At 43.2% G+C, this 60,948-nt stretch overlaps 3 protein-coding genes across 3 annotated transcripts; 2 read left to right on the top strand and 1 right to left on the bottom strand.

Moving 5' to 3' along the window:
- Positions 1 to 900: 900 nt before the first annotated feature.
- On the top strand, positions 901 to 4,932 carry LOC311209410 (toll-like receptor 2 type-1). The gene is made up of 3 exons (XM_084286738.1): positions 901 to 1,319; positions 1,914 to 1,988; positions 2,245 to 4,932. The coding sequence occupies exon 3, from the start codon at positions 2,249 to 2,251 to the stop codon at positions 4,628 to 4,630; it is 2,382 nt and encodes a 793-aa protein (XP_084142864.1). The 5' UTR covers positions 901 to 1,319; positions 1,914 to 1,988; positions 2,245 to 2,248; the 3' UTR covers positions 4,631 to 4,932.
- A 6,441-nt stretch (positions 4,933 to 11,373) lies between these two features.
- LOC311209180 (toll-like receptor 2 type-2) lies at positions 11,374 to 13,725 on the top strand (the record flags this gene model as incomplete). The annotated part of the gene is made up of 1 exon (XM_084286380.1): positions 11,374 to 13,725. One exon carries the CDS (start codon positions 11,374 to 11,376, stop codon positions 13,723 to 13,725), a length of 2,352 nt encoding a protein of 783 aa, XP_084142506.1.
- Positions 13,726 to 49,572: 35,847 nt separating this feature from the next.
- On the bottom strand, positions 49,573 to 52,407 carry SFRP2 (secreted frizzled related protein 2; the record flags this gene model as incomplete). Its single annotated transcript, XM_084285757.1, has 3 exons — positions 49,573 to 49,877; positions 51,312 to 51,392; positions 51,915 to 52,407. The coding sequence occupies 3 exons, from the start codon at positions 52,405 to 52,407 to the stop codon at positions 49,573 to 49,575; spliced, it is 879 nt and encodes a 292-aa protein (XP_084141883.1).
- Positions 52,408 to 60,948: the final 8,541 nt, after the last annotated feature.

The raw sequence follows: 60,948 nt of genomic DNA, 5'->3' as shown, positions 1-60,948 counted from the left end.
AGAGAAACATCACCAGGGCAGCTGACCTAAACCAACCAAAGGGATATTCCATACCATGTGGTGTCACACTCAGCAATAAAAGGTGGAAACAGGAAGAAGAGGGGAGGGGTGGGCTCTCGTTGAGAAGACGTCGGTCCTCCTCTCGAACACCGGCTGCGTGCGTTGAGGCCTTGCTTCAAGGACGTGGTCAATCATCGCTCATTTGTGGGAAGTAGAGAGTAATTTCTTTCCTCTGCACTTCCATATAGCTTTCATTTATTTTGTTTGTTTGTTTTCCTCCCTTTTTCCCCTTTTCCCTTTTACTTCCCCTTAGTTAAATTGTTTAGTTCATGGTAGTCTTTATTTAATTATTATAATTATTTCCCTTTAATTAAATTATCCTTATCTCAACCCGTGAGTTGTTCTTTGCTTTACTTCTCCCCCTCCTCATCTAAAGGAGGGGGAGTGAGAGAGCGGTTGTGGGGTTTAGCTGCCCAGCACGGTAAAACCACCACAGTTGTCTTGGATGTTTACAGCAGGATACTATCTTTCAAGCTATGTCTTCTTTCTGAGACCAAGTATTGTTCCAATTTTATGCATTTTGTAGTTGTTGATAACTTATGACCGCAGCATCCTAGGAAATGAAATGATGCTGAGTGTTTCTCCATTATTCTTTTTGACTAAACAGCTTGACTCCAAATTATTTATAAATATATATTTAAACAATTTATGGAACCCACACAACAAAACATCTTGGCTGTGCTGAGATCTTCCATTGCTCAGTCCAGTTAACAGCCCCCAGCACATACCAAGCAATAAATACCAAAAGTAGAGAGGTAGGGAGCAGAATGTTGTTCTGCCTTGAAACTATTTCTGCACTTTTTTCCTCAGGAAGTGATTGGGAAAGAGTGACTTGCGCTAAATGGTTGCATCACCTTCTGAGCAATGGGAGCTGCCTGTCAGAAGGAGAGGGATCTGATGCTGAATTTCAGCTTGCGGAGCGGAGGGTACAAAAATGTATTATGCTGCTAGACTGTGAGTCTGAAGGTCAGTGTCACACGTGGTGGACCATCCTGAACTCTTCAGAAGCCGTGATTTCCTTCGGAGAAGAGCCACTAAAGAATAGCCATGCACAGCAGTATGCTTCATTGGCTGAGTAGTTAGTGGAGATTGGGAAGATGTCAATAAGATTTTGTCTGAGGAGCACAGGCTGAAATATGTTTTAGCTCCAGACCTGCCACAGGGTTTCAAGCTTTTGTTGCAATTACAGGTATGAGGTGACTACTTGGACTGTACAATATTGGCACACGAAGAGAGAAGTGCGATGCGCAGTACCCGAGGTAAGTATTGACTCTCTGTGTATTCAGCATTGGGCGATGCTGTTTGTCAGTACTGAAACCATTTAGAGCAGCTTGTGAGCTTTAATAAGTGACTTATTTGCTGGTGTAGCTAATGGTGAAATGTTCTTTGGCACCGATGGCAGGAAACACAGCCCTTCTGTAAATTAAAATCAGTATTGTTCTAATTACGTTCACTGTTTATAGGGTGACGGTAATGTCTAATTCTCATCTATTCCCAGCACTGATTTACAGAAAAGGGTGATAGTTTTGTTGGGTTGGATATCAGCTTGTTCAGCCTTTCTGATAAAGAATGTAAATTGCTTGCAGAGTGTTTAAAAGGGCGTGCCAAAAGTGTACTCGGCTTTGCTTTTTAGAAGCCCTGAGGCTCTGCTGTGGGAGACCTCAGGGTCTCTTCTGCAGAGGTTTGCAGTGTAGGAAGCCACAGCCTGCTCTTTGGGCCAAGAGGGCCAGTGTGTACCGCTCAGATGGTCATAAGCCTTTTCTGTTTTTTGGCTTCTGACTTCCTGGTAGCTGTACTCGATGGACGGTTTAATGCTGCGAAGGGTGTGTTTCTAACAGCCTTCCCCTTCTTAGGTTGAAACATCCAGTCGTAGCTTCATCCCAAAGAGGAGGAATAATGCTGAAGACGTAGGAGACGAGCTGAAGCAGGTGGGTGTATGAGAAGGCAGGACTTTAAGAGTCATCCTTTATGGCTGTTGAGACACTATATGGCTGTACCTCAGAGATAAGTATGCCGTGTTTCAAGGTTTCAGCAGCTCAAATAGGACTGATGTTGCATGGTATCTCATACAAGATAAAATTTGAATATGGACTTGCTAATAAAACTGCACAGGATTCTAATTGTTGCCAGTTGCTGTCCAAACCCCAAATCAATACTGTCTTATCTCCTTTCTGTTTCCTATAGCAAAATGTTCAACCAACCAAAACAGAAATCAACAGCTACACATACCTGGCAAGTGTGGGCCATGTACGTGGTCTTGGCTGTCAGTCTCTCTGAGGAACAAGCCCTGAAGCAGGCCTGTCCTTCATGCGATGCCACTCAGTCTTGCAACTGCTCTTCCATGGGCTTGGACTTCATTCCCTCGGGGCTCACGGACAAAATCACGCTGTTAGACTTGGCCCGCAACAGGATAAAGCACATCCGAGCGCATGATCTGCAGCAGGCTGTGAACCTGAGGACCCTGCTGCTGCAGTCCAACAAAATCAGCTCCATAGACGAGGACTCGTTTGTCTCCCTGGGGAAGCTGGAGCTCTTGGACTTGTCAAATAACCGCCTGGCTCACTTGTCCCCAGGGTGGTTTGATCACCTTGTTTCGCTCCAGCACCTCCACATTCACGGCAATTGCTATAGCGACCTGGGGGAAAGTTCTCCCTTTTCTAGCCTGAGAAACTTGAGCTCTCTCCACCTGGGCAACCCGCAGTTCTCCACAATAAGGCAAGGAAACTTTGAGGGCATTACGCTTCTCGACCAGTTGTGGATCGAGGGCAGCAATCTCAGTGTGTATGAGCCTGGAAGTCTGAAGTCAATTAAGAAGATAAATCACATGATCATAAGCATAAGAAGGGTAGATCTGTTCTCAGCAATTGTTCGTGATCTTCTGCACTCTGCCATTTGGTTAGAAATTAGAGAAATTAAATTGGACATTGAAAATGAAAAACTGGTGCAGAACTCTACACTTCCTTTAACAATACAAAAAATGACTTTTACCAGAGCTTCATTCTCAGATAAATATGCTAGCCAAATAATGGTGTTATTGAAAGAAATCACATCTTTGCGAGAGTTAGAGTCAATAGATAGTGTGCTTGAGGGGAATGGAAATTGGAATACTAAATTAATTGAAATAAGTGGACAAAGTTCTGTTGAAACAGTATCAGTAACTAATATGACTATTCTGCATTTTTATATGTTTTTAGACCTGGAAGGTTTGGAGTCACAAATAAATAAACTGAAAAGACTCAGCATTGCAAGCTCTAAAGTTTTCATGGTACCATGCAGACTTGCAAGAAATTTTTTATCACTTATGTATCTTGACTTTCATGATAATTTGCTTGTAAATAATCGCTTAAGTGAGACAATCTGTAAAGGTGCTTGGCCTTCATTGCAAACTTTAAATCTGAGTAAAAACTCTTTAAAATCTCTAAACCAGACTGCAAAATATGTAACTAATCTACCCAAACTGAATAATCTTGACATTAGCCAAAACAATTTTGGTGAGATTCCAGATGTGTGTGAGTGGCCAGCAAATTTGAAATATTTGAATCTCTCCAGGACTCGTATTTCCAAATTAACGGCTTGCATTCCCTCAACTCTCGAAGTGTTGGACATCAGTGCAAACAACCTGAAGGAGTTTAATCTGCATCTGCCATTTCTCAAAGAGCTGTACCTTGCAAAAAACCAGCTGAAGGCCTTGCCTGACGCGACAAGCATTCCTAACTTGGTGGCCCTGTCAATCGGAAGAAACAAGCTCAGCAGCTTCTCCAAGGAAGATTTGGAGTCCTTCAAGAAAATGGAGCTGCTGGATGCCAGCGCCAATAACTTTATCTGCTCCTGTGAATTCCTCTCCTTCATTCAGCACCAGGCAGGGATAGGCCAGGTGCTCGTGGGGTGGCCAGAAGGCTACATCTGCGACTCTCCCCTGGCAGTGAGAGGGGCTCAGGTTGGAGCCATTCATCTCTCACTGATGGAGTGTCACCGGTCCCTGGTGGTGTCCTTGATCTGCGCTGTGGTTTTCCTGGTCATCCTCATCCTGGTGGCCATTGGGTACAAGTACCACGCAGTCTGGTACATGAGAATGACGTGGGCATGGCTCCGAGCCAAGCGGAAGCCCAAGAGAGCCCCCCCCAAGGACATCTGCTACGATGCTTTTGTCTCCTACAGTGAGAACGACTCCAACTGGGTGGAAAACGTCATGGTGCAGGAGCTGGAGCAGGCATGTCCCCCCTTTCGGCTGTGCCTCCATAAGCGGGACTTTGTGCCCGGGAAGTGGATTGTGGATAACATCATCGACTCCATCGAGAAGAGCCACAAAACGCTCTTCGTGCTGTCGGAGCACTTTGTGCAGAGCGAGTGGTGCAAGTACGAGCTGGACTTCTCGCACTTCCGTCTGTTTGACGAGAACAACGATGCGGCCATTCTCATCCTCCTGGAGCCCATCCAGAGCCAAGCTATTCCCAAGAGGTTCTGCAAACTGCGGAAGATAATGAACACAAAGACCTACCTGGAGTGGCCTCGTGAAGAAGAGCAGCAGGAGATGTTTTGGGAAAACTTGAAAGCAGCTTTGAAATCATAGGAGAAGATAGTAGCTCTTGTTTCAGTGTATTTACCCAAAGGATATAGGTCAGTGTTTCTTCCTGCTAAGACATTTATCTGTCTTATTTTTCTGCCTAACAAAAACTGGCTTTCCTGTGGATGGTCATGTTAATAAGTGAAAAAGAGCCACAGAAGGCTTTCCAGTGATTTGATAGTCTGATCTTCCCTGCTAGTAATGGCGATATTTGGAAGTCTTGCGTGATTTTAAATATTTTCTAAATACATTTATCTGAATTTAGTGTTTTTCTGTACTCTTTCCTCCTATCACCATATCACTGATTAGTTCCTGACAATCCTTTTGTGGTTTACAATTGGAAATAAATCGAAGTGCTTCAATACTCCTGTGTCAGTTGTTCTTTCATTTATTTTTTTTTTTCAGCATCACCATTCATAGAACGCTCTTAAAATTTAATTCTGAGAAAAGAAAAAAAGCGAATTTACATCAAAATATGCTTTCTGGAGCCCTACCATTGCCATAGAATGTGAAACAGACAGTACTGAATATGTACGTCTCTGTTTGTAAGACTGGTTTTCTGGCTACTCATGCCAGAATCCATACCACCATGCACAGGTTGGGTTTTGCTCAATAGTAGTCAAGGACATATTCTGGCACCATGTACAATAACTTGAAAATCAGAGGCATTAAATCAACGTATGTTTGTTTTTTATTTTTCTTAGTCTTCTTTCTCCCTGTGGATTCTTGTTTCCTCCTTTGTGGTTACCACATGTCCTTACCTACCCATAGAAATAGTTGCTTTCTTTTTGTGGTGTGCAAGCTTGTGCTTCTAATGAGTGGGGTGGATGGTACTGTAGACTGGTTTCTGTTCTTCTATTTTGCACAGCACATTTAATTAAGCATTGGGCCAAGCACCCCTACACGCTTACCTCTGTAACCAGTGCAGAAAGCCTGCACTGGTAGGAGGGAATTCATCTTTTGTACTTCATTGTGAAATATGTCCTGGTTATACTGCATTGCTCTTCAACAGCTGTAAAGGGAATAGTGACAAGCAGGTAGATATAGATGTTTATGTTTTGATAGCTAGTCTCACCCTGAGTACCTGCAGTTGGATTTATTGTGGGTTTCTTGTGTTTAGAGCTGCTTGTGGAAAGCTGAATTGTCTCTGGAGGGATAAATTTATATGTGGTTTGGATAACTCAGCATTTCCATGCTCCACTTTTCTTGTGTTGCTGGAGTGTAAGCACAGAAGAGCATAGATGAATCTTGATTAAACTTCATACATGCAATTATTTTGTGGTGAAATGCAAGTCTTGATGTATGTACTGAGAGTCCAAGTAAGTGGCTGAAAAATGAGGAAATTTGCTTATACGTGTGTCTCTGCAGGCATATGCATACACACACATATATATATATATTTGTGTATGTGTATGTTAATATGTACATATTAACACTTCTGTGTGCGTGTGTATGCATAGATACACAAGATTGCAGCTTCTGGGGGTTAGCATGCAAACTCCACTTTCGGTTCTACTTTCCTGTTATAATGACATCTCTAGAGTTAGTCCGAAGTCTACAATGGAACTTTTCTGGTCACCCTCTTGGATCAGAATAGCTCAAGGGCTAATCAAATCTGAGTTCCAGGTAAGTGATGGGTGGATCATCTGACAGCAAACACTGAGCACAGATAAGATTGATTAGGAGGCTGCATGCCTAGAGGTAAGGAGGGAAATGTTTCAGAGAAGGTCAGGCAGAGGTAAGAAAAGCCTTGACTTTTATGTGGTATGCTCTCACCATTGACACAGAATTTTATGGGCTCAGACATTTAAAGAAGACCGACGGCGTTACTGATCTTATGCCAATCAGATCTTCTAGGTGGGAATTCCCCTGCTTGCATAGCCCAAGTTGAGAAGTGAAGTGGGAAGGAGACAGCAGCACGAGAGGTAGCTGAGTGAAGAGTGATCACCAAGAGAGAGATGAAACATGAAATAAGTTAACCGGCACGCAGGCACCAGAGCTGGAGCACCAGGGAATGTTTTCTACATGGAGGTAAGTCTGCAGGCGGGTGGAGGCTGGAGACGCAGGGAGGGAGTGAGGCTGCAATGCCATAGTGAGAAGTGGGGATGGAGCACTCGGGCTATCTAATCTCTGCCACCATGTCATCCTTCTCTGCATGGGAGATTTGGGATGCTTGGGGCTGCTGGGCGTGGGCTGGTTCCTGTGGGAGAGCAGGACGGGGGGAGGATTTCTGACTCCTGTCAGGAGCAATCACAGGCAGCTGGTGGGGCTGCATGGCAGGCAGTGAGAGGGAAGGCTCCCTGGGAGAGCTGGGACATGCTGATGGGAGCAACGTCCTTCAGGAAAGGGCGACAGAAGAAAGCAGCACATGAAAAAAAAGACAAGTTGGGTCAGGCTGTGTCATTTCGTCTCAGTTTCCTCTTGGGAGGGTGCCCTGTGTGTGTTTTGTCCTATTCATTGTTTTGCACCATTTGTACGTCACTACCACCTGCTCAGGGAAGGCTAGGTGTGAATATGGGCTGCTTTTGTTTTAGGAATACAACCAGGAAGGAGCTCAGTAAGCACTGGTCTTGGGGCTGTGTGATCAGCTAGCTACTTATGTCACTCCACCCTGTTGCACAGCCATGTGTGAGTACATGCATGTATGTATATACGCATATATACTTTTAAGGAAATGCTGGTGGGCAATACCCAGGACGTAAGCAATCCACACACAACCAAGTGGGAAGTAACAACTTCCCCAGTCCACTTGTGGATTGATCCTTTCACAAACCAGTGACCCCTCAGACTGCAGCTCTGCTAGATGTTAGTAGCTCTCTTTTAGCTTGGTACTCTTTCCCAAATCAGAAACAATTTGCATGCTGTTGGCATGCAGTTAAATTCACCTTTATCAGTGTTTAACACAGTTGCTCTGTTGATACTTGTTTTCTTTAAGAATATGTGCATATACTTCTACTGGCCTGGACCAGGAAAGATAACCCTGAGCACATCTGATGGCTTGGATCCTTTGTCCATAAACCAGAAACACTTGGAAAATTTAGTTCATCACTGTGCCTTACAGTACAACCATATCTGTGCAAGTTTCCGCATATTAGCTGTGTTTCAGTTTCTATGTGGCAATTTTTTTTTTTTTTCTGTCCAGTGCAATGGGGAACAAGTGATTATTTGATAGGGTGATGATATGGAGTGGGGCTGTATTCATGAGCAGATGTGGAGAGGCCTGAAAGGACCCTGGAAGTCAGGAAACTGCATTATTAGACAGGAATGGGAAGGGGAAAAGAATGTCTGAAAATGAATGAGAGTAGGAATGGAATTTCCCCAGGGATCTGCCCCATGTGACAGACGAGCAAAACAACCTTAAACAGATGCTCAGGGAAGTGACAACAAAGAAAAATCTCTTCCTGTACCACCAAACTGGGGTCATTACTTCAGTTCCTGTTGGTAAGGAGGAGAGTTGTTGGGCTCAGCTGGTGTTTCCAATGTAGTTAGTACCTGCCCAGTTACTTTCTGCTCTGCCAGTTTTCCATCTGTAAATAACCTACCTATAGATAGATTTTGATGGACTGTGTTGCCTGGTGGTTTCTGTTTGTTTGCTTGTTTTCTAACAGTGGGAGGTTTGATGGCAACTTGTGCTTGCTATTCATTTTAGAAATTCCACTTCATTGTGTTGCTTGTGAAACCAATCTTAACCACAGCTTTTCTCCTATGGCTTACAGCACTGTGTTATCCAGGCAGCCTCGTGTGACCAAAGAAGCCCTGTAAAAGAACCTCAGCTGGATAGCAGGTGACTGTGACTACAGATCGTAACTCTTTGGGTGGGATTCACCTGCTTAAATATCTAGATACCTAAACCATTTTAAGCTGGTGGTGTAATTTCTCTTGGAGGCATCAGATCTTAATGTGGGTGTCTAAGAGACATGACGTGAATTGCCCCTAAAAGTTGTTATTTATCTGGATTGACTTTGGAGGACAGAGTGAAAGACCACCTCAGCTGAGGGCATCTGAAGTCCGGGGAGATGAATGTGTCCTTCAGGACCCAAAGCTCCACATCAGAGAAAGAGAGAGATTAAAGGAAATAGCAGAAGAGGTCAAAATGCTTGTAGTCTTTTAGGTGGGAAAAGATGGAAGGACTGAAAAAAAATATCCAGATCCTTTTCTCCTCTTCCCATATGCTTAAATTCTGCCCCTTTTGAAAGATTTGAAGCAACTCTGGCTAAAAATAATGCAACTAGAAATGGTAGGACTTGTCTGCCTAAATCTTCCTATTGTGGGTCAGCTATTCTAAAACAAACTAGAGTATGAATTCAAACTGAAGTAGATCTTCTGCACAGAGTCTCAGTGGGATGACTGAAGGAGAAAATTCTCCTCAGTGAGTACATCTAACCCAGTTAACCTGATGTAGACCTCATGATGACCTTTGGGAACATGTTCTCTGGTCATTTTTGGAGTTAGTTCATTTTTTTCACCCTTGGTAAAATACCTACATCCCAGGGGTTTGGGACACACTGAGGAATGTTGTCTCATGCTTTAAAAGTGCTCTTTGATCCTTGCCAAGAAAGCATAAACAAAAAAGATTTATAACTCAATATGTAATAAGTGTTTTGAAAGGAAAACAGCCCTCCCAGGCTTTAAGAATCGTTTTTCCAACTCCTCAAAGGGAGAGAAGATCTAACGTCTCTGTTGGAAGGGAGGCCAGGCTAGATTTTATGGCAAGCTCTGTAACACAAAAAGTCATTTCAAATCAGTATTATAAAAGGCGTGAATGTGAGGGAAAAGAGAAGTGAGACAGAATTTACAACTGTGTGGATTTTTTTGAATCATTTTGGTTTAGAAGATGAGGAACAGGCTATGAGGATGGAGAAAAAATTGATCTAGCCCAGCCAAGTGATCTCGCTGCAAGAAGCTCCAAGAGCCGCTGGATCTTCCTTCCATCTAGGCCTGACCAGCCAGATCTGCCACACAGACCTAAAGCAGAAAAAGCCCCTAGCAGAGGAGGAAGATGTAGCAGTAAAAAGGAAGAACTAAGAGTCAGTTGTTTACAGTGGTCAGTTTTCCCAGTTTAAGTTTCAGTGTCAAGGTCAGACTGATCACAGCATGGTAATGATGGCCTACAAAGACATCTAGGCAAATATGTAGCTCCCAACTCCTAGCACAGGTACACCCAGAATAGCCTAAGGTAGAAGAAAGAGACAGAAACATATTAAATCAGCTTCTCCTTATTGCCAGAAGTCAGATTAGACACATGCTGGTATGAATATTAAATGTGAAAGTTACTATTTCTGACAAGACGCTAACTCTTGATGTGACCAGGATTTGAATCACATACTGGAAGCAGGACTTGAAATGAAGTTTGCAGATGATAGTAAATTTGTAGGAGCCATGGACTCTCTCAAGGGTAGAGAGGCCTTGCAGAGAGATCTTGACAGACTAGAGGGCTGGGCAATCACAAACCACATGAAGTGTAACAAGAGCAAGTGCTGGATTCTGCACTTGGGACAGGGCAACCCTGGCTGTATGTGCAGACTTGGGGAGGAGAGGCAGCCCTGTGGAAAGGGATCTGGGAGTTCTGGTTGATGGAAAGTTGAATATGAGTCAGCAGCATGCCCTGGCAGCCAAAAGGGCAGACCACCATACCCTGGGTGCATCAGGCACCATATGGCTAGCTGGGCAAGGGAAATGATTTGTCTCGCTCTGCTCTGTGCTGGTGTGGCTTTACCTTGAGCACTGTGTGCAGTTTTGGATGCCACAATGTAAGAGCCACAATATAAGAAGGACATAAAACTATCAAAGAGCCTCCAAAGGAGGGCTACAAATCTGGCAAAGGAACTAGAGCAGAAGATATCTGAAGAGCAGCTGAGGTCCCTTGGTTTGCTCAGCCCCAAGCAGAGCAGGCTGAGGGGAGGCGGCCTGCAGCTCCCTCAGGAGGGGAGCAGAGGGGCAGGCGCTGAGCTCTGCTCTCTGGGGACAACGACAGGACCTGAGGGAACGGCATGGAGCTGGGACAGGGGAGGGTCAGGCTGGGGGTTAGGGAAAGGTTCTGCACCCAGAGGTGGTCGGGCACTGAGACAGGCTCCCCAGGGCAGTGGTCATGGCCTGCTGGAGTTCAAAGCATTTGGACAACGCACTCAGACACAGGGTCTGATTTTTGGATGGTCCTGTGTGGAGCCAGGAGCTGGACTTGGTGATCCCTCTGGGTCCCTTCCAACTCAGGATACTCTGATTCTGTTTCCCACAAGACACTGGCTCTTCTTAATGTGACCAGGATGTGAATCACATATGCAAGACTTCGTAGTAAAAAATGAATATACAAAGTAATATTCACAGCTCCAGGGGAAAACTACTTAAGACAGGATTTGGGGTGCTGGTGGGGTGGGATATATGGGGACTATTTTCTAAACAGGCAAAGGATCATATTAGTAAGAATGTTGTGATTATTCAGATATTTAACTAAATCTTTCAAAAACATGTACAACTATTAATTAACTTGATAGTCCTAATTCCAAAACTAGAACCCTTAGGAGAAGAAAAAAAGAATTCAATATACTTAGCCTTTAGCAAATGATTGTGGGATATGTATATAGAGTCCCATTTTTGACTAAGCTATGTAATCTCTGAAATGCATTAAAAACTGATATAGTGTCTTTAAAAGGAACAGTAAGGGTTATATTATAGCTATTATCCAAAACGTAGCTACTTCAGAACTAAGTAATCATCTTGTACTTTCTCTATTTCATATTTTAGGCAAAAAAATGTCGACACATACCTGGCAAGTGTGGGCCACGTATGTGGTCTTGGCTGTCAGTCTCTCTGAGGAACAAGCCCTGAAGCAGGCCTGTCCTTCATGCGATGCCACTCAGTCTTGCAACTGCTCTTCCATGGGCTTGGACTTCATTCCCTCGGGGCTCACGGACAAAATCACGCTGTTAGACTTGGCCCGCAACAGGATAAAGCACATCCGAGCGCATGATCTGCAGCAGGCTGTGAACCTGAGGACCCTGCTGCTGCAGTCCAACAAAATCAGCTCCATAGACGAGGACTCGTTTGTCTCCCTGGGGAAGCTGGAGCTCTTGGACTTGTCAAATAACCGCCTGGCTCACTTGTCCCCAGGGTGGTTTGATCACCTTGTTTCGCTCCAGCACCTCCACATTCACGGCAATTGCTATAGCGACCTGGGGGAAAGTTCTCCCTTTTCTAGCCTGAGAAACTTGAGCTCTCTCCACCTGGGCAACCCGCAGTTCTCCACAATAAGGCAAGGAAACTTTGAGGGCATTACGCTTCTCGACCAGTTGTGGATCGAGGGCAGCAATCTCAGTGTGTATGAGCCTGGAAGTCTGAAGTCAATTAAGAAGATAAATCACATGATCATAAGCATAAGAAGGGTAGATCTGTTCTCAGCAATTGTTCGTGATCTTCTGCACTCTGCCATTTGGTTAGAAATTAGAGAAATAGCATTCAATATAGCTGAAGAAATACAACTTTTGAGCGTTTTATCTTTGTCTTTTGCAAAGAAAATTTCTTTTAAACAGGTCTTACTCACAGATGCTACTGTGCCTGGGATTGTCACTATTTTAGAAAAGATGCCAAGATTAGTTGAGGTGGAGATGAAAGACTGTAGACTCTTGGGCACTGGACGATGGGATTTAGAAATTCAAGCAAACCAATCGCAGTCTCTGAGAGTTCTGACAATTGAGAAATTATCTATAGAAGAATTTTATTTGTTTACGGATCTTCAGGCTGTACTAGATCTACTGTCTCTCTTTACCAAAATCACAGTTGAAAATACCAAGGTCTTTTTGGTACCATGCAGTCTTTCAAAACAACTTCTGTCATTAGAATATCTTGACCTTAGTGCAAATTTGCTTGGAGATCAGAGTTTGGAACATTCAGCCTGTCCGGGTGGTTGGCCTTTACTACAAACTTTAAATTTAAGTCAGAATTCACTGAGTGACTTTAAAATGACAGCTAAAAGCTTGTCTCATCTAAGAAACTTAATTCTTTTAGACATTAGCCAAAACAATTTTGGTGAGATTCCAGATGTGTGTGAGTGGCCAGCAAATTTGAAATATTTGAATCTCTCTAGGACTCAAATTCCCAAATTAACAGCTTGCATTCCCTCAACTCTCGAAGTGTTGGACATCAGTGCAAACAACCTGAAGGAGTTTAATCTGCATCTGCCATTTCTCAAAGAGCTGTACCTTGCAAAAAACCAGCTGAAGGCCTTGCCTGATGCGACAAGCATTCCTAACTTGGTGGCCCTGTCAATCAGAGGAAACAAGCTCAACAGCTTCTCCAAGGAAGATTTGGAGTCCTTCAAGAAAATGGAGCTGCTGGATGCCAGCGCCAATAACTTTATCTGCTCCTGTGAATTCCTCTTCTTCATTCAGCACCAGGCAGGGATAGGCCAAATGCTCGTGGGGTGGCCAGAAGGCTACATCTGCGACTCTCCCCTGGCGGTGAGAGGGGCTCAGGTTGGAGCCGTTCATCTCTCACTGATGGAGTGCCACCGGTCCCTTGCGGTGTCCTTGATCTGCGCTGTGGTTTTCCTGGTCATCCTCATCCTGGTGGCCATTGGGTACAAGTACCACGCAGTCTGGTACATGAGAATGACGTGGGCATGGCTCCGAGCCAAGCGGAAGCCCAAGAGAGCCCCCCCCAAGGACATCTGCTACGATGCTTTTGTCTCCTACAGCGAGAACGACTCCAACTGGGTGGAAAACGTCATGGTGCAGGAGCTGGAGCAGGCATGTCCCCCCTTTCGGCTGTGCCTCCATAAGCGGGACTTTGTGCCCGGGAAGTGGATTGTGGATAACATCATTGACTCCATCGAGAAGAGCCACAAAACGCTCTTCGTGCTGTCGGAGCACTTTGTGCAGAGCGAGTGGTGCAAGTACGAGCTGGACTTCTCGCACTTCCGTCTGTTTGACGAGAACAACGATGCGGCCATTCTCATCCTCCTGGAGCCCATCCAGAGCCAAGCTATTCCCAAGAGGTTCTGCAAACTGCGGAAGATAATGAACACAAAGACCTACCTGGAGTGGCCTCGTGAAGAAGAGCAGCAGGAGATGTTTTGGGAAAACTTGAAAGTAGCTCTGAAATCCTAGTCAGAGACATTTAAGGCTGAGTATGTAGCAAATATCTGCTGGATTCATTTCCCTTGCCTCTTTGTCCATCATCTACCCGTGTCTGTATAACAAAGGTTTGAGCTACTGAAATTTCTTTTACTTGCTGTGAAATTGTTTTATTTTTGTCATTGTAGTCATGATTTTTCTACGTGTTTTAACCAGCATTATTAAAAAAAGCAGTTTCATTTAAATATTTAATGATGAAAAGTTATTTAGATACATGGCTATGTAGTTTATATACTTTTATCTTTGAATAGCTGTATGAAAGAGCCTGCCTTGACAAAGGTATTTCCGTATTTTTTGTATAAACTACTTCTAATCAAGTGCAATAAAGGTTCGTTTATGGAGTAGTTTATTACTGCATTTATTGAATGTAAGTTTCATCCTAGCTCTCCTAGTTAAGATGACATATTCTCAACAGTATTTCACAATCACTGTACGTTAAATGTCCAGATCTTCTAAGAATCATGGCTATAAACTTTAATCTAAAAATGCACCGTCACACTGCAGTGCTGGCTGCTGTAATGGACATGTTCTATGGCAGACAATTTTTGTGGCGATAGGCACTTGTGGATGTTTTCAGTATAGTTTCTTTGTACCATGCATGGGAACAGGTGCATTAGAGTAGGGTCCAAACACCCTTCTCACTTGCTTAAATGTAGCTCTCTGAGTGCTCACTTAGAGTGTGGGAAACACTAATATATATATAGTCTTTGAATTCAAGACCATACGCTTCTCTCTAATCAACAGCCTTGGCATCAGCATGAAAAGGGCATTCCCCACATTTGTGTTCTCTCTGTGAAGTAGCCTCACTAGCCTCATAGTAAAGAATTCTTTCCTAATGTCTAATCTAAATCTACCCTTTTTTAGTTTTAAGCCATTCGCTATCACTATAAACCCTGGTAAAGAGTCTCTTCCATCTTTCTTTTAGGCTCCCTTTAAACATTGGAAGACCTTATAGATCATGTCCATGTTATGTTTTTATTGTTGTGTTTTAGTCTCTGGCATCCTAGGTGTACAAAATCTGTGTTCAGCCACCTGAGTATTTGCATCTGACTTTAAACTCCAAAACTCTCATCTCATAGCTAGTTACCTTTTGTGTTACTTATAGGAGGTTCTCTGTGCAGACAGTATTTCAGTGAGAGCAGAAGTCCTCTTGTCCATTTCTAGCCAGACAGAAGACTGAGGACAAACATTCCTCCATTTCATCCACAATTAGGCAACTCTATCAGTGTAACACAAAAAGAAAGATTTATTTACATCCATTTTTGCATATATGAACACAGGCTTAAAGCGTTACAAAAATTACTAACCTTGCTAGTTCATCTAAGCAAAAAGCCACCTGCCTTCTATATACCTAATATTTACTCTCACTTTCATTCTTTCATTTACCTAAGGTGTTTTTTTTTTTTTTTTTTTTTTTCCCGTTGTATCATTTCCTATTTTTAGCATCTAAACCTTACCTTCACTTAGACGGCTTCGTACAATCTCTGCTTTATTCTCATATATATCAAGATGTAAGTAAAGATAACCTGCATTTGTCACTTCTAATGACAGTGTGAAGATTCTTAAAATACTGACCATATTTAATCTGAGTTCAAAAGCTACGTTAGCAAGGTTGGGGAAATTAGCTCCTAAGACTACCCTCTCAGACCCCTAAGCAGAACTGGCTATTATTGCATAAACAAACTGTGTTTCAATTCCTTATGGTGTGATCAGGGTATTTTAGAAGTCAAACATTCAGCTGCTAAAGCAGGAAGACTTATGCATCCACTCTGATCTGTTTGTTTGTTTGTTTGTTTGTTTATTTATTTATTTATTTATTTTAAAAAGGCAAAAACAACAGATGTAATAGGTGATTAGATATTATAACTCCCTCCTCCTGTGTTTGAGAATCTGGTTATTGGAAGTTGGGCCTTTTGAGCATGATGACAGTAAGTCAAACAGGACTTAATCCCTTCCAAGTAAAACAGCTCCTCTCTGTTGGAGAGTAAGTAGGAGGAAGTTACTTGTGATGTATTATCTGCAGCAGTTCAGAAATCGAGCGAGGAAAACACTTTGTCAGTAAGGTCAATTGCACCTGTACTATGTCTGAACACACATTAATTTAAAAAGGTGTGTGTGGGGCGGCTCAATTTTTAGAAGTTAAGCCAGTTTGTAACTGACTAACTGAACACTTGAACAATTGTGGGCATAAAAAAGCAAAATAGAAAAATCATCTGCATCCTTTGCTGCCTTCACAGCACGAGCAATTGGAGCGTCTCCCCTGCCACCATGTATCCCCAGCTAACTCTGCAGCACAAAATATTTGCCAAAATCTCAGATGTTAGGAAGGTCTATCTGGCTACCATGTACACCGTAAACATTGCTGCTGTTGGAGCTTTCTACAGATGGCCACTGGAAGATGACACAGCAGTTCTTGAAAGAGGTTGGGGAAAAAATATGAAAAAAACTAATGGTAATCTTATATTACCTTACATTAACTGAGTGATGAAACTGTTTGGGTGCCGTGTTTCAGAATCTGCTGTATACAAAGCCATTATCAGACCTAAAATTCTCCTTGTCTGCTACACTACTTTCTGTAGTCAGAATTTCAACTAGAAGCCATTACCAATATATTTAATAATGAAACAGGATTTAAATATTGACACTGTTTTCCTTTTTTTTTTTTTTTTTTTTTTTTTAGGGATATACATAAGTAATTATTTTTTCTAGCATAATCTTCTCACTTCTTTTAATTCTATGAGGAAATAAACAATGCTTTAATAGCATGCTGTTTAATGAAAAAGAGGCACTATTTTGTAGAAGTGTGCATAACACATCAGAGTTCAACCAACTACTCTCTCTAGTCTTTTAAAACTAAGAACATACTATGCATATTTCTGTACACAGGTAAATATTCAATAGTGTGTGTTCTTACTAATAATCTTAGTCCTGTTCTAGGCCCAGAGAGTAATTAATGTCTTGATTTTACCTACAACTACTGGTTATCAAGCCATCAGGTAGCAGAGCGAGTCCAAAAGTTGCCCATACAATACAGGTGTGCATTCCCACCTAACTTGTTAAGAAAACTGGGGATTAAATTTATCAATAGATAAATCTTGGTGCTTTTCTAGGCCAGAATCAAAGCAAAAGTATTCTTTTTTTTTGAGTTTACATTAACTCTTCTAGTTTGCTTCATGTATTTTTTTTTAAACTTTATATATGTATTTTTTAGGGGTAAGGCTAAATTTGAATTTCCTCCTCACACGTATTTAAAATAGGCTTCGAAGAAGTAAGCCAAACTTTGCTTCAACTCAGGCAGGTTTCTACTGATGCAACAGCAGATCTCTAACTGTTATTTCATTTGCTAGAGAAAAAAGGAAGTTTACTAACTACTAAGAGGAGGGAAAACAAAAAGATCACTTGTTCTGAAAGTGGATTATATCAATCTTGTTACTACTTTAAAGAGCAAATACCACTGCATGGTCTTTCTAAAACTATGATTTACATTCTTTAAAATGTTCCTCTCATTATATAAATGATTTCCGAATGTCTTAAAACCAAGGAGGAAAATATATATGCACTTTTCTTTTTTTTAACTTGCTTGGAGTCTCAGATAAGATAAAGCCAAACAGAACTATCATCTTCCCTAAATATAATTGCTCCTTAATAATAATTGTATTTCCATTTATTTAATGTGGGCATCTCATCCCTCCACTGCAGATCAAAACAAGAATTAGCAAGTAATCAGGGTACAGTTTAGAAAATCCAAATGAAAAGCACACTTGTGAGGGAAAGGATATGGGTTACTTAACATCCTCTTCAAATCAACTTTCTCACTGCGGTATGGGGAAGCCTCTTTCTTGCCAGCAGTACACCAACCACGGATGCAGGATTCATGAAACCTGGTATCAGGTGTATTGTTAACAAATCTTTCAGATGTAAACAAGACTCAGTATATTCATCTGCAAACCTAGTCAAATCATCCACAGATAATTTTAATGACTGATTATGGATACTGCCTTGTTTTATAACCCAGCAGTTTCAAATGACTTAAAATATTTAGAATACTTAGAAATATTTTAAAGTTGAAGCCAATGGCCTGAACATCCAGACCAGTATTCATATTTTCCAGCACAGAAGAAGCCAAGATGCTTATGAACTGCAGAAGGGGGTGATTAGTAACAGCGTTCCAGCACGTATGCGGTACCTTCCTCTTTAGTTTCTGGAATACAAATTGCTGAGCTGTTTGGTACCCCTGAGTATCAGACATGGGCTCTTCAGCCAGGCTGTCGCCTATGGATGTGCCATCTTTGGAGAAGGGCTCCACAGCTGCTTTACAGGAACTCTTCAAACACAGCCCAGGCACAGGCAGAGGAAATCGGCTGCAGTATATGGGATCCTGAGTTAGCAGACCTGGCTGATGGGCCAGCACGTCTGGGGTGGTCAAATGTACTGCCAGATACAACCAAACAGCCTGTGCACAAAGTACCTGGAAGGCAGATTTTGGCATAAAACTGTAGGGTTATGGCAATTCTTGCATGGGTTTGTCTATCAGAAAGCTGCAGGAACTCAATTTGTGTCACAGAACCAAAATATATTTCGAAGAACCTATTTTTACTCCTGTGCTGTGCTGTTTCTGAATGTGCTTTTTCCTTTTTTTTTTCTTTTTTCTTTCCCTTGTTTTTTATTACTGTTATTGCTAATTTTAATGTAGCACAAAAGAGGAGAAAACAATAGTTCCAAAATTACACGGAAAGGATATAGTAGGTATCTTCAGTGATTCTTTCTTCATTTATAGCTGCAAATATTTTCTGCTTGCAGACCCCACAGATGTTGTTGGACACATTTCTGGTTGGTATGCCACTAATGTTGGAAAAATGCCAAGATCAGGTTTACAGAGAGAAAAAAAAAAAAAAGCTAAACAACAACAAAATCTGCTTGATTTCAAGAAATTGAGACATAAGAGCATAAGAGTACTGTGTTAAGATGGTCTCCTTATTTAGAAAGGGAAAATAGACTGTAAGAACTATATGAGAAAAACTATGCAAGAAGAAACTATAAAAAGGAAAGAACGTGTCTTTCACAGACTTTGGGGAAGAAGCTTGTCTTCCCATGGCCATTAAGGAAATTTTGTAGTCTCTTGTACATAGGGACCAGCCTGTTCGAAATCCCAGATCAGATACTGGTATATTTCACTGGCTGCTACTTCATGAAGTCTAATCTTCTAATGATAAGATCAACAAGGGAGTTCAACAGTTTGTCTGTAGCACAAAGGCTGCTCCCCTTACGGGAAAGTGAGATTAGTTTATTGCGAGAGTATTTGGTAGACCTTTTTCTCATGAGCCCAGGTACATAAGAGATTCCTCCTACTTTCCTCAAACTGCAGGTATTTTTATTTTATTTTATTTTGTTTTATTTTATTTTGTTTTATTTTATTTTATTTTATTTCAGCAACAAACACCCTCATACTTGAAGCATCAGTATGCTTGAATGCTTGATAAGCAATGTTGAAAGTAGGTGAAGGTAAAGACCACTTTTAAAGCCACAAATACTAGACGTTGCTACAGGAAGGTCAAGCCAAAACATTTTCTTAGAAAGCAAGTTTGCTGAGAGTCTTATCACACACAACAATTAAGTATATTTAATTGTTTTGCAGAAGCAACAAGACCAGCCAAATCTCAATATAGTCTAGGATGCCATTCAAAGAAATGCTAAGTTTCTTCAGCTGAAAACGACAATGACCTCCTGAATAAAATCTTTGCTAAATTGTAGAAGGATGTTTTTAATGACCCTCCTCCCCACCCACCCCACTCCCCTCAAATAATAGTCACAGTCTGCAAAAATGCTCTCATCTATTCCCATTTATCTGAGATTTTATGTGTCCTGGCAGTCTAAAACAGGGTTACTCATAAAAGCAGATCTTCTCAATGAACATTAAAAAAGGCTTGTCTTTCCTGCTGTAGTAGGACACAAGGTAAGAACCTTTAAAACAGACCTGGCAAATGTTGCAGTTGCATTTTTAAAATATGTGGGGGAATTTAAAATAGGTGGGGGAAGCTAGGTGGTTACACAAATTACCTCAGTGGAACAAAGCCTGCATCATTGGTAAGACAAGGCTGTTACTTCTCTGCTGGGAAAACGCTCCAACAGAGCTATGTGCTTTTGGGTGAATCAACTGTACAACGTATGGGCAATAAATCTGGCACTTAAAAGAACAGCTGATTTATGTACGTGCAGAAAGTATCTCCAATACTTCCAAGAAGTGTGGGTCTTTGAGCAGATGCATTGTGTAGTCCATCTCCGTGCTCTTGAGGAATGCCTGGAATTTCTGGTCAGGCAGCACCTCAAACAGAGCCCCGCACGGTAGCTCTGACAGGGCTGCTGCAAGGCAGGCAGAAAGCCTTGACAAACACACGAACACAAATATCAAATTCTACCCAGACAAAAATTTTTGCTGGATCAAGAGGTTGGGTCTAGAACCATCTGTACATAAAGTATTGTCTTGGGAAATAGTCAAAATAAAAAGAGGAGACCCCCCTGGCAACATTATTGCCTGTGAGGACGGGAAAGCACAATTATCAGAAAGAACTATAATGTGTTTCTGATATGAGTGTGCTGAACTATTTGTATCCTGTATGTTTTCTTTTTATGTCTCATCTTTTTCAGGTACATAAATGAAGGACTGAGGATTTACTCAGCAGTTAAATTAAGGTATTCAGTCAGTGAACGCAGTGGCTGTATGAACTTTCAGGTTTTTCCCCTCCTCTCTTCGCACCACAGACACAAATTGTAAACTGACTAAATATCAAACCTCAGACCAATTAAGTGACAATAAAATTCAAGGAATAAGACAACCTGCTGCCATACAATGTATAAAAGAATTTAATATATTGAGATAGGTGGTGAGAAGACCAGTTTGGAGCCATTGCACTAAAAAAAAAAAATAAATAATAAAATAAAAATCTATCCAAGAGGAATTCATAACAGATGCCAATCCCAATTTTACCTGAAGATGCTGACCCAAAGAATAAATTAAATCCAAACATGGTAAACATCATGGCTGAATAGCCCACAACTCTGATTGCATAACTCAGTTTATAGATTAGGATGAACCCTGTGTAGAGCAACCTATGGATAAGAGAAAGGAAATATGGTTTACTAAGACTTTGTGTGTGTAGCAGAGTGGCACAAAATGCCAAGTGTTATATTGAATATGTGACTCATACTGAAGTGTTTGTGTAAATCCATTGAAGTTTTAAACTTCTATATTTTTCCCTTACCTAAATGTGGATAAAAATGTGTAATACAGAAAAAAGTTCAGGGGGAAAGAAAAAACAAACTAAAAAGCAAGCATGCAAACAAACAAAAAACAGAAACAATTTGTTTTGCTTCAGTTTTCACAAGAAATGGTAATGGTGAACAGATTGATAATGTAATTAAAACAGCCAGGAGCTGTGAAGGAGGAAGACATAAGCCAGAACAGGTGAAAAATAGTAGAGATAGAAAAACTAGATACAACTCCAGAAGACTGGAGAAGGAAGAATAGAACTTTCTTTAGGGAGTCAGATGAGGTTTTAAGAAATAAATTCAGACTATTTGATGTGCATTCCTCTCCAGGCTCAATAAGACCTGAGATGACTGCTGTTGGTAAAAGACTGCAGAATGAAAAAAACATGATGGGATGGATTTAATTTGAACTCTTCTTTAATATATATTCATGTGCACGGCCTATTTGATAAGCACTAGGTTAGGAGAACTTATTCATGCTCCAGTTGTAAGAAGCCTTCAAATTCAACTGCTAATGGCCCCATTTGTTATCTGTGAAGACTTGGTGCAGGGGAATTCTAATTTGATCATCTCCATCTACAGGTTTTCTTCAACTAACAAAACTGAGAGAAAATTATATAAATAAATAAACACAAATACCTCCCCCCCCCCCCCCCAAAAAAAAAAAAAATAGAGCAAAAAAACCTACACAAAGACAAACCGCCAAAAAAGAACAGGCCGTGGAGTTTTTCCTGACAGAGGCCTGTGGGTTGCTCTGAAAATGATGTAACTGGTAAGAACTGAGAACTCTCCACGTGGACAGAAATCTCCACCAGCAAAACCCAAGGAACAACCCCCATCTGCAGCGGTGTGACAGGCTGTGGGCAAAACTGAGACAGTCATTTCAAAGTAATGACATCCTACAGCTCCGTTTTGCATGATTAGGTTTGACTAAAAGATTGCCAAATGGCAAAATTTACACGAAAATGTGATTTGTACAGCATCCGACACAATAGGGCCTTTGGCTCTAGAACAACAATGCTAGTCTGTCTTGCACCCCATAAATATCCCAGCTAATCCCAGTCTAGCAAACGATTATAACACTGAGATACAACTTGCCAGACCCACACATTCTGCCCTCAAAAGCCAAAGTGTCTTTTGGACACAACCAATGCTACTGAAACAACCATTAAAGTTTATTTTCTAACTCAAGTTACATATGGTGGTGACTGCAGGGCTAAAGCTTTGGGAGCAACTTCTAAAATCAGTGCAGACAGTTTGGCCTCTGAGCCTGGAAGATGCTCCTATGCGCTGTCAGAGAAAGGCATGCTCAGCTGCATTAATTTGGGATGCAGCTCAGCTACATGACCACACTACTGATTTTTTTATTTTTTTTTAAATCTAGGTGATATCAAACTTAATAAAGTATATTTGCTCAAATTGCCTGTCATGAGGAAATATTCTAATTATTTTTCATAAGCAGGATTTGAAACCTCCTAAATAGTTAAAAGCCCCGTAATGTCAGTTTTCCCCATGACTTTTGCCCAAGCTTGATGATGAGAAAGATAAAACAAGAATGTGTTTGTAGCATTAGCTCCTGCATTTTAAATAAAAATAAAATATCTGCGGGGTGATAGTTTTAAATGTCATTTGGTGTGGGGCAGTGGGATTTTTTTTAAAGCAAACAAAAAGCATGATCTATCTAGATTATGATTTCTATGTTATTTCTGTGGAAGATAAATCTCATTTCTTAACCTGAAAAGTAGCATGCTGAAGGAACGTGTGTTTCTCCTTCTGAAACCTAAAAGAATTTTGCCAGATTCTTTTTTTTTTTTTTTTTTCTCCTATGGAAAACGAGTAACTCCCCCCAACAAAATCCTCCCCCAACCCATAAACCATGCAACTATTGAGCAGACTGGTATTCCGCAATGTAAACTTAAATAAATGAACAGAAACACCTGCAGAAGATGACTGCAGGCCCTTACTTCTTGACCCTGCAGCACTGGTGTTACAGGACCATATTCTGCTGCTCGTGTCCAGAAAAGTGTCTGAACTCTTTCTGTGTCATGCAGCCCTCCTGGCCTGCCACAGGCCAGCAGTTCCTACAGCTGACCTGAGCTCTCCTGGCCTGCACCAAGGCCACCAAAGGCTCCCTGTTGCCCACCTGCCTTGCCACTGTCTAGCACAATCCCTCTCTGGTGTGCTTTCAGACTGTGGTGTGGGTTCTTTTGCCTGCAGGCTGGCAGTGGAGTCTGAATTTCAGTGGCAGAGCCAAAACAGAATGGACATGCATCTTCTGTAAATCAGCTACTTTCTAATACAAATCTATAACAGAGCATTATTACAGCGTTAGCTCCAAAAAGGAGCCCTTGTTAATGTAAAGATGGTGTCACAACCTCAGGTGACGCTAAAAGCAGATCACTTGGTATGTATTATTTGCAATTCGTAACTGTTTCAAAATTTCTTATTGAATTTTATCTTTCATGTTGTTAATTTTAATACTGTTATCCTTCACTTGAAATGCAGCAATATTTTGTCATGTAGATGAGGACAAAGATGTGGATCTAGTCCTACAGATGAAAACCCCAAGTATTGATTTATTGTTAATACTTGAAGGTCACCATCTGGACAATTCCATAAAATAATACATATGCATTGCTGCTAAATGGAAGCTTTAACATCTGGATCATATTATTCCAAATTTTCCTCATCCACCCATCATAGCAAGAGGAATTTCCTGACAAATCAGATTGCTGCCCAAAGGTAAAATGTTTTTCTCATTACCGTACTTTAAATGAGCTCAAAAAGACCTAGAAGTGAAGTCAGCATCAGCGTCATAGACAACTTTCCCATTTTCTAATTATGCAGATTAAGCAGGTCACACAAGCACCAACTGCAAAATGTCCATCTGTACTCTGCCTCCCTCGCAACATACCCCCGCCCTGAGCAAGGAAGGAAGCGTATCACAAGCAAACTCAGCAGAAGAGCACTACCCTACTGTCCTTCCCATCCTATAGCACATGGGGAAAACTGCATGCATAAAGAAAATAACTGTGTAATAATTAGATTTATTGTGACAGACTGACCTCACCAGAACTCGTTAACTTGGCAACACAAGCTAACTGGCTTTCTAAAAATCTAGTTTCTTTTGATGTAGACATATTCAAATACTCAAAAACATATGCATGAGAGAAGTAATAAATCAGATGCTTGGGTTTTCCTTAGGTTTAAATTAATATGCTTATACTTGATAGCACACTAGAAATTGGCAGAGACTTCCATATCAAGCAAATCGCACAACCTTGTTTTCAAGTTTAGCCTCGTTGCTTAGGCATAGAAATCAATGCTGTCAGAAGTATGATGCTTCTTTTAGGAACTGTGTTCCAAATAAGCTCTCACGACATGATCGCCACACGATAGAAGATGTATAATCAGTAAAATGGGCAATCTCCTACAGGACCAGAAGTGTGTCTTTTTTTGTGTTTGAAACTGTTCTGAGACCATGACAAATCTGCCTTTCTACCTCAGATATTTTAAGATTTCTGTTATGCCAGGGGAGAACAATTTTGTTCGCATATATCACATTTATTTAATTTTAATCAATGGACAGCTTCCAACAGCATGCAAATTGCATTATAAGAATCAGCTGAGTACCTGATAGTCAGAATTTTCCTTTGGGAAAAGACGGAGTCAGAACACTAATAAGCCTTTTCCTTCCTTTCCCATTTGATATGTTAGACTCCTGCCCTTATGCTGAGCAAAATGGATAGGAGAGGCTAGGATAGGGTAGGAATGGTTTTCCAAGGATCGTAATTCTCTGAGTAGCATTTGTGGTTGCCACCCCTTGTCCCAGAGCACATAATACAGCTGCAAGCACATAATTGCCTCCACCTCAGCGTATTATAGGAACGCAAAATTTGTGAGCGAAATGGGGAAATGAGAGTGTTATCTCAGCACAGATGCAAATTATTGAAAATCGTGTTTTTACAATGTGAATTATCAGACTGCAGGCTCCATAGTTATTTTCAAAAATCTCAAACAACGATGATGAAATTCTGAAAAATAATAGAGGAATGATGATTTAACTTGCTTCCCCATCTTAGGGAAGTTAACCCCAAAATGTCACCTATCCTTTAGAAGGAAAAAAAAGGGGGGGGGGCACAGTTGTCAGAGTGGTCCACAAACATTTTATTCCAGGCCAAGTCTTACTAGCAAAACCTCTTGCTTATTTCCCTCCCCCTGCTTTCTGCTAGGATTACACCCATGTTACTTTATACCTAGCCATCTGGTGAGGGGCAATCTCTTCCCTCTTGCCAAAATTATCCACAGCTGAGCCTTGGTTGCTTTGCTGCAACTTTTTGCTCTTGCCTCTTTGAAATAGGAGCCTTCCCCAGCATGCCTTTTTTCATCAGGAGACATTTTACATTCTCGATAAGCCTGGATAAGGCTCTTTTGGAAGCTACAGGCTGTTGCTGTTTCTCTTGCATCTAGTAAGTAGTTGCTGCTTTTTATTTTTTTTTTGTTCTTTTTGAGCAAGCTAATGAATGCCCTTTCCTTTTAGGGCTGTTTTTATGCTCCCCTTGGCCTTCATTTCCTTTTTCCTTTAAAAAGAAACCAAACTTTTCTTTTTTTTCATGTTTTCAAAGCACTTTGAAGGGGAGGGAGGGAGTCAATCACTGCAATCCCTTGCTTTATTTCTACTACTACCAAGACCGTGCAATTCTGTCCGAGCTCTACGTCTGTGAACAGCATGGGTATCTGGAGCAGGGACCAAGCACCCATCCGTAACTCAAAGAATTTGTCAGAAAGGTCTGCTAGCTGTTGTTGCTTTTCAAGCCTTGATGTGGAATGGAAGGCTGGCTGCTTGTTTTGTTGATGTCCTTGGGCAGCAAATCAAAATGAAAGCACTTTTTTGCTCAGAGAAAAGGAGTCTTATTTTACCACCAACAACACCCCCAATCAAAAATAACATGTTCTGTGTCTTTTTGTCCAATTTCCCTTCTTTTTTGCTCCTAAAGATGCAAGCATGTTGTTACAAACACAGGAAAATGTTTGGTTATGCTGTGCATAACCCGTGTGTGAACTACACAAGCATAAACTGAGTGGCCAAAAGCTGGATGGCAAGTAAGAGAAGCTCATAAGCAAGCAAAAGTCGAGGGCTGTTTTCTCTTTAGCAAGCATGTGGTTGTTTTTCAAATTTTGACTAATTTAAATGTTTCCCACCAAATCAAACAAAAATGATATGCACATGAACGTAAGCATAATAACTGCCACCTGGAGGAACTGTGCTGCAGAAATCTAGACCTGCCTGTACTTAGCGAGGCAGTAGATTTTTGTTATTGTTGTTTATTTTAATGTCAAATGGACAATTTCCTGTCTGCATTAACCAAGTTGTTTAAATACTAAATGTGACCACCTTTACAGCTTCCCCTCCTAAGTTAGATGGTTTCATTATCAGTAACTATATTTTCATGTAACAGTGTGTACTATTTATTTTTGCACCTACCTCGACTTTGTATCTTAATGTTTGTTCTATTTGGTTAGTCTTCAAGATACAGTAGATAAGATTTTAACAGTTACAGCACTGGTAAAAATCCATAATTTTAACACTGCTGACTGACATGCTTTTAGAGAAAGCAAACTAACGCAATGAGATCGATGATGTGTTCAAAAATGACACACAAATATCCAGATATAAAGCATGAGGGCAGCTATAACTGAATACATTAGCCTGCAAGTTGCTTAGGTGAAAAACACTCTTTGGGTAACTTAAGTGGTGTAAATTCAATGAACTGTCTACTGGCAGAGACACGATCAGCAGCATTCTCTTACAAAGTAAATTCATAGATAGATGGGTAAGGTAGTAGACATGAGAATATATTAGTTTCACAACAGAGCGTGAAGCAGAACTGCCAAAATTCAGTCCAAAATTAACTTCAGCTTCTGGTGCCACTATTTTTTACTGCAAGAGGCTCTGCTTCACTTCCTCTTTTACTGAAGGAGGCCTCACTGCTGTCACACAGCTCTACACTTAAAGCTCAAGTCCCAATGTGTTTCTGTTGCAGATGTTCAGCTTTGTTTATTTTAAAACTCACTGCAAAAACAGAAAAACCATCACAAGTCTTACTGAAGCTTTGCAACACTTGTGGTTGTACTGGAGCATTCCTAAATTAGATTAACTGCACTTAAAAGTATAGTTTTTTATTTTTATTTTCCCATGTAAGAGTCGTGTCACTCTTTAGTTCTGACTGCTCCTGTGAGCTAGTGGTTGGGAATGAAGCTTCAGTTGCTGAAGACTAAGTTAGACAAGTAATAGGACAGGCAAGCACAGGCTGCTGGTGTTTTTGTAGGATGCTGGTGTATCGTGCTTAGACTCCCATGGGCAGCCAGAGACCTTCCTGGCTGCTCATCACTGCATGCACATTTAGACTGCAGGCGTGTTGTGGCACTGACGTGGTGCCAGTCTCATGGAAGACCATGACATGGACTGTCTGCGTGACTGCAGTCACTTTGGTAGTCTGCTCCTTATTCTAGATGCCTGCTAAAATCAATAAGGCAAAACTGGAAGGAAAGAAGCAGATGAGAAGCTCTAAAGTCATTTGTCTGAGATGCTAGCATGAACATAAAATGGTTGAATGACACAGCAAAGCTGGTCTAGAAGAGAAATTAAAGAGCACATCAAAGTGAAGTCATATTGCACGTGCTTGTACTGTATGTGCTCAGGGTTAGGAGTGTGTGTGCCCCTGTAAAGGCAGAGTTAGTGACATGAACCTAAAATGATTAACATTTCACCCTGGTTCCTAACTTTGTGAAGTGCAGCTGAAGAGTCTGTTTCACAACTTCTCTGCTAGAATTTTATGCCACTGTGAAACTCCACTAACCGTAAAACTGTCATATACCAGGCTGTTTTTATATCCCTTCCTAAAGCTGTTTCTGTAAATTGTATCAAGGCTTCATTCTTCTGTGTTTAACAGACCTGTCAGAAGTATGTGGGTTTGAACCTCCCAGTCTTAAAAATCCTGCAGGGTCTGAGGAGCAATTGCCAGGGGATCAAGAACTGATCGAGACAGTTATCGATGTCACTGCAACTGAAGCTCTTAACAGGAAAAAAGAAATATCAACCTACAGATGGCTTAGGGTGCTCATCAGTTTATGAAGGGGGAAACGCTGAGAAACTGCTTGCGTGCTTAAAATTCTGCCTGTCTCAAATATCTGTGCGTTCCCCATTTATGCAGTAGTTTTATTCTTTTAATGCTTACTTAAAACCCACATTGCTTTCCAAGGACTGGCCCTTTCTGAGGTGCCTAACTTGTTCCAGCTATTGATTAGGGAGCTCAGGGGTGGAAATCATGTCACTCTGGCTTTCTCAGGTTTGCATAGAAATTGTGGCAGGGAAAGGAAGTGAGCTGAAGCATCATAAGCCCCAGTTTTAGCACCTCAACCACGAGACTAACTTTCCAATTTATGTTATGTGTATGAATAACTTGATGAGTAGGGGCCTCGGATTCTCACGGTAAAACTTCTGTGGCCTTACTATCAGCTAGATAAGGGTAGTGACTTTGTTTTTCTACCTGGTCCATTATTAGACAGCTGTTTGAAAACTGAAAGCTTTTTCTTTAAAAGCTGTAACCTCCTGAAGACTGACCATAGCATCAGTATGCACATACAGACAGTAAAATACAAGTTGTTTTGTACAACTATTGAAGCTATCCTCCACCTGACCGGGAATCATGGCTTACTGCTTCCCATAGAGGCTCAGTTGTTTTGCTAGATGCAGACCCTTAAGAGTAAGTCATGCCTCCAAACTGAGGAAAAAATAGATGCCATAAAGCAATGCAGCTGCAAAACAGCTGTCTTTCTGACAAGCTAATTGCATAGTACGATTGACAGTGTCTTTGCTTCCACTGAACAAGTAAAATCTGGGCCACAACCAAGGTTGCAATGAGAACAAGAACTATCTCCCTGTGCATTGATTTGTGGCCATGGTACTTTGCATGCATCTTCTGATATTGCAAACGGAAAAGAAAACATGCATGCTACTATTTAAAAAGTAATCATAATTTTAAAAAGTTTAAATTGTTTTGAAAGGCTTTGTATGAGAGATAGTGTAGGAAATGTGTTCTTATGCATGAAGAGGTAAGGTAATAAGCTAGATGAGAACAGTTGGGTCTCCATAACTGGAGCAGTTATGCTGAAAAGGAAATATGCACTGACTTTATGTCCACCCATTAATTTAATGGGCAAGAGCTGTCTCTTGTCTTTTTTTTTCCCTGTTAACTCAGAATATGAATATAGCCAGAAAAACAAAACAAAACAAAAAAACACACACCATAGTTCCTATGAAGTTTAAGATGACATCTTATAATCTCAGATTTGAAATCTTCCAGCCCAAGCTAAATGCAAACTCAGAAGAGGGCTTAAACCCCTGTGTTTCAGCTTCCTTCCCTGTAAAGTGAGAATTGTAACTGGTATTTATCTTCCTTCTAGGGTTAATGAGAGTTTCCCTGGAGCCATAAAGAAGGAGGGGATTGCCTTAGAGCTACAAATCAACCTCTTTCATAACTAAAGCTGAGTGAGGCTGCATCCCTGAGCCTTGCATCCCTATAGCGAGGATATTGATCTCCATCTGAGCTTGACTCAAATCCACCTGGACGCTAGTTTTCCTCTGACCTGGGGCTTTCTAGGCCTACTTTCCAGGACTCAACAGCACCTCCTGGCTTCTAGATCTATGCGTACACAGCGCTTGTGTGTGGTGGCTCTTACTCGTTATTTCTTTATTTTTAAGCCACACGCGCACAGCACGTCTCTGTAACTCACAAAACAGAAGCACCACATCTTTGCCGACGGGCTGCTCACGTTAAGCATCCCGAAGCAGCTCGTCCGTGCCCTGCACCCGGTCCTCCCTCCCTCCCTCCTTCCCTGCATCCCTCCCTCGGCCGCTCTTGGGGTGCCCCCTGACGGGCACGGCGCCGGGCACAACCCTGCGAGCTCCGCACCGCTCCCGAGCCGGAGGGACGTGTGTCCTAAAGGGAAGGAATCAGGGGAAGGGGATATAATGTGCTCCCCCTGCTCCTCCACCCCCCCGAGCAGGCATTAAGGCGGTGGTTAAGGCAGCGTTTCTTGATATGGGACCTGCAAGGGGATGAAGCAGTACGTTTGTTGTACCTACAGGGAAACGTTGTGCTGCGACGGCTATAAAGCTGTTCTGTATTATTCTGCTGAGGAACTGATTAAACTGACAGAATGAGTAGTTCCCGTAAGCTCTTTTCCAAAATAAAATTCTTTATTAACTATAATTCTGTGAACACAAAGGCTTCTGGTGTTGCTATAAATGTGCAATTCACCTAATAGAGCGTTTGCAAGTGGTAACTAAATCACGTTATTTCCATTGTTCTTCTGTTGATAATAAATCATTTTCCTGAAAGACATTCAAAACAGATATTATAACTTCACGGTGAACAACAGCCAGATGGGTTTCCTCATTTTAACCCTCACCACCCCTTCTGTCTTGGCAGCTGCTGCACTTGGATGCACAGGCCAGGGGTCTTCAAGTTCCCCCGTCCCTCTCCCCGAAGCTGCTCTGAAACCTGCTGCTGTGCTGAGGGTGATGGTTACGCTATTTCAGTTGCTGCAATGTAAAATGGGTGCTGCTAGTTAATCTCTTCAGGGTGACAGACCAACGGGGATGAGGATGTGCTGCGTGGACCTACGTTTATTCCATAACTTCAGTCAAAAGGGGCCTGGACAGTTACCTGGTCTGACCTCCAGTGCCAAATGCAGGGAGTGACACCAGGTTGCTCAGGGCCACATACGGCTCAGTTAGGATTATCCTCATGGACAGAGACTTGACCGCCCCCCCCCAGGCCTACTGTGGCTGTTAAGTCTCTTTCTTAACCAATACACATGGACAAAATCACTGCAACAGAATTAGCAGGGGATATATATTTTTTCCATTTATAAAAATGTTTGCTTTTTCTGGCCAAATTGTCTGTTGTTGTTCATATAACTTCAAATATTGAGATGCCACTCTATGCCTTTTTTTTTTTTTTTTTTTTTTCCCATGTACATCTTAGCACTATGGGGAATGTGTATTTGCATGATGCTCTGAATACTGTGGGATATGCTAAATATTTGCAGTCTGTCTTATATAAGTGAATGGCACTTTCCACTAGTCAGAGGAAGAGCCTGGGAATCCAACTCACCATTCACATAGAGAGGAGAAAAGTAAAATTTTAGAACTACTTAAGTACCAAAGGATGTAGCTGAACCTAGAAGAAACTTCAAGCATATCTAGATGCCTTGCTACTACTCTGCTTCCTCAGCTCCTGCTCTTTCTGTAAGTTTTCTTACAGAAGAGGCAAGTGACTCCTGATCTCTTATCTTTGAAGGGCATGAGGATCAAATTGAGGGAATAAAGCAAATTGGAGGGGAGCAAAAAAAGTCTTCATTATACTTTTTGTAGAGTCAAGTAAAGGCTCTGACATTCTAGTCTTAGTCAGCAGATACTGTGAAACTGAGACTTGTTGGTGGAGTTCATACGTATGCTAATGCACCTTTATAAATGTAGTGGACCATGTATCTGCAAACTCTGATCTCATTATAGGTGAATTAAACTGCAACAATTACATTACATAGCTCAGACTAGAAATGAATTGCAATTTACACTGCATTATTTATTTGTTTACCAGTTAACAAGTTGCTGAGAGTCTGAAAAAATATTTGTATCTTGATAATCAAATCTGATTTCTGCTGTCACTCTGTAATAAAACTGGAGATACACTTAGGATGCTTCATATCTCACTTTTCCCAACATTGCTCACAGTAACACTTAGCAGTGAGCTGTGCTGCACTTAAGAGGAAGGATAGTGGGACTTAAAATTAGTTTTATTTATTTATTTCAAAGATGGCAGACCATTTGCCAGTATTTCATCATACTGTATTAGCATACTTCTTTCCAACTTCTTAAAGTGGAAGAACATCCACAAAGTACCGGTATATTTTTTCCAAAACATGCTGATAATGGCACTTCAAGTATCAGCTTATCTGTGTTAGAATTTGTATATGGTAGCAGCTAAAAAGTGAAAACAAAATTACAGAGTAAAAAATGTTTTTAACTTCATTTTGGATAATGCCAAACAAATGGCATCTCCAGACTTCCCTTTTTAACCTCTGATCACTCTCATCCTACCCTACGCAGGTGTCAATGGCTTGGTGTTGGAGGCTGCCTGTATTATGAGTGAGAATGTGCTATGTGAGGGAAACACCAGAGCAGCAGGTGAAGGCTTGTCATAGCAGAGTGACTAGGAAGGTCCAAGGTCCATAGGGTGAAGGACTGGACAGGAGGGAGTAAGAAAAGTGCCATGAAATCCTGGGTTCAGTGACTTGTGGCACAGGTGTTGGGAGAACGAACAAAATGATGTATGTGAGGAAGCACAGTGTAATATTTTGATGGTGGCCATGGAGAAGTATTATGGGTACAGGCAAATGCTACACAGCATCATGGAGCACTGAAGACAGTGATGCTGTGTGTGCAGTTACCCTGTCTGTGAAGGCTGGGTGTGTGCCATGGGGGTGGCTGCATGGCAAGGGAGCGTATAGTGGATGATGGCAGCTGAGAAAGGTCAGTGAAGCCCTGTTCTGGTGTACAGACAGCTGAAAGTTTTATTTGGCCCCCAGGAAAAGGACAACTGAAGGTTTGTGGCCCAGATAGCAACTAAAAGGACAGGGAGGACAGAGAATCCAGTTTCTTATTATAGAGGCAATTATTACAATATTTTTAATGCCTCACATCTGGCTCTATGATGTTTGTTGTAATGCTTTCTGAACTTAGTGCTTGCAAACAGCTTCAAGGTCTTGGGACGTACTGTGATAACACAAACACACAAAACATACAAAGAGTAGGTGGATAGACTTTTTTTTTTTTTTTTCTTCCCCCTCTTTTTCTTCCAAGTTACTGGAAGTGTGGAGGATCATGCCTTTATAGATTGCTTTTCCCAACCTCCTCCATTACAAGATTTGTGCCTTGGGAGCAGTCCTCCTTGCTTGGCTCAGCACCACGTAGGTCCCCTCTGATGGCCTCCTCCTTTTCAGTTTGGTGGAGTGAGGTGCCTCAGGCTAGGAGGCAGGCAGCAGCAGTGTGTGGAGACTTGGGTTTGTCCTTCTCCCTTCCTGTGGAGATGTAGTGAGTTCCTGGGTGTCCCCCAAGGCCTGCAAGCCCTCACAGCCGCAAGATGACAGGGCTGAAGAGGCAGCTACTGGTCACACAGCCCACACCAACAGCACCTCTTACACACCTGTATCTATACAGTCTGTGTACGTACACACATGGCTGCAGCCAGCCGCCCCTCGCACAGCACTAGCCCCTCTCCAGCCACCTCTTCCTCCTGCCCCTGGCCCTGCTGCTGCTGAGCCTCCAGCACCCACACCATGGCCATGGCAACGGCCATGCCCTCAGCTATGGCTGTGATGGTTGCTGTGGCCCCCCAGCAGCCGTGCTGGTGAGCAGCCATTTTGTGGTGGCACAGCAGGGGCTGTGCAGAGCCCCAAGATGGAGGCGCTGGGGGTTGGTCTTGGATGGCTGGCAAAGTTGCTGGTCAGCAGAGGCTGCTTCCCTGGCCAAAGTCTGGGCAGGACAAGGATTTGCCTCCTTCCTGCCCACTCACCCAGGGAGTTGATGGCCCTGGAGACAAGGGGGCACCTTGCTCCATCCACCCTCACCCTTGGCTGTGTGTGTGCAGTCTAGGCCACTGCTGTGGGTCACCTCCCATGAGATGACCTTTAAATATAAGGACATGTGTCTTTTATTGTCCTTCCTATCAGACCTCCCCAAGTGGCAGGCTGCATGAAGCCTTCCTGTGGCAGACTGAGCAGGGAATGGGAGCTGCTTAGGAAAAATGCAGTGGAAGAGGGATAGATGCAATAAAGTAGACATGTATTTTTCTCCCCTACACTTCCCCCACCAAAAGTCCAAGAACCAGAATTTTGGCAAGGTTTTTTAATAGTACCTAGGTTGGTACCTCCTCAGTGGCAGCTACCAGACCTTGGTGGTGGTCACAGCCATGGCTGGTGTGTGTTTGGCAGTGAGGACTGAAAAAGACTTCTCTCTCTCATCTAAACCTTGTTGTGCCAGGTGTATTTTTAAAACATATTTTTTAAAGTTTATAATAAGATCTTTGAGCTGTTGATGTAACTGTATAGCTGTTTGGTGGTACTAGATTATTTTCTGCGACAAGAGACTCCAAAATGGAGGTCGTCTGTGGTCTCCTGGCCCTTCCTGAGTCTGGTATCAAGGATCCTATAGAGATGGATCCATGCAAGTACCGAAATGGCTGTGAAGTTTTATTGTGTATCTCTGTGATTCTGTGTGATTCTTAGCCAGAAAATTACAGGGGGCTTGCACATGGTCCTTCCATTTTTGTGTGATGGGGGAGGAGGCTTTTTAGGACGGCTATGTTGTATGGGGAGAGAAATATGAGTAGCTATTTTGTACGTGCAGTTGACATCAGCCCTGATTTGAAGGGAAGCAGCAAGCTGAGTCTGGTCATGGGACATCCCCTGAAGACACCCAACATTGGCCCAATTATGTATTTGTACAAAGCAGTTTGGGTTTGAGCTTTCAGCTGAGCATTGTTCTGGCATGGCAGCCTAACAGATTGGTCCCTGATAGCTGGCTGTCACCCCAGCTGGAGGGTAGAGCATAACCAAAAAATTGTGTGTTTGTCTCCTTGTGTTGTGATATTGGATGGGCTAAGTGTCAGTATACTGGTGACTCTGACCTTATGTAGTCACTTTACTCTGTTTAAAACTCATGTTTCAAGTGTGCCCTCATTGTTTTCACTTCATTCCTTCTTTAGGTTTTTGACCCCAGGGGCAAGTGCTGTTTGATACCCAAACTAAATCCTGCTAGTAAGACTTGTGCAATGTTTGCCACAAACTTCTCAGTACATTGCAGAGCTGTGCACCCCCTAGTATGTAAGAGCTACAATAATAAAAGTAATATCAGCCGCTGGTGGGAGGGAAAAGCCTTATCTGGGAAAGGTGGTGGTATCTGATTTTCCTATAAGTATATACGTGCATATATATAATTTTTATATATGTAAATACAATGAGTTGTATATCGCAATAGTATGTAATTTCCTTGTATAGTTTCCATACTGGCCATTTAACCCAGAATATGCATCGAAACCCTCACAGTCAACCTAAGTCACTAAAAATTGTTCCCTTATAATAGTAGTAGCTTTGCATTTCTAAGTGCTCTTTAAAATGCACCAGTGGCATCTCTTTTTGCAAAAGTTGGAAGCCTAATCAGCATTTATTTCTGACAAAGCAGAAATATTCACATGAAAATGTGTATATATTTTCATCCTACTTTTTCCCTTTCTTTGTTTTAACAAGTGGGGCTAAGCAGCCAGAAATAAGAGTAGGTAACAGAAGAATGTTTCTGCAGGAACTAATAGTGCCCGTGTTCAATATTCACATACTATTCCTTTATAACATTTATCAGCAAAGAGGCTCAGAGTGCTTGACAGAAATCTAATGAAAGCCAAGCAGCTGTGTAAGATAACATAAACTGAATCATAGCAATTTACGTGACACGTCCAATTAACATTTGGGGCCCTGCCTTTCAATCTCAGTCTCCTGATGACCAGACAGCACTGTTGGTTGTTAGTTTTATCATACCATTCAACAGAACACAACGAACTCTTTAAATTTTATTCTTTGAGTTCCCCCCTAAAGACTGCTTTACTGGATTCGGCTGTGTTTTCATAAACTTGATATGCTTAAAAGACTTGCTTTGGCCTTAGAAAGAAACAACTCTTTCTGGCTGACTAGGCTGGATTCTGGGACTCCCGGGAACCAAAAAATAATGGATTTTTTTTTCTTTCTTTTAACTTTTGTGGGAATGTCAGAACTGCTGAAGCTCCAGAGCAGGTCTGTCAGATAACCTTGGCAAATTCTCAATGTGATAACTACAATACAATGCTGTACTGGAAAGGAAAAACCATTAGGAAAATAATAGTAACTAGCATACTTTTTTATATCTGATGATGCACGCAATTTACCAAGAAAGTAAAATAACGTAAAAATATTGGAAACATTTATGATCAAAGAATAAAGCAAGATGGACATCAGCTGGTTTCACTAGAAGCTTGAATCACTGAAAATTGTTCCCCTATACAGGCAGTAAAATTTTGTATTTCTAAATACCCTGTAAAATGCAACGATGTGAACAATTCTTCAACTTCTTGCAGAAGTTGAAAGGCTATTGCTTTTAATTGTCATTTGAACTGAATAAAATTAAAAGTGCAAATTTCTATGCACTGAAATATGCATGCACATGCTGTGCTCTGTAGAGTGTCTATTTTATGTCCAGCCTCTGGATACTGTCATATAAAAGAGGAAAATTTTTATTTTGTGAGGGAGGTGCTCTTAAAAATCAGCAAAGCACAGCAGACAAGGGAGAAGTAGTAAGTTAATCTGCTGTAAAGCGAGATATGAAAATGTGTTTCTCCTCATATCTGCAAAAGTTAGTGCAGTAAACATCTTTACTTCAAATAATGGAAATTCAAGAGCTGATCCCCTACTTCTCTTAGTGACGTGACTCATTTATGAAAAGGAAATTTCAACAGTAACATTACATTTTTTCTTAGTCTCTTAATTTTTTAGCAATTCACTTTCTCTTTTTCATTTTTTTTTCTCAAAAAAAAAAAAAAAAAAAGTCTAAAAATATGCATTTTACAAAATGAAAGCAGTGAGACCTTTGTAATCCCAGGACTTCAGAATTTGGGGACCAATAAAAAGTTTTGAAAGACTTGCAGTGGAATTGTGGTAAAGGCAACACATGGAACTGTCACAGCAGTGATACATGGCAGTGGTATCTAGCATTGGTTCTACTGTAGAAGTGGGAAATAATTATTACAGAGAAAACAGCATTACTTTTTCCTCTGGTGGTGTTTATCTTGTCTAAGGTGTCACTGCTTCAGAGGATAGAACAGAGTGGGAAGGCTCTAGGAAGGCTGATGGGCACCATGTCCGGTGAGAGCAGAGTGCCACATATTTACAAATTTAAAATCTGGCAACCTAAGTAGCATGGAGGTGCCTTTCAGGGAAGCTCAGAAAGAGGTAGGGTAGCTGAGGGATGGAGATGAAGCTGAAGCTGAGACACAAGGTGCTGCACTAAGAAAAGATGATAATGTGGCAGGGGGATAACTGCTGTATTCCAGTAAGAGTGCAGCAAGATATAAGTGATGTTCATATATCCTTGGTGGAGTTCCTGTATGGGGTAGGAAGTCTGTCTGTGAATGGAGCAGAATTCACTGAAGCCAAGCTCTTTATGCCTGCTCAGCTTGCAGTTCTACATATTGTGCCTTTCACTTTGTCATCTAAAGCCTTGGTCTTGCTAAAGCTCTCTGAAATGCAGGGTGCTACTTCCACTGAAGTCAGTGGGATGGATCACCAGAGCAAAGTGGTGAGACTGCAAAAGCCCTTGCAGCACCGGCAGGGAGCAGGCGGGCCCATGGCGTATGGACAGGCAGCTGCTGCCAGCATGGTGCGTATGCAAAGCAGCTTCTGGGGCTAAAACCTGACAACTGAATTCACTGCAGGGCCCGCAGACCGCTGCCATACATTTTACGTCCTGGATCACACGCTGACATCCATACCCCAGAGCAGTTGCGCGTGTGCTTGAGCCTTGCTGGCCAAAAGGAATTAAACGAGTCTTCAAAGTTCTTCTTGTGCTCCGGTGTTTTACTGGGCATGGGTGAGCCACTGGGCTGGTGCTGGTGTCTGGGAGGCACATGGTCTTTGTGCTGTCCAGCTGCAGGGAGGTGAATTTCTGTCTCAAAAAATAGCTTTGAGACAGAAGCAATTGAGTCAAATGCTCTCAACACTTGCTTTTGCATTTCAGCTATATTCAAAAGAGAGCACATTCCAACTTGGTGCTTGCTCGGTTCTGCACCTCTGAGCAGACTGCCCCAAAGCTCCCAAATTTTCAAAGAGTTACATGGGGATTTATCCAGCCAAATCCCATTATAATCAATGGGAGCCGGGTGAATAATTACACTGCAGTTCTTTGTAAGTGACAGGGAAGGTTGCCGGTTGTTGCTGATTATGGTGCTGGCTTTTTGTAGATATAGATACACGTGTCTCTTGGGAACCGAACTTAGACCACCAGGTTACTTCACGTATCGGTGTAGTTTCCATGTTTACTGTGCGTATCACTTCAAAGAACAGAGGGCGATGACTTCTGGTCTACTGTGTTAGCGGTCCGTCTCCTCTCCATCTCCTGTTGTTTCCTTTCACAATCCGAGTAACAAAAAATGGTGGTGTAAATAGAGCTCCAACAAAGAGGTCTGTTGAGCCTGTAATGCTCCCCTGAAAGGAGGCTGTCTAGGGGATGAATGGGGCGGCCTCAGCCAAGCAGTAGCAGGGAAATAGATGACTTGGCATTGGACAGTAGCAGCCAGCAGGGTGCATATGCCTAGTGTAGGGACAAATAATGGTTAAGCTAGTCAGTTGAAGGACTAAATGAGAGTACATTGTCTAACCCTGTAACCGTAACTAAATTGTAACCTGAAAAGAGTTTATAAACATCTGGCTGCTGGCCCATCTCTAAAGCTTAATAGCTAAATCTGAGGTGCAGATTTTTTTTTTTAAGGCTGCAATTTAAATTATTACTTGGAAGTATTACAGTCTTAAGCAGATTAATTGCATTTCAGAGTTAGAGTGTATTAAATTGTGGTTTGAGCACCTCTGCTGACTTTTCCTGTTAAATTAGTTTTCCTAAGATCAACATTTATGACTGACACTATTTCCATTTGGAAACAGACACTCATTTGGAAACTCGTTTTGGTTTCACAGCATCTTGCTGCTGATCTGATAGATCTGTTCATTATTTCACACAGAATTCTAGCTCAGTGATATTCCTTAACATCACTAATTATTATATTCATGTCTTTATTCAGATGCTCACCTGTTTAAGCTCAAATGGACTGACACATCTGTACATTTTGATTTCTCACAAATTTAGCAGTGGAAGCACGCATCTCCCTGTTTGCTCGTATTTTATTTTAATCTTGTAGTTCAGTGACAATGAAAAGGATACATCAGATTAATAAGCATGTGACCTCCTCTGCAGACTAGCTTTTCAATCTTTTTATAGCTCCCATTATTAATAGGACAGCATCTATGCGCTCCGCATTTGTTTTGCAAATACTTACAATAGTTGGAATCATTTTCTAATTACTTCAACAATGCACTGTAGCAGCACCAATTGAAATTCCTGTAGGCTACAGGCTTGCTAATTGTTTCCTTTAGTAAACCTAATTTATAGGGCTGTGCAAATAGTTGCGGGGTTTAAGGTATTTTGGCAGCTGAACTGAAAAAAATTGTTATGGACTGAATGGAAACTTCATTTCTTTAGAATTGTCAGCACATCACCAAGGATTGGTTTGGGGTTATAGAAACATTTTTTAACACCTGGCAAACTGTTTCATTTGGTTTTCAGGTACGTTTAATAAAAGCAAAGGATTAGATCATAAACATGAGAGGGAAGTAGTCCCAGCTCTCCTGTTTTATCCACTAGTTGAGTGACTAAGGCAATTTACCTGGGATGTTAATAACTTAAATTTAAGACTCTGAAGCACTTCAAGATTTTAGTTAGTTTCACCTAACACTCACGTGAAGGCCTTACCACTGGAAAGGAAGTATGCTGGAACAGAGCTCTGTTTCTTTCATAGGATGCCTAGATTAAAAAATATCCCCAACAGATCAACCAAGCAAAATCAGAACACATGGATCAAGTTTCTTATGCTGAATTTCCCCTGATTATGAGTCTGACATGGGGCCGTGGCACACGTCTACAGGGTCAAGAGAGGCTGAGGATCAGAGGTGGTCTCTAACCCCCCTACTTCACGCTCTCTCACTGCTGTGCAAGTTGAGTAACCTAGTCATTAGGCCATAGGCTTATTCTTTCTCTATCTGATTTCTTCTATAATTTCATACAATTTGGAAAAGCTTCAGTACCAAAGGTCAAGAATAAAACACCCAGCATACTCTCCAGTAAAGTGTGTAGCTGGCAATTCCTCTGGTTATTGGTTGAGCTCTTGATTTAAACTGGGACGCAGAGCACAAAAGGGAGGAGAGGACAGGTCTAAACCCAGTCCTCCCACAGCCTGGACAACTGTCTGCCATCTTGTCCCGTGTATCTCTTTGAGCATGTATGAGTATAGGTAATGCCAGCGATTACTGTGCAAATCTGCTACCAAACTTGGAATTTTTAATTTCAGAAATGTCAACCCACAGCCTTGGAAGTGGAAAATAAATTTATTACACGAATTTCTCGAATTTATTTGTGTCATCCAAACCAATAAACAATTTAATGAAAATAAGTTCAGCAAGCTGTGCTTGGCTAAAGGAACTTTTCATAGTGTGAAGAATGACCAAGACAGACCTTGGGTTTTCAATTTACCTGAAACCCCTATCAATGCTATAACTCTTATAACATTTTTTTTTTTTTTTTTTTCCAAGAGATTCTTGCTCTGGGAAATCTCCAAGCAATATTGTACATTTGGGGAAACTTGTTCAGAAATAGAAAGTAGTCTTTTACAAGTTTTTATTTTATTTTATTTTATTTAGAATTTTTACTGACTCTGGAGTAAAAGCAGCTGCTAACAAGGTCTCATTTTTAACTTTTTCTGAAGACTATGCATTTTTTATAGCCCCCAGGTTTTCCTCCTGCATTTTAGAAATCTCAGCTAATAACTTCTATTTTTCCCCCTCTATTTTTTCCAGGACCAGATAGGACTGATGTAAAGACATATCTGCTGTCTTTGTTGTTGTACTCAGAATGCTTTGAGAGGCAAGTAGGATACAAGAAGAGGACACTTTGTCAGGTGCAGACCTAAGCACATGCAAACTTTTTGGTCACTCAGGTTCTCAAGGCCATGCCCAGCAAATCTGACTCTTCCCAAAGATATTTTCTTCTCCCCTATCTGCAACCTCCCTGCTAGCTGTAGTATTTATATCGTAACACAGAGAATGAACACGAAACATCAAACTAACGATTCCATTCTGGGGTTAAGGTGGCAGCAGATGACTTAAGGACTGTTCAAGCCGCTGCCTCAAACTGGGGGTTCAGCGTGACCTGTTGTATCCCTATCTCTAAAGATAAATGTGAAGAACCAGCCCTCCTCTGCAGTCCCAGAGATCTGCACTCTTATCTCTAGTCGTTGCTCACCAACACTTTTATCTGTCAAAACCCTCTCCGCTGCCCTAGCAACAAGCATCCAGGCTCTTTTCCAGCTGACATAAGCTTCCTGCCACCTCCTGATGACAAGTGCTTCCAACATTTCCAGCTGTCAGACTTTCAGCATCTGCTCCACATGTCACCAGGCTGACTTTGCCGAACCTCAGGCAGTGCTGCACTCAGACATTGCCTGATGCTATATGGTGACAGTGACCGCATCCTGACCATAGCCTGTTGTCTACCTCTGTGTGCTGAAGCAGTGACAGTCAGGGTTGCTCTTTTTTCTTCCCTATAGCTTCTGTTGTTTTATTTATGTGCAGGTACATGTTTTATTCAGTCGTAGTCAGCTATGGCATCAACACTATTTTATAACAGTGGCTTCAGTAGCGATCTATTCAAAATGTTTCTCTTCTCATTGGATTTTGAGCAGGAGTGCCTCTTCTAATTTGTTAATGTTCTTAATTTGTGTATAACATGACATTTGGAAATTAAATACTGTTCCTCTTGAAGAGTCAGACTCTTCAATAGTCAATACTGGACTTTACTTCTATTACCACGTGTAGGATTTTACCGCTGATTTCCAGCTCTAGGCCATCATTTCACACTTCATAAAGTCTACCTAGAAAGTGTGTTGGTACCAAATTCCCTGGCAAATCTTGTTCTCTTTCTTTGTTTCTTTGTTCTTTAAGCTTTGTTTCTGCACTGTCCTTTCAGTCGTGTGTCAGAAATGGAATACATCAGCCAGCTGAGAATCTCCCATTGAAGTAGATTATGCCATTATGGTATTCACCAACACCTTCTTCTTATCTCTTTTTCGAGTGCTGCTGTATGTAAAGTTTTCCACAAGCTCTCCTAGATCCTTTTTCTCCTTGAGAGGATCAAAGATAGAATGAGTGTGGGAGACAGGCAAGCAGGAGGAGCCCAGTTTGCAAATGCAGCAGGCCTGGGCCTCAGCGCTCAGCCTTATCAAGATTACCATAAAGCCAAAAAGGTATATTCTTCATGTCCAAGATACAAGCATGCTGAGCCCTGCCCACAGATAGTCTGATAGTAAAATGTCATCAGAAGGCCTCCTGTTGAGTCCAGTTGTTAGGATGCTCTCAGTGCGACCTACCTGCATCTCATGGTGCAACCATGGGACTGCGTGGTGGCAGCTGCTGAAATGGCCACTCACCATATTTAGTTGCATTTATTCAGGGCTGACTTGGGGTTGGGTAAAAGAGCTGAGCTGACGCACAATCTGCATTGTGTGATCACTGCATCTGCCCTGAGGAAGGTAGATGGAGCACGCAGTGGGAGGGGAGGGCAGCGAAATGGAGCCTGTATGGAGCAGCTCACAGTTAGGTGCAATATGTGCACATTAAGTGTAGTTACTGGTAGGTGAACTTCACCCTAAGCTAGGTTGTACCAGCACAGGAGACGTGCTGCATTGCAATCCATATTCTTGATGTCTCCCCTGATCCTTTGGAGTTTCATATGGGAGAAAATGCAGTGTCTGTTCCATCTTCCATTTTGAGAAATCTCACTAAATAACAGACCTTTTATTAATCATAGTAGTATTTCTGACTTCTATATTCCTTCTTCTTGCTGTATGCTAGTTAATTGCAGCTGTTACCAAACAAATCCCATCAATGAATGTAATTTCCTGCTGTGTTGTGCTGTAGGAAGCAGCTTTTCAAACAAATCTTTTCTTGAACCTCTCCTTGATGATGAGGACCCAGTATGCAGTTGAGAAGGATAATAACCTTCCAGAAAGACTTCTAAAGCTCAGTTCTGGATCAAGGGAATGACTTCAATGCAGCATTTTCTCATGTGCTAGTTTTGGAATTCTGATCTTATGAATATCTGAAGCCTGCTTCCATGGAGCAGCCAGGGCATCCTATTTCAGCTCTCCCAGGGTGTCATACATTCTAGTGAAATGATGGAGCAGAAGCATTAAGGTAATTTTAACCTTCCACACTTGTGGATCAGATTATGATACTTCTATTTGCTCACATCTCCAACAGTCTAGACCCTGTTACCAAAAACCCTGGTTGACATATACACTAAACTCTTTGGGGACATATGTGATGCAGCCAAGTTTTTAAATATATATGTATATGTCAAGCAGTGGATAAACATCTGTAAACACCTAATGGCATTTTACATAACATTTCTTATGCTGCTTCCAACAAAATTGATTTTTGGTCCTTTCATTGTCTAACTTACTTTAAAATCAAACCTAGGAATGCTTTGGAAATGGAGCTTATGCTTCAGTTTTGTAAACTCTATTTCAAAAATCCCCATTGTGTGAAAAAGCACAGTGAACACCACTGCGATGATTGCAGTGTCACAGATCACAGAATGTGAGAGTATTGAAAATCTTTCTCTATTGAAGAGTCCAGCACCTGAAGGAAACAAAGAGGCTGTGTGAGGCTATAAGATTCTCTCCAAAATCATTTGCTTCTCTTGTTCAAAGCAAATTAATACCGCTGCCACCCCCTTCTTAAATTACAGTGTGTTTTCTTCTCTTGCTGATTTTTTTTGGTTGCTCTAGTTCCTGAAACTCTGCCTCTCAAAAGTCTTTTGCTTTACCTATTACAATTAAGGTATTGTTTTGCTTAGTAAAGTGGCCTAACTTAATTCAGGTTTATGCCTCAGAGTAAACTGAAATGATTAATAGCTCAGTGTGTGCTTAATGATGTGAGCTCTACAGCCACTAAAGCACCTGTCTCAGTGTGTAACCAGCAAGGGTTCACTATTGTGCATGGCTGGAGATTCACATAACAAAAAAAGGCAATTAGACAGCGCTAGGGATTTGAAGCAAGCTAACAATGCAGGGAAACTGTCAGGGACGGATTAGTTATCTCTTGCCTAATAAAAGCAGGTATCAATGGAAAACTCTAAATTGTCCTTCCACAGTGGTTCCATATGGAAAGTTTAATGTCTAATGAAGACTGCCAGGGGTTAACCTCTGGAAACAAAGACCTGGAAAGTTGAAAGCATTTGTGCTTAAATGAGCATTTCTGCTGCCTTTTCAGATCTTTCCCAAGAGTTGTTGCAAGTTTTGGTTGTGACTCTAATGGAACCCTAAAAAATGTGTCCAAACAGAAAATACGCCATGGTTTTAGCATCACCTTTGTGGATTGAAAATTATTGCAAAATGATGATCTGAGTCATTTAGGTTTTGAAAGAGCTGCATTGATATCATTGTCCTATCATGGTTTTTAATAAGCACATGTGCTCTTCCTTGAGTCTGGTCTGCAAGACACGGAGCACGCCTCCTAACCTGTGCTGGTCTTTCTTACGGGACAGCTTTTCTGTGCGTGCGGTAATCGAAGTTTGCTCCATCAGCTGCGTTGCTGTGCAGCTTTCTGTGTAGGTTGGTTATTTTGATCGGCCGTGAGAACGATGGGCTGGCTGGCTGATTGCTGAGGTGTTCCTCCTGGCTGGGTGACAGCCTTGCTGGCTGACCTCCGCCAACCACCTCTTACTCAGGGGGGAGGAGAGCTGCTAATATTTTCCGAGGCATCTAGGTGATTTAGGAGCCCACAGCTCACCCTGAAGGGGGTTGATGCATTTGGAAAATGTTACCCTATTAAACTTACCCCGGAGGGATACAGCGTGGTCTAATTTATGTTTGTGAGGCAGCTTGAGGTCTTGGATTCCTATGATGTGAATGTCTTGCACTCTTCTCTTCATCCGGAGGCAAACAAGATCCATTCCTGTGGTTGTTTCATCAGACAGTCAGGCAGTACTGAATCTACATTTGCTGATAAGAAGGCAACTCATAGATAAATCATAGAGGCATATCTCTGAAGCCTAGAAATGAGAGCTTCTGGCTCCAGAACCAAAAGCTTGGGCTGCCCGACCTGAAGGAGGCCGCCTACTGCTCTGGTAGCAATCAATCCATCGCTCTTCTCTGGTGTTGCCAGCTGTGGACACGTCACAGGGGTTCACAGGGCTGGTAGTGTGGTGAGGGTGGCAGCAGAAGAAGCAACCAAAGGGCTGCCCTGCCACTTTTAAGGAGGTATCTCGTGATCTAGCAGGCACTGGGGGACGATGTGGTGGGGTCATGGTGGCTCTGCTCTTGGCCGGTGCCTTGTATGACCACAGAGAGGTAGCGAGACATCAGGAAGAGGGCTGGGATAGGTGCACCGTGGTCCCGGTGAGACAACAAGGGTTATAACAGCAGGGCTGAGGTGTGGGAGACCTGGCTGCACAAGGGGAGGTGTACTTTATCTGTATGTTCTTTATGCAGTCTATATTATTTAAAAACCTGTTGCAGAATAAGGCTAGTGGCTGTGCCTGCGGTGACTGCTACGTGTCTGTGGCGGTCCTTGTGACATCTAACCGCCCTGCTGTCCTTGCAGAGAATCATTAATTAAATGTAAATGTCTCTTGCTGGATTTCCCACATGGGTCTTCTCATGGCTCAAGCTGGTCATTAGGATTTTTGTGGCTTGTGCGTAGTTATGCCGCATGAGTCCTTTAATAAAACATACTGGGGGAGAAAGTGTCTGCATGAAAGGGGGTGAGAGAGAGAGGCTGAGTGGCTTCTCTGTGGGTATCTGAAGTGAACGAGAAGTGGGGGAGAAAGGAAAGGACTAAGAAGTAATTAAAGGATAGAGAGGATGATAAATAAGGAAGAAAGGGAAAGACTGCAAGCAACATTGCTCATGGGTTTTAAATTCGGATTTAGGCAGTCATTTTTTTATACACTTGGGGGGCAGGAAGAAGTTGGAGGGAGCCTTGAATACTATTATGACTTCAAATTATGATCTTAGTGCGGCCTTGATTATATACCATTCTGATTGCTGTGGTCTAGTGATTAGAGCGTAAAACTTGGAATCAAAAAATACACTTCTTTTCATGACTGCAAAGGACTTGCTGGGTGGTTTTGAGTGAGTTGCTTCACCTCGATGTGCCTCATTTTCCTGATCTGCAAAATTGGGATATTAATGCCTATTTTTGTGAAGGCAGTCTGAGAAACTTAAATGGAAACTTCTGTATAAATGTCAAGTATCATTATTATTGTTCTTAAACTAATTCATTGTAGTCAACTGCTTTTATAGTTTTTATGAAAGCAAATACAATGGAGCTACATAATTGGCTGCCTAACAATGTTTTTTTAATTAGAGGAAGACAAAAAGTGTCTGAAAAATGCAACAGTGTGTTGCCTGTTTTCATCAATTGCAAACAAATTTCTGCTGAACCATACTGAACCATACCATACCAGGTAATGAAGCAACTCCAAAATAAGTGCCAAGCTCTGATCAGAAGTAACAGGTCCAGATAATTTTTTGTTTTGTGTTTTGTTCACTCTTTGCCTGACACAAAGATTTTCAGTTATTGTTGGGTGAATAAAAATATGAAAAATGTCTGGGTTTGTTTCTTTACCAGTAGATGTGAGATGAAGCTTCCTCAGGCTGTGACTTTGAATTTCTGATTTTTGGTTGAATAGTTTGCAGTGTCTGGTTTGTACAACTTTGGAAATGGATTGTATAACACCACCCCTGATACTCCCTCTCCTTGGCAAGGAGGAGTGTTACCCGTCTTTTACCACGATGCTGTTAGAACAACATAATGCAACTTAACTGGGAAAACGCGACTCCATTACTCCTGACATTTGCCTAAATCCTGCTTATCTGAAAGGTAATCCCACTGCTGCCAGTTCACCCTGGAGGCGGATAGTCCCAGTGAGTCAGTCCAGGGCCTCCGTGGAAGGCTTTATCAGCTGGGGTATGCTGCATGGGAGAATGCTCCTAATCCTGGACACTGATAGTACTCGTGAAATTGAACGTTTGCTGGTCTAGTGTATTCTTGTTCTCCTGAATTTGTCCTGACAGGAACAGGATTTTGCTGGTGTAGCGGTGTTTATTTTGTGGTGTAGGAAAGGGAATGTTTTTCTAAGATGGAGCGATGTTGGTCATAGATAATGTCTTTTCATACATCCAAGCCATTTGGCAAAATTCTGTTATGTAGACTTGGCCTCAGTATGACCCCAGAGTGAGTAACTTGTGACCTGTCTGTCCTCATCAGCATCAGTACTGCTGCCTTCTAGGACAGCCCAATTAAGATAATTTTATGGTTGCTGCAGGAGGACTTAGTGCAGGGCAGGCTGAGTTGAGCAGTCCTGGTTGTTCATTTTCGGTCCCCAAAGTGTGCATTGCAACTGCTGCCTCTTCAAAGTGCTTTCCTCTACCAGGCAGCACAATCTTATTTTCTGCAGGCTCGTCTTCAGACAGCTCCCCTTTCTCTGTGAGCTTGTTCCCTCTGAAATATCCAGGACCCATTCAGTGACAGATATTATGTGCCGAGTGAGGTGGGTAGAGCTATGTGACATCTGGATGACGATGAACATGGTACTGATATTAAAATTGTTACTCCCTGGTGTGAAAAGATTCAAATCTGTTTCCCAAGAGGCCAGGTCCATTCAGAAGAAAAGTTGTAAAGACATTTCAGCAACGCACTGGCCTTTAAATAGAGATAGTGTTTCACAAAAGAATAAAGAACCACTTTGGAATGGGGCTTTTTATTATTATTATTGTTGTTGGTACTTTATTTCTGAGGACATTTGTGAGGGCTGATCTTGTCTTGCTTGTTCACAGAGCCCTACCATTGTTTGTGTTGGGTGTAGTGACTGTATGAAGACATTGTAAAAGGGAAAATGAGACTTTTTTTCTAAAACAGATTTAACATGGTGTATCTTTAGATTTTATCTTCTTGTTCTAAAAAGTGGAAAAAAAACAAAAAACAACACACCAAATATATGAAATTAGTATGGCATTTTACTTTTAAAAAATCTAGGGTTGGATTTGCATTCAGTCTTCAGTTAGCATAAGACATTGTTCTTGGAAATACTGAGCTTCTCATTCTCTCAGTGAGGGTAAGAGGAATTTTACATGTGTGACAGCACTGGGAAGCAAGACTTTTCCAGGGTAAATACAATAACGTTCTAGCACATAATGCTCTTCCACAGACAACATGCTGAAAGACATTGCTCTGGTTACGGTATTAGGTAGTGCAAATGATGTTTTATTTTCTAAGAATAGTGAGTGTACATACACACAAAACATGCCTTGTTCCTACCATTTAAATTATTGTGAATTGTTAGTAGCAAATGAGATTTTTCACTCTACTCCTTAACTTCTCGATATGACTATTTCAAGTGTAAGGAACAGATAAATGGATTTGATTTGTAAACAACTGGTCTCATTGTCATTCCTCTTCAGCAAAGAGCAGGGTCTTCTGAGAAGATGGGATGAAACTGCAGGCAGTCAAACAAAGAAACCACAGAAAACACTTAGTGTTGAAGAGCTCAACAGAAATACATTAAGATGAGGTAACTGAACCTCAAGTCCCATGTCTCAGGGGTTGGTCTTCAGGGAAATGAGGTCCAATTTTTTTTTTTTTTTTTTTTTTTTTGATTGCAGCACTAGTGGTTTCACCGTGCTTCTCTGTTGGTGATTTGGGGTGGAAGGGCAAATAGTGCTTTGCCATGACAAAGCCCAGTTGGTCAGCTTTCTCCCAAAATATATTGAAGTGAACTCATTCCAAAACAGACCAAGACAATGGGTAAACTATGATGTAAAGTTTATATACAAGAATATAACATTTATCTGGAATATTTACAAGGTTAATTAAAGCAATATTTTACAACTCTTTCAGGTTAACCACTAGGTATATTACAGTTAGGCTACAGATGGTTTAATTTGCAAATAATAAGAAAAAAAAAAAAAAGTTGCATTCAGATGAACCAGCTCCAGAACCTGTTCATTTTTTTTTCCTCTGAGAGAAGGGCTCAGACTTGTGGAAAATAAAACATGAGAATGGTTAATATACTCTTATCGATGCCTATGTATCACATGCAAGAGTCGTAACATGACCTTTATAGTGTTAATATAGATGACAAGCCATTTCACTTCAGTGAAAGAGTCGTACCCCCTGTGACACGCCAGTTGCACACGTGACTGTCTTCTCTGCGTCTCCTACTTCTGCACAACAGATATGCTTGTATACAGAGAAGCAGCAATATAAACGAACCAGCATTACCAAAATGAAGAGGGAAAACCTCAGACCAAAGTCACATTTGCAACCATAAAAAAAAAAAGCTTTAAGTGAGATACTTTAATACTTCCCAAAAATAGTCATGATATTATTATTTTTTTTTTTATTATTACACTTTAACCTATGTACAGAAACAGAGGGCTCCCTCCCCTCTCGGAGAACGGTCGCTGCATCTCCTGCCCAGGGCATCTCGAGGCTCAGAGGAGCCGAAGCAAGAAGGTGCGGGAGGCCCGGAGAGCTCGGGACAGAGGAGGCTGCTGGAGGCGGCCAGAGCCGAAGCCACTAACACTGCAGTTTGCGGATGCTGCGGGAGAAGCGCTTAAAAGCCCGCTGCCCTTTCTGCCACCGCTTCAGCGAGGTGATCACCAGTTCCCCAGCTTGCTTTTGCCCCATCACCAAGTAGGGGACGTTGATGTCGTTCATCTCGTCGCAGGTACACTGGAGGCCACCTTTGAGCCAGAGCACGATCTTCCTCAGATCCCTTTCCGTCAGCCCATTCAGCTTGTAGATGGTCTTGCTCTTTGTTTCGGGGGTGATCTTGGTATCCCCATTGATGTAGGCAATCTCCTTCACTTTTATCTTCAAGGCTAATGGAGTGAGGGGAGGGGGGAGTGGGATGAGGGAGAGAGATTGAGAGTTTTTTTCCCATTAGTGCACATAAAGAGGACCTGGGGAGGGAGGTGCTCTATTGCTAATTAAACTGTCAGGGCTGACAGAAGAGGCAGCAGGTGGCTCCATTTCTAAAGCCACAAAGGGCATGCAAGTCATTTCAGTTTGAATCAACCTTAGGACTGAGGGTTTTTGGGCTTCTTTTCTCCTCTTCCCCCTCCCCCTCTTTTTCCTTCCTTTCTAAATTAATATTTTCTACAGCTTTTCTCCTGTTTGCAAACAGAGAGAGGGCAGCTTTGTTACGTTGAGCAGCGCTCTGTTGTTTTTTTTTTTTTTTGTTTTTGCTGGGACGGGACTGTCTTCCTGAAACTCTAGAATATGAAGGGGAGGTGGGGAGGCGAGTACCTAAACCTAATCTGAAACCTGATCTCTGCTGTGGCTGAAAACTTCTAAACTTAATTTATTAGGTTGGAGAGGATTTTAGGCAAACCTGCAAGGAAATGATATTTCACATGCATTGTTTTTTTGAAAGAATAGATCCAGCGGAGGGCAAATTGGTCCAACAGCTGCATTCGATTTGGTGAAATAACTAGGAGGGGGATACAAGGTTCTTTAAGAATCTGTGGGGCATGTTTAGCTTTAGGAGGATTTATCTGAGTGCAATTTGCCAGGTCAAAGCTATTGGTTGTTTTAGCAATTATGTCCCACAAGCAGGGTTCTTTTTTTTTTTTTTTTTTTTTTTTAATATTTAAGAAAATCTTTTGAGTTATTGCAGATATTTATAGTACAAGTCTGTCTCCAGGTATAAACACTGACCTCTTATAAAAGGATTCCCCTCCCTATTCCCCTTTTCTCTTGAAATGCTAATGTGTGGATAATGTGCTGTTCAGTTGTCTGCTTGAAGGGGCTTTCTTGTCCTCTTCTAACCCCAGATCTTCACATTAAGTTTATATCCCCAATTGTCTGTGCATTACCTTCTCTGTCAAATGATATATAGAGCTTCATTCTTAATCTGTGGATAAACTTTCTTTCTCGCTACACGGTGAGATTGGTCATGCAGCTCTTTCTGATGTGTCTAAGGGAAGCTTTGCTGTACCTCTCCCCAGGCAATAGTCTAGATGAAAGATTCCTTTTTTTCATTTCACTTTCTATTCGTCTTGCCTGCAACATCCACATAAAAGAGCACTGCTTCGAAGCAGCGCACAGAAAAGGACTCTGACGGGGCCACTTTTATTTGGAGACGCAATTTTGCGTTTCATGACTGGAACGGTCGGACGCAACGGGACGGACAGGTCCATCTGCAGACGAGACAAAGCCCTGCCTTTATTCAGGCACTTCTCTCTGATTCAGCCGGGAGTTTTACCTGCTCCTAATCCCTCAACTTTTAACCGAGGGGCTCTGCTTCCACTTACCAAAGTCATTTTTGCAGAGGTTTTCCACGATGTCGTTATCGTCCTCGTTTTTGTTCTTGCAGGCGTCGCAGACCTTGGGTGCTGGAAACGCAAGGGACAGTGCTCGTCAGGCTCGGGGAGAAAGGAACAGCAGGTGGCGTTGGGGACCCTTGGGGGAAACCCTGGCGGCTTTTCCATCCCTCGATGGACGGACAGGCAGACAGGCTGCGCGCCTTCTCCCACCCTGCGCTGCCTTTCCACTTGGCCGCCCCTCACCTCGGCGGCAAGCCGCTGGAGGGGGGCGCACGGGCTGCTTTTAGGGTCACACCTAACCCTAAACTTCTGTTGTTTTTTTAAATGGGGAAAGATCCCAGCAGGGCGCTTGAGCGCCGATCTTTGCGGGAAGAGGACGCCCCCGTTACCGGCTTGGGGAGCTCGAGTGCGGGGTGGCAGAGCCGCTCCCTGGTTTGGGGGCAGGCTAGGGGCTGCGGAGCGGTGCCAGCCTCAGCCCCACAGCCCCAACTCGGGGGCTGGGGGCTCGGGCACCGCGGCGGAGCTGAGCGGGGCTCTCCCGGACCCCCGAGCGTGTGGGGCAGCGCGGGGAGGGCAGCAGGGGGCTCTTACCTTCCCTGGTGACCGGCAGGATGTGGTCGCTGCTGGCCAGCGGGATGCAGAGGTCGTTGTCCTTGGGGAAGCGGCTGCAGTCCAGCATGTCGGGCCAGGGGAAGCCGAAGGCGGACATGACCGGGGCGCAGCTCTCCTTCACCTCCTCGCAGAGCGAGTGGCACGGCTGGATGATCTCGTCCAGGTCGTCGATGCAGACGGGGGCGAAGAGGGAGCAGAGGAACTTCCTGGTGTCGGGGTGGCACTGCTTCTGCACCAGCGGGATCCAGGTGGAGGCCTGCTCCAGCACCTCCTGCACCGTCTCGTGCCCCAGCAGGTTGGGCAGCCGCATGCTCTGGTACTCGATGCCCCGGCACAGCAGCATCGGGGCGGGGATGGGCTTGCAGTTGGAGCGCTTGTAGGAGAAGTCGGGCTCCCCGAAGGGGAAGAGCCCGGCGGCCGAGCCCAGGCAGTGGGAGGCCAGCAGGAGCAGGGCGCAGAGGCGGCGCTGCATCGCGGGGCGCTGCCGGGGCTGCTCGGGGTGCTGGGGTGGCGAGGGGTCGGGGTGCCCGGGTATCGGGGTGCCGAGCGGGCCCCAGCCGGGGCTGCTGCCTGGCAGACGGGGACGGAGGCTCTGAGCGAGATGCGGGGGCAAACGGGAGTTTGCTGGATTTTTTGTATGCAAATGGCAGGGGGAGCGGGGGCTGGGAGGAGCCTGGTGACAGCCATCCAGAAAGGATTGGTCACTACTTTCTTGCTCTGCTTTTGCTCAGGGGGATTGTCTTTTGGCAGGAAATCCTTGCGAGAAACGGTGCCGGGCGCGCACGGGGAAAGGGGGGAGAGAGCCCCGCGAACAAAGAGCCACCAAAGCCCTCGGAGCCCTTCGGCCGGGCAGGGGGGCTGCTTTCGGGTGCCGGGTGCTTGGAGGTGAGCTTTGCAGTTAACCAGCCTGCCCTGCAGCCGCAGGACCCTCCTCTGTCCCCCGGCCCGCCGTGCCCACGCTTGGTCCCTTCTCCGGCGGTGATGCCGCTGGGGCCGCTTCCCCAAACCTGGGGCCGAGCCAGCAGCTCCCCGGACCCCCGAGGGTGCTCGCAGGGCGGGCAGCGGCTGCGGGATGCCGGCTCTCTCGGCACCCCCCCGCCGTCGCAGCGCCCCTCTCTGCAAGCTGAACCGAGCCCCGGCTCCCCCCTGCAAGGAGCAGAGGGGTGCTGCTGGCAGAGCCGGGCGATCCCTGGAGCTGCAGCCCCTGGGTGGCCTCCACCACAAAAGGAGGTTTCCCCTGGGTGTGTGTCCAAGGGCTTTTGACATCCCATCACCTGGCACGTTCTTCAGGGGCCAAGAGCGTGGGACTGGCCCCGCGCCCGCAGGCACGTCCCTGCCCCTTCGCTCCTGTCTTCACCTAGAAACTCCCTCCAAGAGTTATGTTGGTGTTGATTTGCCTAAAAGGGAGAAACAACAGGCTAGCCGCTGGGATCACAAAGCAGCTCCAGCGCAGTTTGGGTATTTCTGGGATTTTTAGTAAAATTATTTATGGGATTATTATTGAAGAGAGTAGGCCTGTGTAGTATCATTTTGTGGTAAGCCACATTCATTAATCAGCTACTGAATAGATCTTCTTATAGAGATGTTTTATGGGAAGCCAGCCTTCCTGCTGTGACTTCTGTAAATTGCACAATCCCTGTACATCCAGTGTCCAGCCTGGTTTGGTCACTGCTGGCAGCACAGGAAAGGGATGGGACCCGCGGCGTCCCCAGGGAAGGCAAGGGGCAGCTGTGCTGAGTGGCCACAGCATTGCCCCAGGCTGGCTGTTGGCACATGCCAAGGCCAGTGCACGCTGTTTCGGGGAATATTTCAGCATGCTTTCCTGCAGGGTGTGCTTACGGGTGTGATCTCCCTGCAGGCCAGCCTCTCTGTTACTTGAAGTTGTTCCAAACCTGGAAAATAAATACCCTGAGTATCTAACATCCCTTGTGGAAGTGCTTCAGAGTAGTCCGTTTCCTACAGCTCCACATATTTTTGCCATTTATTGTCTGCATTCAGTTAGTTCCTTTAAACAACATACCTGTAGCTCTCAGCCTCAGTTAGCATCCACGGCACTGAGCCCTACAGATGACTTAGGGTGCCCAATTTAAGCCCATTTTGCCAAGTCCTGAGTGCTGCCAGAGCTTGTATCTGTTGCCACTTGCAGGAGATGTCACCTCCAGCTCCTAGCCTTAGTCCTCAAACTCTTCTTCAGTGAAAGGAGACCTACCAGCACATTTACTTTTACCCTGAGTCGGGTCTCTGTAAATGGACTTTTTTTTTTTTTTTTTTTTTTCTCTCTCTCTCTCACCCTCTCACCTTTTTTTCACTGCTTCTGTCATTTTCTGGCATCCTTGACAGCTCATCAACTGGAGCTCAGCATGATCAGAAGACAGCTTGAGCCCTGCACACAACTTTGCACAGACCCAGCTGGCTGTGCAATGTGCAAGCAAGAGCCTAAGATCTGAAGAAACTGTTTAGGCTACAATAATAATAACAACTGTTTTCTATGCTGGAGGATGAGACATTTCTGACAGAAATCTGCTCACTTTATTTTCACCAGAAATGTTTGCTTTCTTGTTTGTTTCCCATCCACAGGAAATAAAGAGGAAAAAACACATTGCTTTTCCTGGATTAAGCTTTGATTTGAGATAAGGCTTTACGAGACCTTGCTATTTCCATTTTTAATCACCCTTGGCAAACTCATTGGCTATAAATCTGAAATGACCTGAGATCGTGTAAACACCACCAGCCCAAGCCTGCAGACCCAAGCCATCATTATTGCCCTTGCAGGGGAAAGCACGGGAGCAGGAGGCTGGGCTCTCCCCGCCCGAGAAACAGCCGCAGCTTGATGCTTAATTGGGAAGGAACACAAGCAGCTGCTCCACCCCAGGTGCCGCACCTCGGGGTGGGACGAGGTTCCCCTGGGACCCCCGCCCAGTGCCTGCTGAGCCCAGTTCTGTCCCGGTCCTGCCAGCAGGAGCAGGTAAGGGCATGGTGTGGTCCCGGCATCCTCCTGGGTGAAGCCCTACAGCCCCCTGGCTTGACCCAGGAGTGGGGAACAGGGGCCAGCAAAAGAGGCATCGCTCCTGAAGCACAGCGGTATGGTAAAGCTGCCTTTTTATTGTTTTAAGTGTAAGCTTTTAAGCTCCTGCAAGTTCATCAGGTGGCATAGGTGGTTAAGCTGTGTTAAACCCTGAAAGCGGTGTAAGTGTTTAAGCCACCTTAGTTGCTTAAAGGAATGTAAGCCTTTAATCCTGAAGTGTTTAAATCACCTTAAATCTTGGGAGTGAGCTGAGAGAATAAGCTGCCCAGAAAAAGGAGATTGGGGGCCCCTGAAACTAGGTAGGGATGCTGAAGTGAGCCCCACTGAGCTGGCTGTTGTCTCCTGAGATCCCACAGGACAGGATAGAGGATGGGACTGGTGGAGGCTGCATGTAATGACTGGGTAGCCTGGGGCCAGCACAAGGTTTCCTCCAGCCCCCTCAAAAAATCCGTAAAAATTATCTGATGGGCGATGGTGAAAATGAATCAGGTCTTTGGTGCTCGTGAGATGTAACTGCTGCCTAAGGAGTGTGCATGGTCTGTGCTATCTACATTGAAGCCATGGTGCTGCTTTCTTTTTGTCTGAAGCCTTGGTGTGAGCTCAGATCTACTACACCTCTTCTGGCCTGTCCTGGAAGCTGAGCAGTTGGCAGGGGGAGATGCATTGGTGCTTGCCTGTGTGGTAAAGAATGGCCAAGAAAGACTTGATTCAACACAGGCAGCAGTAAATACTATCAATTTGTTAATCTGTCCTTTGCATATTTTTCTGAATCTGTTGCCTTACCTGGCTGCATATGGTATGTGGGGGCCTTTGTATCTCTGGGTGCCCTACGGTTTGGCTTCCCACCAAGATGGGAGAGCAGGATGGATGTGCACCCATGGAGGGCAGCCAAGCCCTCGCTAGCAAGAAGCACCCATGTTTGCCAAGCACCTGGGTGCTGCTTTCTCCTCCAAGGGGTGTCTGGAGCCACCACGAGCCACTGCAGCTCGCTGCTGGGGTAGCCTGGTCAGGCACCTTAGCGAGATCCTGACCTCAGGGGCTCTGTAAGCACAAGGCTGGGGCTATAGCAATTACTCTTTGGTTAGCAACGTTGTAGAGGAGTGGAAAAACTGTGGCTTTTTAGCTTGTTCTCATCAACCCATGGAAGGGCAGTGGTGAGGACAAAACTGGCTTTCACTCCATGATGAAAAAAGAACTGATGAAAATGTCTGCTTACCTTTAAAAATGGTCTCTAGCGTCCCACTATCAGATTATTATTATTACTTGAATCTCACAATTGTGTTGGGGGGGGGCAGGGAAATAGGATTGCACAGGTTTTGATGGGAGGCAGGTCGGCAGCAGATCCCTGCTGCCTGTTTAGGTGGCTGATAAGGTGGGATTTAACATTTTCCAGATCCAGGACTGGGCAGCGGCCTTGTTTTCTCGTACCGCAACATTTCAAAGCTCCATTGTCAAAACCTGCTTGTGCTGTAGATACATCTTCCCCTTCACACCCTGTTCTGAGAGAAACCTTAAAAAAAAAAAAAAATAATAATAATCTAGCTTGTTTTGCTTCCCATGTGCAGTGCTCCCTGAAGAGGCAGCAGCCAATGCTTGGTGTAAGTGAGCAGCTTGCCCACAGGGTGCTGGGCGTGTGCCCAAGGGGCACAGGTTGTTGTGCAGAGGGTTGCAGGGGGAAATAATATTTTGGAATATGAAAGAAGAACCTCGTGGTGGCGCTTGTGCACACCACGTAGTTTTTTCTTTGCCCGGTGACACCAGGCATCGATCTTCAGCACGCCGTGTTTCTGCCCGCTGCTCCTCTCCAGCACCGCCGTGCTCGGGGACTGAAACTCTAGACCGCGTTTAATCAGGGTTTGATGTCACGAAGGGTAAGGATCAGGCTGAGGCTGATTGCTTTCAAATGGAAACAAAACCAAGTCACGGCAAGTTTCCTAGTGTTTCTATCTTTATTTTAGTGGTCATTCCCTCAATAGTTTCCTTGCATTTATCTTAAAATCTTCGGGCAAGTTTTTCCAATTTGGAATGTTTTCCATAGGAACATTAAAAAAACCAGAGGATTTGAATAATATTTGATAATGTTGCATGCTACTTTCTTCATCTTATATTAAATGGTAAATAAAGGTACTTGGATGCTGTACTACACACACACGTATATAAATCTAGGTTTATTTGTATGCTAGTGCTGTAGCAAGTTATGATCTTTCAGATTTATCTGACATACATCTATATCTGGCTACAGTTTTTGTCATGGTGAGCATTTTTGCTCATGCAGAAGGTCTGTTTGTGATTACTGTTCCCTTTATTATCTACCTAATCTAAGTGCTGGATGACAATTAAAGATAGCGGAGACCATGCCCTGGAGGACAACAATTGCGTGGTACCTGGTGTTCCTAGCGTATTACATTTAAAAAGCTATAATGTAATATCTTTCCTTTCATCCTCCCATTGTTTTTCCACCCCCGTCCTCCTGCAGCCTGGCAGTAGCTAGCACCTTTGGCAGAGAGTGGGGCCCCGCTGCGTGAGCCATACAGAGAGAGAGACAGAGTGTGTGCCAAAGGGCTTGGGCTCCAGGTAGGGGATGGGTGCTGCAGGAGGGAAGAAGAATCATTGATTCCCCATGGGAAGGGTGGCACAGGGCAGGAATACTGCCCCTATTGTCCACAGCAGGGTTTTGCTGTCGTTGCAAGTCAAGAGGGATCTAGCTCCAAATCACACTCCCCAAATCAGGACTTAGGCAGCCTTCAGTCATCTGCACCCTATGTCGAGCAGCTCTCCACTAGGCAGGTGTTTGTCGCCATCCCCTGCTCAGGGAGCACCCATGGGTGCTGGTGTGCGGGCATTTTAACACCAGACCCATCTTCAAACTCAGTGGTGTGTGCCAGGTGCAAGTTGACTTTTGCTGATCTCTGCCTGCCCCATGGACACATACTAAGCTCTGGCTTTGGTCTGTGTGCTGGGGGCTCTCATAGTGCTGCAGGTGCATGGGGGAGAAAGCCATCTCTCTGCCAGAGAAAGCAGCTACAAATGAGTTTTGGAGTGAGGCAGGCATAGAAACTCATTTTCAGAACCAGTCCCATTTAGGGAAATGGTCAGGTTTGCAGTTAGCTTAATGGCCTCAAGGTTTGGGCATGTATTAGTTGTCCAGAGAAATAATTTTTAAATAATAACTTGCAATAAAACATTCTTAAACGAGTAAAATCAAGAGAGGCTGTTGCCCAAAGCTGTGCTGTTTAAGAATATTATTAAACCCAATTTAAAATAAAGCAATTCGATCAGTTGGACACCATGATGAAAACAACAAATTAGTCTGTGTTGAATTGTAGTTAAATTATGAGGCGATTTAAATCATCAATCCAGTAGTCACATACATTGGTAATTAAAGTATATTTGCAGACTGTAAAGTTGGTGTTTCCATATATTAAAAATAAAAATAAAAATCCAAGTCTTCGAGGCCAGTTCTGGAGAAGCTGACACGGGACCTGTTTGGGTGAAATGGCTCAAGATATCAGTAGTTTTCAGGAACTTCAGAAGTGATTGAAAAATCAACAATAGTCACTTGGCAGGTAGCCACCAGCAAGGAATACATTCAGACTTTTGGTCATCATCTCCAATTTCTTCTTTCCTCTACTATTCTCCTTGCAAAGGACAAATCTAGTTTCACCTTTCTGAACTTAATAAAGAAAAGTAAACCTGAAGGAGCTTGTAGGAAAAGCCATCTGAAATGCATTTTAAACACACTCTTCTTCCCCTTTTCTTTCTCAGTACATGCAGAGGCATACAGGTAACTTAGGTAGAAGTAAGTTTTAGAACCACCTGGTACATTCATTATTGTTTACATGTATTTATTAAATATATTTTACCTATTATTTTGTTTCTGTTGTGCTTATTTTCAATACTCTCAGCTCTAAGTTACCCGTTTGATTGTTCTATATCTCATCTTTCCTCTGCCCAAATGCAGACTTACAGCCAGTAGAGTGCTGAGCCCTGATGACTGCCCAAATAGTTCATAAGCTAAAACAGGCCACAGTGCCTGGGACATGGCTTGGCTTTTCTGCCTGCAGAAGAGACCGCTGTCCCACCCCAAAGCTTGTCCTGGCCTTGCAGAGGTAGAAATCCTGCTCCTGGCCAAAGGGGCACATCTGCATGAGTTAGTGGGGCTGTTCACACGCAGCAATTGTGCAGCAAGGGTGGTATGAGGTAGATGTTGGGGGAAAAAGTAAAACCTTCCAAGAACTCTGCTTCCTTTCACTAAAACTAATGAGAGAATGCCCCAGGAGAGTGTTGTGCCTCCATCAGGGAGATATGGGAGAGGCTGTGTGCCCACCCTTTGCTATTCTGCAAACTGTTCCCAGCTGAGGGTTGCTTACTCATTTGGAGGTGCTGGGCTGCTCAGTGTAAGTTTTCTTTGATGATCTGTGTGTTTCCTAAGTGCTTCTCATAAACAAACATGGTACAAGTGTTGTGCTTTTCTCCGACCTCATTACCTTAATTTCCTTCTTGAGAAATTGCAGTATGCTAGAACAGCAGCTTTGCTAGACAGAAATCTCACTTGCCAGTTTTTTTCTTTTCTTTTCTTTTTTTTTTTTCAAACCTTTATTCAGATATTCATGTTTTTATGTGATGTAAAAATGCTGCAGGCTGAAATTTGACAGTGAATTAAAGCTAGCCAGAGGATCTGACCTTGGGATTCAAGTTGATTCTTGGTTTTCCGGTCTGGTTGAAACTGTGCTAGTTTTGAGGGAAGCTGTGACTTGCACGCCATGTGCCCAAAAAGTGTGTAGCTGGTTTGATTGAATGCCACCAGGGAAAACTAAGTTTTGTGTTTGGGGAAAAAAGTGAGAATGTAATTCTCTGGTTTACTTGTTTAATATATTTTTTTTCCCCCCCTTAAGGTTTCAGGGCAAACACGGTTTGTGTATTCCCTGTGAGTTGAGTTGCAACAGAGAGTATATTAGGGTCAGGTTAGAATTAATGTTTACATCTGTGAGCAAATGCTGAAATTGCCTTGTTTAGAGCAATGCTATAAACACTGAAAATACAAGTACCTTGGTTTACACACACGTATCCTTAGCTACTTAATAGTTACACTTTTGGAGCTTGAAAATGTCCTCACTGGAAAAAGGTGAATGAAGCTGAAACAAATCTTCATTAATTTGGTTTGGCACAAGTTGTGTTTAAAAAGATGATTCAAATATTGGAATAAAACCATAAGAATGGTAATACTAGGTCAGGTCAGAGTTCCTCTTTACCCTGGATTTCTGCTATCTATATTTTGTTCTTTCTTTCTCTAAGGGCAATATGCCTCTGTGGTTGTGTGGGTTTCACCTGGCACTGTATTGTGTGGCCATCCAGAGTGTCTGGTTAATAAAAGCAGCTGATTTTGGGGTTGGGTCACTAGCCAAGCTGATTTAGGGCATCTTCTGTGGTGCAGACAGCTGCTGATCCTTCCTCCTAGCCCGGAGCACCAGCGCACACTGAGACCCTCCCTGCCCAGCACCCCCAGAGCATTTTCTGACACAAGTCCCTTTGCTGGCTGGGATGGCCCCAGACCCGAGGAGAGCTGTCCTTGGGTTATCAGCCTTCTCCACCACAGGGAAGGGCTGGCAGTGCCCCCAGAGCCTCCCCCCAGGGTGGTGGAGATGTCACACACAGGGGATGCAGGCCCTGTTAGCTGCGCTCCAGGCCCACATCCCATCCTAATCATTCCTGGCGGCGGGGTCAGCGGCCTTGCCCTGCTGTTACATCATCCCACTGCCTGGCTTAATAGGGACGTTTCTCTTCTGCCTCCGTCAGAAAGGACCCACTGACAGTTCCCAGGAAACCTTTGTCCCCTCCTCGGCGGCTCTTGCCCGCTGGGGGCCTCAGCTCGGCGATTCCTCCCTCTGCTTTGTGTCACTGGCCAGGCCACGGGCACTTTACAGCACCATTAACCTCCCACTGAGCATGGGCAGGAAGGTTCAAGGCAGTTTGCTTTGCTTTTTGCAT

This window comes from Netta rufina (assembly GCF_964035555.1).
Source record: "Netta rufina genome assembly, chromosome: 4".
NCBI classification, from domain to species: Eukaryota; Metazoa; Chordata; class Aves; order Anseriformes; family Anatidae; genus Netta; species Netta rufina.
This window is presented reverse-complemented; position numbering and strand designations above follow the sequence as displayed.

Bases quoted from the DNA above. Each gene is read 5' to 3' on its own strand.
- LOC311209410 (XM_084286738.1), top strand. From the start codon at position 2,249: ATGTTCAACCAACCAAAACAGAAATCAACAGCTACACATACCTGGCAA.